The 62,659-nt window shown below is 33.6% G+C and overlaps 5 protein-coding genes across 5 annotated transcripts; 4 read left to right on the top strand and 1 right to left on the bottom strand.

The window, feature by feature from the left end:
• The first annotated feature begins 23,426 nt into the window (after window positions 1-23,426).
• Window positions 23,427-25,738, top strand: LOC8274829 (septum-promoting GTP-binding protein 1). Its single transcript, XM_015722381.3, has 6 exons — window positions 23,427-23,882; window positions 24,061-24,181; window positions 24,295-24,391; window positions 24,521-24,560; window positions 24,739-24,822; window positions 25,207-25,738. Exons 1-6 carry the CDS (start codon window positions 23,565-23,567, stop codon window positions 25,369-25,371), a joined length of 825 nt encoding a protein of 274 aa, XP_015577867.1. The 5' UTR covers window positions 23,427-23,564; the 3' UTR covers window positions 25,372-25,738.
• Window positions 25,739-31,306: 5,568 nt separating this feature from the next.
• On the top strand, window positions 31,307-32,213 carry LOC8274827 (sigma intracellular receptor 2). The gene is made up of 2 exons (XM_002524130.3): window positions 31,307-31,795; window positions 31,910-32,213. Exons 1-2 carry the CDS (start codon window positions 31,472-31,474, stop codon window positions 32,087-32,089), a joined length of 504 nt encoding a protein of 167 aa, XP_002524176.1. The 5' UTR covers window positions 31,307-31,471; the 3' UTR covers window positions 32,090-32,213.
• Window positions 32,214-42,000: 9,787 nt separating this feature from the next.
• On the top strand, window positions 42,001-42,815 carry LOC8274826 (sigma intracellular receptor 2). Its single transcript, XM_002524129.4, has 2 exons — window positions 42,001-42,441; window positions 42,537-42,815. Exons 1-2 carry the CDS (start codon window positions 42,118-42,120, stop codon window positions 42,714-42,716), a joined length of 504 nt encoding a protein of 167 aa, XP_002524175.1. The 5' UTR covers window positions 42,001-42,117; the 3' UTR covers window positions 42,717-42,815.
• A 410-nt stretch (window positions 42,816-43,225) lies between these two features.
• LOC112535609 lies at window positions 43,226-45,714 on the bottom strand. The gene is made up of 3 exons (XM_025158245.2): window positions 43,917-45,714; window positions 43,617-43,796; window positions 43,226-43,530 (listed from the first exon to the last, which is right to left on the bottom strand). The coding sequence occupies exons 1-3, from the start codon at window positions 44,373-44,375 to the stop codon at window positions 43,429-43,431; spliced, it is 741 nt and encodes a 246-aa protein (XP_025014013.1). The 5' UTR covers window positions 44,376-45,714; the 3' UTR covers window positions 43,226-43,428.
• A 4,169-nt stretch (window positions 45,715-49,883) lies between these two features.
• LOC8274824 (sigma intracellular receptor 2) lies at window positions 49,884-50,657 on the top strand. The gene is made up of 2 exons (XM_002524127.4): window positions 49,884-50,277; window positions 50,381-50,657. Exons 1-2 carry the CDS (start codon window positions 49,954-49,956, stop codon window positions 50,540-50,542), a joined length of 486 nt encoding a protein of 161 aa, XP_002524173.1. The 5' UTR covers window positions 49,884-49,953; the 3' UTR covers window positions 50,543-50,657.
• Window positions 50,658-62,659: the final 12,002 nt, after the last annotated feature.

Below are 62,659 nucleotides of genomic sequence, written 5' to 3'. Positions count from 1 at the left end.
ACTTGACCAATTCTTCAAAGATTAAGATTACTTTGGTAAAACTGAAGCCGCGAATTCTTAATAATAACATTGCTTTAAAGAATGTTTTTATTCTTACAAAGGATCTTGACGAAACGGTTATCTTAGGGACTCCGTTTATCAATTTGATAACTCCCTTTAAAGTAACAACTGGAATCATTTTCAAAGCTAAAGATTCAAAGATTGTTTTTCCTTTTCTAGAAAAACCAAAAAGAGAAATTTGAATCTTATCAAAGCCCATTCCATTTACAATTTTGAAATCAATGCTTTGATCAAAGGAAAACAGACCCATCTTTCTCATCTTCAACAAGATGTGGGTTTGAAGAGAATCCTAGATCAACTGCAAAATGATTTTATTCAAAGAAAAATTTCTGATTTTCAAATGAAGATTGAGAATGAACTCATTCGATCTTCCAAATGCTTTTGGAATCGAAAGCAACATATGGTAGATTTGCCATATGAAAACGATTTTCGGATAAGCAAATCCCTACTAAAGCCGGACCCATTCGGATGAATGAGTCCTTAGAAAGCCATTGCAGGATTAAGTTAAAGATCTTGAGTCTAAAGGTTTAATTTCAAAGTCTAGATCACCTTGGTCTTGCGCAGCTTTCTATGTCAATAAGAATAGCGAGATAGAAAGAGGAACTCCTAGGCTAGTGATCAACTACAAACCATTGAACAAAGCTCTTAAGTGGATTAGGTATCCTATTCCAAATAAGAAAGATCTTTTACAAAACCGCATTCGCATTCATCTTTTCAAAGTTTGACATGAAATCGGGATTTTGGCAAATCCGGATTGATCCAAAAGATCGTTACAAAACGGCATTTACAGTCCCATTCGGCCAATATGAGTGGAATGTGATGCCTTTTGGATTAAAAAATGCCCCTTCTGAATTTCAGAAAATCATGAATGACATTTTTAATCCATTTTCAAAGTTCTGCATTGTCTACATAGATGATGTTTTAATCTTTTCAAATTCCATTGAGCGGCATTTTAAACACCTAGAAACGTTTTTCTATGTTGTTAAGAAAAATGGTTTAGTGGTTTCAAAGTCTAAGATATCTCTTTTTCAAACGAAAATTAGATTTCTTGGTCATTACATCTCTCGGGGTACAATTACTCCAATTGAGAGATCCCTTGCATTCACTTCAAAGTTTCCAGATAAAATTTTGGAAAAAACCCAACTTCAAAGATTTCTTGGTAGTTTAAATTATGTTATGGATTTTTATCCTAATTTAAACTGTCTTGCAAAGCCCTGCATGATAGGCTAAGGAAAAACCCCCTCCTTGGTCCGATCAACATACAAAGATAGTCCAAAGCATTAAAAACAAGTTTTAGAAATTCCTTGCATCTAGTGATCCTTCCGCATTTAAGATTGTAGAAACGGATGCATCGGGGAGTTAGGTTATGGTGGGATTCTTAAGCTAGTCCAAAATTCCAAAGAATGTATTGTCCAGTTTACTTACGCTCCTTTGGAGCGATACTCAAAAGAATTATTCTACTATAAAAAAGGAAATCCTTTCGATAGTTCTCTGTATTTCTAAATTTCAAAGCGATCTTTTAAATCAAAAATTTCTTTTAAGGATTGATTGCAAATCGCAAAAGAAGTTTTACAAAAGATGTCCAAAATATAGCTTCAAAATGATTTTCCGCTGGCAAGCTATCTTATCTGTTTTTGATTTTGAAATTGAATTTATTCGTGGAGAATCAAATTCTATTCCCGACTTTCTAACTAGAGAGTTTTTACAAAAACAGGAGTGATACAAAATGCCAAGAAAATCGAAATCTAAAGAAGAAAAGTCCACGGCCTCTTCAAACCGACCAAAATTCAAAGCCCGTTGAAGGAAGTCCTCCCTTCAACTTCAAAGCCCATCGGGACTTGGTGAGATAATCCAAGAAGAATTAATCAACCGGATCCAATTCAACCTCGGATGGATCCTTTCAAAGCCGATCAAGCCAAACAAATTCGGGAATGGCTTGCCCAAAGAAGACCGAATTCATTCAAAGAGTAGAGGAATACAAAGACAAATGGTTCAATCCCCCACCGAACCATCTACAAAGCAAATCATTCCAAAGCCGGGCGACTCCAAAGTCGTACTCTTCCCTCTACAAAGGGTAAAGGTATATTATCTATCCCTTTTCAAAATACCGAGATAGAGATTTTCCCTCCAAATCTATCTCAAAACTCAAATAGTCTTTCAAAGCCAAACTCTCGGAGATTGTTTTGACACAATCAAAACGTTTTAAATCAAATGAATATTTGGAAAACCTATTTTCAAAATGTTTTAACCATTGAGGAAGGATTCTGCACAGAAAGCCCCTCAAAATTGGTTTCAAAGATTTTCCCTCCAGGTTGGTTTTTTAAACCCTGGAATATTTCAAAGCCTCAAGCTTATTACCAGTCAATCCTTGAGGTTACTGGTTCAGCCAAATTCAAGCACTTCAAAAAGACAAAGCCCATAAAGACCCTGCATATTCAACATGCACAATCCAAAGAATCCTTCACCCGTCCGATTGGGGTATGGATTTACACTCTCTTCGTTCCTTCCCTACTTCTAAAAAGAACCTACCCTTCAAATCTTAACACCTCTTTCTCCTATTGGGATTACCGAAGAAGCCCTGGTTCAATACCTTTCTTATCCAAAACGAAGGAAGAAGCCACTCCTGGCTATTCTACTTCGACACCAATATCCAAACCTCCAAAATCCCTTACTGGTTTAAACAGTGGTGGAATTACTACGGTAATGCCCCTGAGACTCTTATTCCCGAAGTCTTACCCCTGTTCAACCTATTCAAAGCAAATTACAAACCAAATTCCATGGAAAAGCGTTTTCCCCCGCTTCTCCTTTCCCCATTCAAATTTCTTTTTACCCCGGGTATGTGTATGGAACTTTCACTTCAATCTGCTTCCAGATGGTGAGATTACACTTATCCGTCGATTCAAAGTAAAATGGTGGGATAAATTCAACCACCAAGACAAACTGTCCCTAAAAGCCGTTCAAAACTTCTTGACCAAACATAGCTTCTTGCCTCCTCCTAAAGAACAAACAACGTTCTTGGCACAGAAGTCTTTTCTCCTTCCAAAGCTTCTGCTCAAACCAAGAAGATTTCCTACAACTTATAAAACAGTTTATGCGAAGCGACTTCTTCTAAAGGCAAATCCAAAGCCTCATCATCATCCTCTTCCAGTGCTAGTACTGCTGCATTCGATTTGGATGATCCAGCGGGAGACGATTGTTATGGGATACTCAAAATCTCATAAATATTATCTCCTTCTTTTAAAGCCCATGGGTTAAAAACCAGAAATGGTAGCCCAAGGTTATTTGTGTTGGGCCAAAAAGCCCACACTAAAGCCCGGAAAAGAAAAAGAAAAAGAAAAGAAAAGAAAAGAAAAAGAAAAGAAAAGAAAAGAAAAGAAAAAGAAAAAGAAAAGAAAAGAAAAAACAAAAGTCAAAAAAGCAAAAGATTCTTTCAAAGCATGGCCGACAACTTTCTCAAAAGGCGGTTGGCATTATCAAAAGACTCCAAAGCATGTGAAGAATCTCCACAAGACTCCAAAGACAAGTGGAATCATTTCTACTCCACTAAGCAAAGCATCCAAAGCCCGTGACAAGTATCCAAAGCTCCAAGACCTCTATATATAGAGGAGTCCTCCTTCTTCATCCCGCAGAATTTAGAACTTAGAATTTAGAAGAGAGAAGAAAGCTCTTCCTGAGTCTAAATCTCACAGAAGAGATTAGAGTAAAAGAGAGTGAGTAAGAGAGAGAGATTCTTGTAACTCCTCCTGTAAGTCTATATTTTCTTCTGTTTCAAAGTCTTACAAAGTTGTATGTTTATTTAAAGCTTTCAAAGATTGTTTATATGTTTATGTTCAAAGTCTGTTATTATTAATAAAGCAATTCAAAGTTTATCTTCTTTATCTATCATCTTCTTCTTTCCCCATCATCAAGCGTATGCTCTGTGCTTGCCTCGTAAGAGGATCCTGCACATCAGAAACTTGTTGTTTCTTTCTGTTCAAATTTATTTTCAGATCTATAAGTTTATAGGCTGGAAAACAGATTCTGCAAGAGCATCTAAAGCTCCTACAGGCTGCTTAAAGCGTGAATCTGGTTACAACGCCACGAACTTAGATCTAAATCTTCACTGCTTATTATTTCCTTCTATTTCCTAGATCTTGTTTCTAATTTGGTATCAGAGCCTATTGGGTTCCGGGATTAGAAGCATATCTACATTACAAAGATTTTACATTCATTTTAGACTGCATCAGGTTTCCTATAGGCAAGTTCTGTTCATTTTATGCGCAGTAGTAAGACCCGACGGACAGGGCAGTAAAGCTGAGAGCTGTGGTCCAGGCTTGTCTAGAAAGTTATTTTGGTTTAGGTTAAAATGAATTTAGAACCTTTCTTCTGTAGATCTTCTTCTTTCTCAAATTCTTCTGCCTCTGAATCATCGAGGTACAAAGGTCTAGTAAATAGTGAAGAAATCACTATTGAAGATTTTTCAAAGCATATAGACGATTGGGAAATACCCAAAGTCCAAAAGAAACAAATTTATGAGTTTTCAAAGTTCCCTCTCTTCAAGACTGATTTTACAATCAAGACTGAAGAAAGAGATATCCAAATTTCAAAACCTTTTGAAGAGATTTATCTCTTAAATCCAAAGACCCTACAAAAGCATATGGAAAAGGATTATAAGTATATCCACATAGGTCTAGTCCAGGTAGGTATTAAGCCCCTTACCAGAGAAGGTCTAGATACTTCCATATTAGCCGTCCTTAGGGATGCTAGATTTACAAATTTCTATGATTCCCTGTTAGGTACTGTTGAGTCGAGTCTCAATAAAGGACCTATTTCTTTCAATTGTTTTCCAAATATCACGATTTCTTTAAACGATAAAAATGTTTTAAAGAGCATCGTTCTTCAAATCAAAACTCACAATTACAAAATGCTTGAAGGATCTATTCCGATAGCATTAATTTTCAAAATTCATTACAAAGCTATGATTTCTGCCTTTGGTTCCAAACACAAACTTCACTCACCAAAAGGAGAAACCCTGTTCCTTCAAACGGATCTATCCAAATCAAATACAACCATTCCAAAGACCATTCAATGGAAAGACATTACACTTCCGGGAAGAATGGATCCTTGAAGGTGCAACCCAACCTACTTCTCCAAAGCAAATGTGAACCAAATACAAACCTCAAACACATAGCCCAATATCCGGATGGAAAGGTAAAGATCACATTCAGCGGAAAGTCAACTTCCTCTAGATTTTCCGATGATGGTTCTTCAACCTCGACCATAGATATTGGAAGGGTATCCAAAATTCTACATTATCTATGCCCCTTACAAAGAACCAATTCCATCCCAAACACAACCCAGGATTTTCAACATCCGATATTCCAAAAACACTCCGAATGTTGATTACCAAAGCAACATCCCGGACCGATCTACACCGATCCAAAGAATGATGACGAAGATATAGAGATAACCTCTACCCCATCTTCACCATCACCATCAGCCATTACCCAAAACCTTGAAGCAGAGATCAACATGATTTCAAAAGAGTTTGAAATTGATAAAAACTCTTGCATGAAGATTTCTATTCAAAGAAAAACCATCTTAAGAAACTTTGGTTTTTAAGAATTTTTTAAAAGAAAAGATAGTATTCAGGAAAAATACTATCAATTTTGTATTCAAAACAAAGCCCAAATCAAATTTTTGATTGGTTTCAAATTTATTGCAAAGAGCATGGTCACTCATATCCTTTTAAAGATAAGAGTATTAGTCCACATCGCGATAAGGAACAAAGCCCCCGAGTGGAAGGTAGGAGAAAACCTAATCCGGTCCGAACATCCTCCCTTAGGAAGATAACCATTCCTTATGGAGAGTGAGATAGAGGCAACGCCTTACAAACTGATAGCGAAGACCTTGAAAGAATGTCAAGAATATTGTTCAACGGAACAATTATTCGAACACCTGCCTAAACACTATAGGAAAACAACTGGTTAGAATAGAAAACCAGATTCAAAAGCCCCCTATAGTGGTGACATCTCCAATCCCTAATCGGGTCAACCAAAAGAGTCGAACCCGTTGAAGCTTAAAACCCAGTTTTTAAGCCATATCGGCTTTCTAAAGCCGAGCCAAGACCATTTACAAAAGCAAACTGAGTTTGCCAAAGTAGTCAGAGAACAGCTAAGTAGATTAGCAACCTCCGAGTCGTCCAAAACCTAGTACCGGATACTCCTCAAAGTAGTAGGAATATCGTTGCTATAGGACAAGCCCAAAGCGATGAGTCTAACGATTCGGAGCTTGAAAGTCCCATTCCAAAACCCTTCAACATCAACAGATTGGGAATCCAAGCCCCTAGATTGACCTGGAATACTCCTAGGAGTACTGCTCCAGATCTAGGAATTGAGAATAGGAACAACATCCTAACCCGGTCTAGATTCAATGCCTCCTCCGTCTATGAATGGAATATAGATGGAATATCCGAATACAACATCCTTGGTCTCTTACAACAGGATGACCATGGCGTACCAATGCCTACAAAACCCAAAGTGGTACCTCCGATAGAGCCATTCTTGAGCTCACGATAGGCTGGTTTTTTCGGCCGGTTAAAAGGATGGTGGGATTATCATCTCACTCAAGCACAAAGAACTCCAAATCCTAGGTGCTATCCAAACAACAGAAGGAACTCCGATCCTAGATGAAATAGGAAATCCAATTGAGGATGCGGTTTCGACCCTAATCCTCACTATTTCCCTACATTTCATAGGAGACCCTTCTCTCAAAGACAAGAATGCCGAGCTCCTTAGCAATCTTACCTGTAAGAAGCTTAGCAACTTCCAAAGTTACAAAGACACTTTCCTAACCGGAGTCGTGCTTAGGGAAGATTCTAGCCAACCTTTCTGGAAAGAAAAATTCTTAGCCGGTTTACCTAAGATTCTAGGTGAAAGAGTTAGGAATACCATAAGAGAAACCCATAACGGTCAAATCCCTTATGATTTCTACACTTATGGAGAGTTAGTTAGTCTAACCCAGAAAGAAGGTTTAAAGATTTGTCATGACCTTAAGCTTCAAAGACGTTTCAAATGGGAAATGAAAAGACTAGGCAGGAACTAGGTAGTTTCAGAACCGGTTTGAGTATAACCCAATAGAGCCCGTGTCTAGTTGCAAAGGGAAATGCAAAGTTGATTCTTATCCAAAATCTTTCAAAAAGAAACGATTTTCAAAGTATAGAAAGCCTTCTAAAAGCAAGGAGAATTTCTATAAAAAACCATCTTCTTCCAAATTTCATTCTAAATTTCCAAAGAATGATTCAAAAAAGGATTTTTCAAAAATTACATGCTTCAAATGTGGTAAGAAAGGCCATACTTGAAGTATTGTAAGTTTTCCAAAAGACTCCATGAGCTTCCGAATAGAAGAAGAAGTTTTGCAAAGATTTCGCTCTTCTAGTTGATTCATCCGAATCGAGTTCTCAAACAGTGAGGAAGAATTTCAAATTGATGAAATCAAAACCTCAACTAATTGTTCCGAGATGATTCGGAGAGCTCTTCGAAGAACATTAATATGCTCACTAGGCAACAAGAAGCTCTTCGTCAAAGCATATTAGTGATCCTCTTATTCAAAAGCAAGTTTTAAAAGAAATTTTAAAAACTGAATCTCTGGTTCCTTCATCTAGTAAGAATACTTATGATCTTACTATGATTTTGGACAAAGGAAAGAAGTTGAAAAACCCTCTTCCTACTGTTCAGGAACTCCAGAAGGAGATTAAAACCATCAAAACAGAACTCAAAGAGTTGAAAGAAAAACAACAAAATGATTCTGTTTTGCTTCAAAGCCTGATCCTCAAGCAGAATAGTGATTCTGATTCTGATGAGGAAAATGATTTTCAAAACCTTGAAGTTTCTGAAAATGTTCCTGAAAACTTTATCAATGTTTTAAAGGAAATTACTTCAAGAAAATATTTGATTCAAATAAAGCTTGTTTTCCCTGGAGATTTCCAGATAGAAACCATCGCCTTGTTTGATACAGGAGCAGACCTCAATTGTATCAATCGCGAATCGGTTCCTAAAAGGTTTCACCAAGAAACCAAAGAAAGGCCGACTTGACCAATTCTTCAAAGATTAAGATTCTTTGGTAGGCCGCAATTCTTAATAATAACATTGCTTTAAAGAATGTTTTTATTCTTACAAAGGATCTTCGAAGAACGGTTATCTTAGGGACTCCGTTTATCAATTTGATAACTCCCTTTAAAGTAACAATCACTGGAATCATTTTCAAAGCTAAAGATTCAAAGATTGTTTTTCCTTTTCTAGAAAAACCAAAAAAGAGAAATTTGAATCTTATCAAAGCCCATTCCATTTACAATTTTGAAATCAATGCTTTGATCAAAGGAAAACAGACCCATCTTTCTCATCTTCAACAAGATGTGGGTTTGAAGAGAATCCTAGATCAACTGCAAAATGATTTTATTCAAAGAAAAATTTCTGATTTTCAAATGAAGATTGAGAATGAACTCTGTTCTGATCTTCCAAATGCTTTTGGAATCGAAGCAACATATGGTAGATTTGCCATATGAAAACGATTTTTCAGATAAGCAAATCCCTACTAAAGCCAGACCCATTCAGATGAATGAGTCCTTAGAAAGCCATTGCAGATTAGAGATTAAAGATCTTGAGTCTAAAGGTTTAATTTCAAAGTCTAGATCACCTTAGTCTTGCGCAGCTTTCTATGTCAATAAGAATAGCGAGATAGAAAGAGGAACTCCTAGGCTAGTGATCAACTACAAACCATTGAACAAAGCTCTTAAGTGGATTAGGTATCCTATTCCAAATAAGAAAGATCTTTTACAAAAACTGCATTCTGCATTCATCTTTTCAAAGTTTGACATGAAATCAGGATTTTGGCAAATCCAGATTGATCCAAAAGATCGTTACAAAACGGCATTTCTACGGTCCCATTCGGCCAATATGAGTGGAATGTGATGCCTTTTGGATTAAAAATGCCCTTCCGAATTTCGGAAAATCATGAATGACATTTTTAATCCATTTCAAAGTTCGCATTGTCTACATAGATGATGTTTTAATCTTTTCAAATTCCATTGAATAAAGATTTTAAACACCTAGAAACGTTTTTCTATGTTGTTAAGAAAAATGGTTTAGTGGTTTCAAAGTCTAAGATATCTCTTTTCAAACGAAATTAGATTTCTTGGTCATTACATCTCTCGGGGTACAATTACTCCAATTGAGAGATCCCTTGCATTCACTTCCAAAGTTTCCGGATAAAATTTTGGAAAAACCCAACTTCAAAGATTTCTTGGTAGTTTAAATTATGTTATGGATTTTTATCCTAATTTAAACTGTCTTGCAAAGCCCCTGCATGATAGGCTAAGGAAAAACCCCCCTCATTGGTCTGATCAACATACAAAGATAGTCCAAAGCATTAAAAAACAAGTTTTAGAAATTCCTTGCATCAGTACCGATCATACGCATTTAAGATTGTAGAAACGGATGCATCGGAGTTAGGTTATGGTGGGATTCTTAAGCAAGTCCAAAATTCCAAAGAATGTATTGTCCGGTTTACCGCTCTAGACGATACTCAAAAGAATTATTCTACTATCAAAAAGGAAATCCTTTCGATAGTTCTCTGTATTTCTAAATTTCAAAGCGATCTTTTAAATCAAAAATTTCTTTTAAGGATTGATTGCAAATCTGCAAAAGAAGTTTTACAAAAAGATGTCCAAAATATAGCTTCAAAACAGATTTTCGCCCGTTGGCAAGCTATCTTATCTGTTTTTGATTTTGAAATTGAATTTATTCGTGGAGAATCAAATTCTATTCCTGACTTTCTAACCAGAGAGTTTTTACAAAAACAGGAGTGATACAAAATGCCAAGAAAATCGAAATCTAAAGAAGAAAAGTCCACGGCCTCTTCAAAACCGACCAAAATTCAAAGCCCAGTGAAGGAAGTCCTCCCTTCAACTTCAAAGCCCATCAGGACTTGGACTGAGATAATCCAAGAAGAAATTAATCAACCGGATCCAATTCAACCTCAGATGGATCCTTTCAAAGCCGATCAAGCCAAACAAATTCGGGGAATGGCTTGCCCAAAGAAGACCCTGAATTCATTCAAAGAGTAGAGGAATACAAAAGACAAATGGTTCAATCCCTGTCTGAACCATCTACAAAGCAAATCATTCCAAAGCCAGAAGCGACTCCAAAGTCGTCCTCTTCCTCTACAAAGGGTAAAGGTATATTATCTATCCCTTTTCAAAATACCGAGATAGAGATTTTCCCTCCAAATCTATCTCAAAACTCAAATAGTCTTTCAAAGCCAAACTCTCAGGAGATTGTTTTGACACAATCAAAACGTTTTAAATCAAATGAGTATTTGGAAAAACCTATTTTTCAAAATGTTTTAACCATTGAGGAAGGATTCTGCACAGAAAGCCCCTCAAAATTGGTTTCAAAGATTTTCCCTCCAGGTTGGTTTTTTAAACCCTGGAATATTTCAAAGCCTCAAGCTTATTACCAGTCAATCCTTGAGGTTACTGGTTCAGCCAAATTCAAGCACTTCAAAAAAGACAAAGCCCATAAAGACCCTGCATATTCAACATGCACAATCCAAATAATCCTTCACCCGTCTGATTGGGGTATGGATTTACACTCTCTTCGTTCCTTCCCTACTTCTCTAAAAAGAACCTACCCTTCAAATCTTAACACCTCTTTCTCCTATTGGGATTACCAGCAAGCCTGGTTCAATACTTTTCTTATCCAAAACGAAGGAAGAAGCCACTCCTGGCTATTCTACTTCGACACCAATATCCAAACCTCCAAAATCCCTTACTGGTTTAAACAGTGGTGGAATTACTACGGTAATGCCCCTGAGACTCTTATTCCCGAAGTCTTACCCCTGTTCAACCTATTCAAAGCAAATTACAAACCAAATTCCATGGAAAAGCGTTTTCCCCCGCTTCTCCTTTTCTGTTCAAATTTCTTTTTACCCTGGGTATGTGTATGGTACTTTCACTTCAATCTGCTTCCAGATGGTGAGATTACACTTATCCGTCGATTCAAAGTAAAATAGTGGGATAAATTCAACCACCAAGACAAACTGTCCCTAAAAGCCGTTCAAAACTTCTTGACCAAATATAGCTTCTTGCCTCCTCCTAAAGAACAAACAACGTTCTTGGCACAGGAGTCTTTTCTCCTTCCAAAGCTTGCTGCATTTAAACCAAGAAGATTTCCTACAACTTATAAAACAGTTGTCTGAAACAGCTTCTTCTAAAGGCAAATCCAAAGCCTCATCATCATCCTCTTCCAATGCTAGTACTGCTGCATTCGATTTGGATGATCCAGCGGGAGACGATTGTTATGGGATACTCAAAATCTCATAAATATTATCTCCTTCTTTTAAAGCCCATGGGTTAAAAACCAGAAATGGTAGCCCAAGGTTATTTGTGTTGGGCCAAAAAGCCCACACTAAAGCCCAGAAAAAGAAAAGAAAAAGAAAAAGAAAAAGAAAAGAAAAGAAAAAGAAAAGAAAAGAAAAAGAAAAAGAAAAAGAAAAGAAAAGAAAAAACAAAAGTCAAAAAAGCAAAAGATTCTTTCAAAGCATGGCCGACAACTTTCTCAAAAGGCGGTTGGCATTATCAAAAGACTCCAAAGCATGTGAAGAATCTCCACAAGACTCCAAAGACAAGTGGAATCATTTCTACTCCACTAAGCAAAGCATCCAAAGCCCGTGACAAGTATCCAAAGCTCCAAGACCTCTATATATAGAGGAGTCCTCCTTCTTCATCCCTCAGAATTTAGAACTTAGAATTTAGAAGAGAGAAGAAAGCTCTTCCTGAGTCTAAATCTCACAGAAGAGATTAGAGTAAAAGAGAGTGAGTAAGAGAGAGAGAATCTTGTAACTCCTCCTGTAAGTCTATATTTTCTTCTGTTTCAAAGTCTTACAAAGTTGTATGTTTATTTAAAGCTTTCAAAGATTGTTTAAATGTTTATGTTCAAAGTCTGTTATTATTAATAAAGCAATTCAAAGTTTATCTTCTTTATCTATCATCTTCTTCTTTCCCCATCATCAAGCCGTATGCTCTGTGCTTGCCTCGTAAGAGATCACACATCGAAACTTACTGTTTCTTTCTGCTCAAATTTATTTTCAGATCTATAAGTTTATAGGCTGGAAAACAGATTCTGCAAGAGCATCTAAAGCTCCTACAGGCTGCTTAAAGCGTGAATCTGGTTACAACGCCACGAACTTAGATCTAAATCTTCACTGCTTATTATTTCCTTCTATTTCCTAGATCTTGTTTCTAATTTGGTATCAGAGCCTATTGGGTTCCGGGATTAGAAGCATATCTACATTACAAATTTAAGGTATTATATAATCAATTCAGTCACTGGTCCAGTTTTAAAAATATTGGTTCTACCAAACCAAATGGAGCTTACATGATTATTAGAGGGATTGATAAGTGATACTTGATGTTTATTTATGATAGTAAAATTCACAGTCCATTATCTCATCTCAACCTGTAGGTTCCTCTCAAACTATAAATCTATCTACACTAATAATCTTATCACCGCCTGTGGTTGTCGCTACTTGGCAAAATATACTACTAGCACTGCCAAAATCCATTTTATACACCACCTACTGTGATTTCTTAATTTTTCTGACCCTACTTGGATAACCCTCTAGTGGTCTCCTTACCTCCTTTGGCCACCAAAGCAGTCTCTGATTTGGAAATTCCCTTATTTCTCTCCTAGTCCCCTTAGTCTAGCACACACATATATGCAAACTCCATATACCCATAAACATTCATCCCACCGGCTCCTCTTAACCCATCCAAGTCCTTTCTCCTTAGGTTATTATAGTTTAATATAATTCCCAAATCCAGGCAATGCAACAAAATTACCAAGATCCGTTGAGCCAAGCTATAATGAGCTACAGGCACTAGTTGCGCCGAATAATCAAAATTAGTTTCCATCTTACCAAGGGACCATAAGTTTGAATAACATTATCCAACACCAAGAAGGAGCAACTCCATAAGTGATCAATCCTATAGGAGAGCAAGATAATAGAATAAATCAAATAATAAGAGATCATAAGGCCAACTTAAGTTCAAGGAGCCATAATAATCAGTGGAGACAAGCCTTCAAGGATAATATGAACAAGAGAATTTATGAGGCTTTTCAGCAGATGAAATGAACAAAGCATTTAAGGGAGGATATCTCCGTAGTTGGAAACCCTCTAACCAAGAACATCCTCATTGCTAAGGTCCCTATAAAATTCAAAATGCATGTATGTACTAGACTCACACAACTGTCTAGGAGATCTTGGGAGCCACTTCTCAAACTTTCAAACTAAAATGGGACTGAAAGATATGTCTGATTACATTCTATATAGAGTTTTTCCTACCACACTGAAAGATGCTGCTCAAAAATGGTATTAGAGGTTGGCTGAGGAGTTTATTCAAGATTTCAATCTATTAGCTTTGGCATTCCAAGCACACTTCATTACCAGCATACCTCTAAAGAAAAGGTCTAGTGATCTCAAAAATTGTGTTCAAGAAGACAAACAAAGCTTAAAAGACTATGTCGAGAGGTTCAATAAAGAAGTTATTCAAGTAAAGAGGTTAAATCACGACACAACAATAGATGCAAATGACAAACAACACCAACATAACTCAATTTAAGGACTCTCTCACCCACTAACCACCAGATACATATCAAGAACTCATGGAGAGAGCATGTAGCTTTATAAGGTTAGACGAAGATTATCGAACATGTAAGAAGAAAGATGTGGACAACAGAGAATATAAGAGCAAGGATGAGCAACCTAAAAGAGCAGGACATAATGACAATAGGCCAAGCAGAAAAGAGTAGACTGAGCAAAAAAGAGTAGGCTGAGCATACAAGAAAAGTCTGAAATAAGTAACATAACTTAAAGCTCTGAGATGAGCAAAAATGAAAAAAGCTCAAATCCGAGAAACTATGTGGAAAGCTCTATTTCGAGCAAATACAAAGAAGGCTTTGAGATGTGCAAAAATAAGGAAAGCTCTAAGATGAGAAAAAATAAGGAAAACTCTAATCCTAGCAATTATAAGGAAAGCTCTGAGATGAGTAACATAACTTAAAGCTCTAATTTGAGGAATTACAAGAAAAGACTCTGAGATGAGCAAAAATGAGGAAAGCTCTAATCCGAGCAACTATAAGGAAAGCTCTAAAATGAGCAACATAACTTAAAGCTCTGAGATGAGCAAAAATGAGGAAAGCTCTAATTCGAGCAACTATGAGGAAATCTAAGCAACTGCAAGGAAAGCTCTAAGATGAGCAACATAACTTAAAGCTCTGAGAAAAGAAAAAATGAGGAAAGTTCTAATCTAAGCAACTATGAGAAAAACTCTAAATCGAGCAACTCAACTCTAAGAAAGCAATTCAATGAAATCTCTAAGCCAAGCAACCTAGCTCTAGAATGAGCAAAATAATTCTGAGACGAGATAATTTAAGGTAGACACTGACCCAAGAAAAATCAAGCTTCTTAAAAATAGATAAAAAGCTTAAGAACGAGTAGAAGAAAGAAAATGGAATGGTATGTATCCTATTTTAAGAAATTTAAAATGCCAAGCTAATTTGAGCAAGTCAGATACATTGTGACACGAATACTTATCTTGCTCGGAGTATTTCACATTCTACACAATCTTTCTCTTAAATTTTACGAACATTAATTCGAAGACACCAAGTTAGGCCGAACATGAATATTCTGTATATGCTAGGAAAGGGATAAGTGATAACTATGTATAAAACATACTTGATCCAACTAAGATGAGGATTTTTAAACAAGGTGGATTAATGATAACTCACCATTCAATTCATAAGAAAATAAGGGTTCCTGTCAAAGATGAGGAACTTCTAGCAATGTTCCAAGATCGTAGAGACCAAATCCAAATAGGATAAAAAGATAGAATCTAACTAAAAGACTAACACTCTACAAACAAGGAAAGGAGTCCTACTCCCATACGAATAAGGACCAATATAGCATTATGTAAAAAAAATTTGACCTACAATTGAGGTACATTACATTCATTTTATAATTACAAATCTATAACTTGTTTTCCTTAATTTCTAACTTAAGCATCAAAGTGAATTTGAGGATCCATCTCTAGTAATTTTATTGTTGTACTTGTTTACAGGTATGCTGTTTTGAGGATTATAGTATTAGGTGTTGATCAACCCTACTATGTGATTTATCACATCCCAATCTATATCTGATTCTATGAATCAAAATGCTCTTGCATTTACACATGTTGGTTGTACAGGAAAAGCCCAATGGTGGATGTGTCTCAAAGAAAATGCTCTTAGTTTCCACTGGCTAATTTCTCAATGATTGAAGATGGCATCTTCATATCTGCTTTTCCTCAACCTGCAAATATCTCTTTCCTTCATTCTCTTTATCTTCATTCAATTATCTATTTATGTGCCCACTTGTTCTAAAGAAATTGAAAATAAAAAGTTCTCTTGATTTTCAATTTTTTTCAGGGTGTTCTCAATATGGTTTTTTATTTATTTAATTATAGATATATACTTAAAATGGATCTCAGTTAGCCTCCTCTGGTTTAATATTTCAATGAAAATAATGATCTGTATACTTTTTCCATTCATTTGTGGTTCACAGGGAGCATGTCTTTGTCAAATTTAACTAAAATTAACTTTGGTTTAGTATTAATAAGTTTGCTACTATCTCATAACATTATACATGTCTCTTAGAGAATAAGAATTTTCCCTCCTCCCCATTTTGCTCTATAAATTATATGAGTCTTGTTGAATTGTTAAAGTTTTATGTGTTCTTAACAGATACAATAAACTTGATTTTGCATTTTGTGCAGTGTGTGGAGTTCATAAATTCTTGTTGGTAACTATCACTGGTTGCTTAAGATATATTTGGTGGACTTGAAACATTGTATGTGGAATAAGTATTAGTTTTATAGCAAGACATTTAAATGCATATCCTTTGCATATAATGGCTTCATTATTGTGAATGAGAAATGCTTGAATCTTAGACATGTCTTGATGCAAATGAGGATATTTTAAAAATTAAAGATGGGAGGTGCTAGTAGCACTTAATGAGGACAGCTTGTATGGAGGATTAGTGGCAGCAGGACAAATATATAGGACTCCGGATGGTTGATAGGCTGTTGTTTAGAGGAATCAAGATGAACTGGATGATCATTAGAGAACCAAGTTTGCTTTCTCTGTACTGCATTTATATTTTAGCATTTAGCTAATGAAGCATCTTCCTAGTGAAACAAATTCTGTTAATTTTTTTAAATAGGTTTGAGTTGTATTAAAATTATTTATGCATTGGAAGGTAATATTCTCATCTATTTCGCAAGAAGGGTTGACGCTTATCTTTTTTCTTTTTTCAATTGTCATTAAAAGGAGAATAACTGACAGAAAATTAACGGGATAATATATTAAATATTTTAAAGATATATTAAAAGTATACTAAATAGATATCAAAATATGTGAAATTGATACTAAAAATCCGAAATAGATACCAAAGAGATAATTTCAGATATCGGTTTCAGATACTAATTATATACCAAATATATATATAATATAATAAATTATATAAAATGGAAAAGTACAAAAAGATATCAAAAAATAATTTTAAATACTAGTTATATATAGAAAATCAATAATATTAAATGGATATCAAACATATATCAAATATATATTAAATATATACCAAATAATAGTATATTATAAAAATTATAAAAATATATACCAAATTATTTTATAACAATAATATATCTGATATATATATCACTGTATTTTAAATTTGATGTTTTATTTATTTTTGATGCCTAGTTTATGATAATCGTAGATTCAACATGTTTTGGAAGGTCACCTACCGGCAATCATGTATGATTCAACGGTATGTGATATTCGTTCTTTAAATTTTGTAGTTTGCGATACATCAGATATGTTTTTTTTTTTTTTTTTTTTTTGCTTTAAAAAATTCAATAAAGATATGGTTCTAATATGTTCTATAAAATCTTATAATTTGTATACTAATAACAAAAATGTTACTAAGTTCATAGAATGATATTAATTCAATAAATCTACATGCCATCGATAGAATCCATGTGACTGATTCTTTTAACTAGAATTATGATAGAAGTTGCAAACTAAAAGTTATTTTAACGAGAATTTTAACAGAAGTTGCAAAGTAAAATAATTACTTTTATCATTCTTTTGAAACATTTGTTTACCTATTTCAAAAAATATATGAATATATATAAATAAAATTAATTGATGAATGATATATATATTAATTATAATATATAATATTTAAAAAATATTAATTATTAATTATCCAATGGCTAATTCAATTATTAAATATATCAAATACACATCAATTTTATATATATGTACACAGATCTTCGATGTGCAATTATAGTTGGGAAAAGTAATTTTATTTTCTTAATGATATTTTTTCTAAGGTGGTAAAAAACAAGTTTGAAATTTTTTTTAATTTTATATATTAATTTTTTATAAATTGGTTTTCTCAAACCTACACTACAAAAAACTTCTAGGTTACCGAAAGAATTTACCGATAAAAATTTTCTTATCACTAAAATTTACTATTTACTCTCGAATTATCCACAGAATAAAGAAAATAATATTTTTTAATTTACTAGTAAAATACCAACAGATTATTAACAAAAATTTATCGATGGATTTATCACTAAGTTTTTTGACTCTCATATATACTCGCCCTTTTGTTATCTTTTTTTTTTTTTTTAAGTTTTGATGTTCAATTTATTTACTTTAATTTCGAAATATAATTTTAATTTATTAAATATTAATCGTTTTGAATACTTTTTTATGCTTATTAATTTTTTTATAATCTCTCATATATCCTATTAAGATTTAATTTTATGTCTATGCAAATAATTTTAATTTTTAAAATATCTCTAATTTTTTAAATATAACTTTACCGATAATTACCAGTAAAATTTAATTTTTAAAAAATATCTAGAAATTATCAACAAATTACAGATGGTTTTAAAATTATTTTGGATAAACTTAAATAAAATTTACAAAGAGAATACCGATAACTTTTTAATTTCTTTCGTAAAGAATGTTAAAATTTTATTGATAGATTTTTCTAATTCATTTAGAAAATATTTAAAAATTACCAATGATTCCACCCTATAATATGGTGATCCTTAGATATAGGAACAAGTTCTTATATTTTATTTCTTTCAAATTGATTGATTTTATCTTGCATAGCACCCAACTTTCATCATTTAGAGCCTCATAATAGTCCTCGGCTCAAATTTAGAAACAAAAACTAGATTATTTAAAGCAACTAGTTTGGAACGAGTATATACACCTTTTGATAAATCTTCAATAACTTGAGTGGGAGGGTGATTCTTTTTGAAGCTCCACTCCTTGGAAAGACTTTGTGAATTTTCCAATGCTTGAGAATCTTAAGTTGCATTATGATTTTGTTGATCTTCTTGATTACCTTCTATGGATTTGTCAATTTCTTTTGATGGGTCATGATTTATATTTACCTCCTTAAAAGCACTTACAAGATCATTCACACAAGTATTTTTCCCAAGATCAAGCATGCTAGATTCATTAAAAACAACATTTATAGACTATTCAATTACTAAAGTACGTTAGATAAAGACTCTATAAACTTTGCTTGAGGTAGAGTAGCCTAGGAAGATTCCAATATTGATTTTAGAGTCAAATTTTTCAAGATTATCCTTGGTATTCAAAATCTAGTATTTGCATCCGAATACTTTAAGATATGAGACCTTATGCTTTCTTCTATTCTAAAGCTCATAAGAAGTTTTATTTAACAAAGGACTTTTTGAAGACTCTATTTACGACATAACAACTAGTGTTAACGGCTTCCGTCCAAAAGTAGGAAGGGAGTTTGCACTTATTGAGCATTAGTTCTAGTCATTTTTACTAGTGTTCTATTTTTTCTTTCCACAACCCCATTTTATTGTAGTGTCCTAAGAGATGAAAGATTGTGTGAAATACCAAATTCTTTGCGGTTCATTTTTAAATTCTTTTCCATGATCACTTCTTATAGATGAGATCAAATATCCTTTTCCATTTTGAACAAACTTTGCAAATAATTTTAAAATATTAAAAGTTTTATTTTATGAGCAAGAAAATTAATCCAAATAAATCTAGAGAAATCATCTACAATTAAAAATGCATATGACTATCCACCCAAACTAACTACTCTTGTAGGTCCAAACAAGTCCATATTAAGTAGCTGGAGTGGTCTAAAAATACTTATTGTGGTTTTAGGCTTAAAAGATGATAGATGCTGTTTTCCTATTTGATATAGTTTACAAGGCTTGTCCTTGATGAACTTCACTTTGGGGAGTCCATTTACTAGTTCCTTTCTGGTTAATTTATGTAGAAGCTCCATACTTGCATGACCAAGTCTTTTATGCCATAGCCAAGATTCATCGCTAATATAGATAAGACACTTGAAAGATTAATTAACGACTTCGTGTAGGTCAATTGTGTATGTCATTGACTCGATCTGTTGGCCTATGACCGGCACTAGGGAATGGGTAGGCTTAAGGCCACCAAATCCCGTAGTAAGCCTGACTATTCACTAACTCAATCAAGTTAAAATTCGAACTCAATGCAAAGCACCGGTTCACATCAAATTCTACATATTTAATTCGGTCTGCCAGCATAATTAGGCAAGATCAGAATTTACATAAAATTACAACTGATAAATCTAAAATTTCTACTACGGAGAATCTAAAATTTTACAAGTCAAACATACCAAAATCAATTACATCAACCCAATGACGAAGGAGTCGGGTTGCTAGATAAGAACTGCGGCAAGACCAACAATCACGTGAAAAACAGTGAAATTGAGACTGTCAGTCTCAAGAGTGAGTTAAAATCATATATCCCAAAAATGAATATAAACACTTCAATAAAATATTTACTTAATTTAAAAATAAAAATACATGTCATGCTATGCTTCTGCAAAATAAAATAAAATAAATTTTTATTTCATACCACGGGACAGAGTACCTCAGCAGGATCCTAATCCCAACACTAACATCTCGACTCTTTCATTCTAAACAGAACTGGCGCCTAGAGAGCAAAGCTCGACCAGGGTCCTTAACTCTAGTTCAGTCACTTAATTATCACTATCAATCTTAGCCTTTCGGCTTTCTTACTCCAATAAGACTGACGCCTAGAGAGCGAAGCTGGACTAGGGCCCTTAACTCCAGTCTAGTCACTTAGGTTTCCACATAAGCCGTTGCCCACAGAGCATATGCTCGACCAGGCAAGTCCTAACTTTACCCTTTTAAATTTGCCCTTTTTACTATCTGCCTCAGATTCCTACCGGTGCGCATACTGTCCTGATGTAACTCATCAAATAGCATGTTCTATAGTTGTCTCATCCCGAGTCAACATGAAATCAATAGAATCATAATGCAAAAAGAAAAAAGAAACATATATAAACAATAAATAACTAAATAATTAAAAATATTAATCATTTAATCAGAGATATCACGTAAAAATCTTAGCATGACACACGTAAGCAAATATATGACTTTAACTCACAGATCTGACGACCTCCTAGCTCTGCTCCGGTGCCTCGGCTGGAGCGAGCCGAACTGACGGATTATCTAATCACAGAAAATAATTTAATCAATAACATTGAAATATTTGACAATTAACCCTAGGTCTAGACTCCTAGGACTGACTATCTAAGAATCTCGACTTGAAAGAATCCTACTGAAAATTCAACAAAACCTCCCCGGAATTATGGACATTTACCCCTCGTATAATAGGTCCAGGACCTGCCAGAAAACACTTCAAACATTTCAATAATTTATTTTAATGGGAGTCGAGTCCCCAAGACTTTACTATTTTTTCCGACTCCGCCACACATCACAAATCACGACTAATGACAGACAATCCGACAATTAATTATTTTAACTCATAATATTTTTCTAATGCTCAACACAATTCAATAAACATATAAATTTTACTAATGAATTCAAAAATCAACGGGCCAGAGAATTACCAAAATGCTTGATCGCTCGGTTGACTCGCCTCCAGTCGCCGGCGTCCGATCGACGATCCGAACGCACCAACAGACTCGAAACGACGCGCTGATGATGATCCCAGCTTTCGATCTTCCGATCTGACCTTCGATCATCCGAAGAGATTTACAGACGATCTCGGCCGTCAATTTTCAAACGGAGTCTGATCGCCTCGAAACCGGTGCCATTATAAAGCTTGAGCTGAAGAGAGTCCGGATATGCCCTCCGATTGGCCATAGCCCGCCGAAAAAGCCTGAAAACTCCGGCTACCATCCATTTTCTCTCTCCACCTCGAAGTTCCAACACTGGCCACCACTTGTGACACCACCATTGCCAAAATGATGCTCAGGCCGAGGGGAGTCGATCACCCCCAAGAACAGTGGCTACTGACGTCGGGAATGCACGCACGGCGACAAGGGAAGTTACGGCTACCTTCTTCGCTCCCATACATGTCGTCGCTGTTAACTACCACCGACACCGGTAGCGAGCTCGCTATTGACGGCCACACCACCCAACAGCTTCGCCGCGCCCTTGACTATCGGCCATGGACGACCGCAGCCTAAGGTCCGAAGGTCCTCCTCTCCCCCGCGATCTCTTCTCCTTTTTTTTTCTTTCCTTAACGCCTTTTGGTCCCTGAACTTTTCTTCTTTACCATTTAGTTCTTCAACTTTTTTAATTACAACAATTTCTTCCTACAAAATTTCAGATTGACCCTCCAACTTTCTTTAGCTTTTCAATTAAGCCCTAACTATTTAATTTGGGCCAAACTAGAATTATTGAAAATATATAATTACTTATTTACCCTTGCTTTTAAATGAAAAATTACCAAAAAGCTCTTACCAACATATTTAATTATAAAAATACCAAAAATATAAATTTTCATTAAAACCCCATATATATATAATAAAATTATATTTTTAAACCTTATTGCAAAGTAAATTTCCAATTTAATCCTAACACAATTAACTTAATTAACCAATTTGCTATATATTTTCCAATTAAAATTAACACTATTAGCTAATTAAAATGTCATTTCCTCAATAATTCTTTTATAAAATATCCTTTACTAATTCTTTCATTTCAATATAGAAATTAATTCACATCATCGTTGTCAACCCACCATTTTCACCAACCCATTGTTGCCACTAACACACCCCCACTACCAATACACCATTGCCACCAAAAAAATCGATGCCACCAACATACTATATCCAAATGACTACTGTCACAAAATCGATACCAAACCCACCATCCATCACTCCATCCTTCAAATTCAAATGCAAATTACCAACAAAGTATCAAATACACAAGGCATAAAACAGAGAAATGGTAAAGATGAAGAACAAAACTTGAAATCTATCACCGATGTTGAACTTCAAGTGGTGGCAAAAGATAGCTTGTTGAACTTCACCATTGTTTAACAAAGCTTGTTGATTTGAAATGATTTTCTTTCTTTTGTAGTTAAATTTAAAAATTATAGAAGAAATCAATGATGGTAGTTTTAGTTTAGTACAAAGAGAGATAGTAAGTGGGAGATTACGAAAGAGGAGCTTTAGTTTAACAATTAATTTTATTTTAATCATTTATTATTGATTAATTTAGAGATTAAGTTTCACGATCATAATAGGGGCTATTTGACCTAAAATTGTAAAGTTGGGTGATAGAATAACAAAAAACAGTTAAATAAGTTTATTTGATCTTTTGGAACAAGTTAGGAGCCAAACTGAACTTTATTATCAAATTAGGCTAAATACCTATTTATACACCTTGAACTTGTATCTTTTAGTGAGTTTAATACTTTAATTTTCGATTTAGTCTAATAAATACCTGAATTTTACTTTTTTAAATATCTAAACCCCTTTAATTTTCAATTTAATAGAATATACATCCGAATTTTATTTTTTAATAATATTTAAATATCTTTATGCAATATATATGGACATATTAAATAAAAACACATATTAAAAAATATGTAATATTATAAAAAAATCTAAATATCTATTAAATTACATAAGAAAAAAACTAGAATATTAATTCACTAAATTGTCAAAATTAAAAACAACATATATGCTTTTGGCTCCAAGTTTTACCTAGAAGCCGAAAACTTGGACCATTGGCATCAATCAATGATCAAATGACCGCACATGCACATAAGTCAATTCTCCCGTTAAAGTAGTCACATTCATAGCTAAAGGTCGTTATCATCGTAACTGAAAATTGAAATTCTTTTTTGCTACATTCCAAAACTACCCTTACTGCTTTATGAACAGCCCCTTGAAGCTAGTAGCTAGGCACCTTCCTTTTTCTTTTTTCTTTTTTTCTTTTTTCTCCTTTTTCTTCTTTTCTTTCATGGACCATTGATCGATTCTTTCTCTTCTTGAGCCCATCCCCTTTACAATACATATACAATTTAATTAAATAAGAAATGGTTCAGTTTTGCCTTGGGAAAAAAATTCAACGTCGGTTTTCCATCCTTAGACGGTGCATTCTTCGGGCATGGAACCAAATTCTCATGTGTTCATTAGGGAAACCCATTCAGTATCATATGTTACCGCATCGCTTAACTGTTCCGACTCCGGTTGCCACCATCGTACCTACATCGGGAAGCGTGTCCTCTTCTCCGACTTCGTCTCCTCCGCCTCCTCCAATGTGTGTTAGTCACCACGATCATAAGGATTCTGATCTGGTTGCCTTAAAGATTAGTCTCCTGGGAGATTGCCAGATTGGAAAAACAAGTTTCTTGGTAAGTGCTCTTTTGTTGGTTTTCTTTTCATTTTCTTCTTTTGTTTTCCATTCGAGGAGGTCTCCGATTAGATCGAGTGACTCAAACTAGAGAATTTTTCCAATTCAGACAACCTAGAACGAATAGCAACCCGATCACCTACGTTGTTTAGAATTTTGAATAAATGAAATGGGTGCAGGCAAAGTATGTCGGAAATGAAAAAGAAGAGAAGGGAATGTTAAAAGGCGGAATGAATATGATGGATAAGACATTAATGGTTAAAGGTGCCCGTATTTCTTATAATCTTTGGGAAGTTGATGGTAAGTTTCACGACTCTCTCTCTCTATATATATAGATTATCTTTTTTCTAATCGCTCCCTTCTAATTATTTTGAGAATTAAATAGTTGATAAATATTATACTCTTATAAACAGGTGATGAAGGATCCAGGGGCCAAATTCCTGTAGCTTGCAAAGACTCTGTTGCAATTTTGATCATGTTTGATCTCACTAGTCGGGTCACATTAAATGGGTTTGCTGTTCTTAATTATCCAACTCTTTTCTTGAGTTTTTTCTCATCAAACTGAGAATCTCTGATTAGTTTTTGTTAATAATGATTTCGTCAGTCTAATACTTTTTAGGGTTTTTGATATATTTGCAGTGTTATAAGATGGTACCAAGAAGCAAGGAAATGGAATCAGGTACCTACAACTTTTATTAAGGGAATCTCTAGCATGTGTATTTTGCATGTTCTGTTCTTGCTTTTGTAAACAGAATCTCAACCTCACATATAATAGATATATATTTTATAAACAGGTTAGATGGTAGAATTATAATTATTTTCTTTGATTTCTTTTTATTTTTTATTTTCTTTTGCAGAATGCAATTCCAATTATAATAGGGACCAAATTTGATGATTTCATTCAACTTCCAATAGATCTGCAATGGGCAATTGCAAGCCAGGTAAACCCAATTTGCTATTACTCTAATGGAACTAAACATTTCATTTCATTAAAGAAAATAAAATTAACTTGCCCTGAGAATAGGTTGGAAAAGCCAGAAAGTCCTGCTAATTCGGATCACATGCTATAAAACATATTGAGAAAAGTTAACAGACTGGCTATACATCGATCATAAAATAAGGGAACAAGGTCTATCATGCTTGGTTAGCCTCACAAATCCAAGAGCTCATGCACCCTGTTCGTGTTTAGTGTTCCAAATTTTTTGGGGTTACATAGGCAGCATCACTGAGCTGAAAAATCACCAGATTTGCATGTGGGTGCCTTAGTTTTCTTTGCTGTATTACATTGCCTGACCACCATATCTGAAAAATTGTACGTGTGACAGGCAAGAGCATATGCCAAGGCTGTGAACGCGACCCTCTTCTTTTCAAGTGCAACTTATAACATTAATGTAAATAAGATCTTCAAATTCATAACAGCAAAGCTTTTCGACCTGCCATGGACCCCTGAGCGCAACCTCACTGTGGGAGAGCCTATCATTGATTTCTGAAAGGGAGTAAGCCTTATCGTCATCTTTAGTAGATAGCAACGAGCCCCTTGCAGTCCTGCAAATTAATCACATGCCGACCGGAGCCGGAGACTGGAATTAAAGCATTTCTACTCCAGTGCTTTTGCGAGTTGTTGCTTTTGCAATTCTGTGGAGAGGTTGAAGAGGCTGAGAGCCCTTATCTTCATGTACCAATAACATCTATTGATTCTTAAAAACTGGGAAGGAAAAAAACATTGGAGAAAGAAAAAAAAAAAGAAGGGGAAAGATAAAAGAAGAGAGGGATGGGCAATTACTCTCTTTCCAAGTAAGTCCATTGTTTGCTATTTGGCATATTAATGCTATGCTTGCATAACATATTTGAGAAAAATATTGATGTTCTTTTGTCTTGCTGAAAGATGTGGAGAACGAAGGGAGATATTTGAGAAAGAAAAATAAAATATTTCAAATAGCAGAAGAGCAAAAACACATATACTTCAAGAATAAAATGGATTCTAAATTGCAAAGGAAGTTCCATTTACTCTTTGATATTTCAGAGAATAAAATGGATCCTCTTGGTCACAATGCTATTATCCAACTAAAAAAGAAATGAATCTTGTGAACACCTACAAAAGTCTCATTTCTGTCTATGAAATTAATAGGAATCACCATTGCTAGTTAAAAGGGAAGAGGTTAACACCGTTGCCTTCCCTAAATCTCAGTGGTATGCCAAAAGGGCAGTGATGATGACTATATGGTCTCCTTCACAACCTTAGATCCTGAAATTGCAGAATGTCAAGTAGCACAAATATCCATCAAAGGCTCAATTTCCTGAATCTCAACCACAGGAATGTGAAAATTATTCGATTGCTTGGGAACTAAATTCCAGTACAAAATAAGCAGAAGCACAATGCCATTACATGAGTAATAGATGCGACCACGAACTTTTGTTAATCGAAAGGCCAGATATCTATGTGGCTCTCCAAATTTATAAATTACTCACGCATCATCATTTAACAAAAACTGGCAAATTTATATCATTTGATCCAAACAAAAAGGAAGCCCATCATAGTAGCACTGTGATAAGTTATCTCACTCAAGCTTCACCTCTCTCTTTGGGGGTTCTATCTGCAAATAAGTGTAAGGCTCTATTGATTCCTCCCTGCACAACTAGACATTGCCATGTATTTATATCAGCAACAGATACTATAAATAATGATGCAGCTTATGCATATTTTTAGCATGGAGAACTTTCTACATGATTAAGTACATAAAAGCCGTATATGAATGATGGAGACTAACCAAATAATGGAGACACCAGACCTTAGTTTCTCCAGTCCAGGATGTAACCCAATAAAGCAAGTTAAAGTAAAACTACCAATCAATACCATATGCTAAGAATCAACAAAACTTATGAATTATAGTAGAGAACATAAATAAGAATACTCGTAGATTTAAACATACCCAGGTTTGGAGCGCATGCATTGCCAAAAGAGCTTAAAAGATCCTGGAACTGTTTTAAATGGATTTCCCTCAAAGTAAGCCTACATAACAAAGAAGTAAGATATATTCAATAAAAGCAACAAAAAAAGCATATTACATTCATTCATTTGTCACTGCAAACTGGTGAATCCAAGGAGTTCAACTCTAATTCTATGAACACCGGCATAAAAAAGAAACATGCAATGGCCAATAAACCAGTACTGCTCAAGCATGCCTAGTGGAGATCTGATCAGCTTATTGTTTATGCAAATACAACACCTTAAACATGTGCAGCCTTTTGGAATTCATAATATCTAGTTTCATTCTAATTCAATAACCTTATCATTTTAGTTTTCTTACTTGAAAGGAGGTGATTTTAGAAACTTCAGTGAAGACCGTATAACTTTTAAGGATTAGTTTCAGGACCCAGAGACATTGCCAATTTTACACATCACATGAATATCCAACCACTATAGAACATAATAGAATGATTTTATTCTTATGAGCAATCAATTATGCAATTTCTGCGCTAGAATAATCAGACACCACCTATGATGTGCACTCAATAATGCGCTTTATGTGCTGGGTACTTTGCATTTATAATTTATTTATATATTTATCTTAAGAAAAGGAAAAAATGATCTAAATTATATAGGAGTACTTACAGGTTTTTCCTATGAAAAAAGCACCATTCTTAAATATGCAAGAATTCTTGTTCTAGAGTTTTGCATCAGGCAAGATGTTTCAACAGATATTTACTTGCCCTAGTAGCTTTAACCATGAGTGGACTGACACCTATAAGTCCTTGAGAGGAAAGGATTAACACAACCTTATGCCTCTAAGTTATCAGTGAGAAAAAAATAAAGTATTCTATTGTATATCCCATGACTACTTATCAGGCTATCAGTTTCATCTTACTCGAAGCGAACATTGAAAGGTTGTCTATCTTTTGTTTTACGACTACTGTTACTATCTTGATTATAAAATTGAGTTTATAAAAATAATTTCATAAGATTTTCAATTTATACTATAATTTAGAACAATTTAAGGATTTTTTTACTAAGGAGAAAAAAAACCTAATGTTCTTCAAACGAGAGAAAAATGTGACTACTAAGTTGTTTAGGCATTTTCTTTACCATAAAAAGTGTGCGAGTCCCATAAGTTAACATTGAATATAGACTTGTAAAATTATTTTATAATAGTTTAATTTTGAAATTTTAAAATTGTTCTACTCTATCGTAGAAGTGTTCTAGCATGTCCTAAACATGTTCTAGCCATGTGTGGGTGACGTTTTTGAGCGTACACCCAAGTGTCTCTAGCGACTACGACATTGTAATATTTTTTAACATAATAAGAACACGCTAACTAATCTCAGAGACTAGTGTGGAGATGGAGTTGCCACCCGAATAATTCTCTAAGATAATTTTACTCATTGTGTGGCGTACTAGATTCTAAGATAGTTTTTAATTTTATTGTTTAACGAGTTATTTTCTATAAATGTGATACTTTATATTTTACAAGCATTCATTACAACATGTAAAGTTCTTTTAAGTCTAGCCCCTTGTTATTAAGCCCAACCCATATTTGATTTGTTAGCCTACTTAACTAATTAATTATATACAATACTTACCTAGTCTTGTCAAATTACAAATTATGCACTTATTTTCAGCCTTTAAGCCTAAATGGACTACCTTTTATGTTGAGATCCAGTTGGGTGACCTTAAATCTAATACGGTCCAATTAATTTAATTAAAGCATGACGAAATCCAATAAGTCTATATGGATTTTAAGTTTAAGCCAATTTCACCATCCTTTAATCTAATGTACTAATTCTTCATGTTAAGGTCCAATTTTAAGCATAATGTCTATTTGTCCAGTTTTAATTAGGCAAACACATAGCATATATTTAACATCCATCAATACAATATAGGAATTAAAAGTGCAGAAAATTAAATCTAACTATTACAACCCTCATACAACTAATAAATTGAAAGAAAAACACCTAAAACTAAGTTACAGTGTGCATAATTGATCCAAATACATAAAAATCCAGAATTAGGGCATAAAATGGTGTAGAGCCGACGAGCTGAGGTTACACAGCTGATTGGCTCTAGGGCTTTTCTTTGACTGATTTTGCGATTTTCATGAAGTTCTCATGCTCCAGAACTAATTTTACGTGCACAAAAAGTTAAATAATGATTAAAAATATAAAATAATAGAATAAAAGCATAGAAAATAGATTAAATAGACTAAAAACACATAAAATAACATAAATACAGAAGAGGAATAAACTAGTAGAATGTTAGAATACTCTCATATAATCACATAATCATTTATAAAAAAAAACACAAATCATATAACCCCAATTCTTCTAATCATTAGATTCAAAATCCAATGACAGTTCATATTATCTGATTCAAAATCCAATAAAATCATAAACATATTATTTCAAGAGAAACGCTAATATAATTATGTGAATCATTCAAAGATAGGCCTAGATATGTTTCTATAATCATAAAATTAACATAAAAAAACCAGGAAGGGAAAGATTGGTTGATGATGCTAGATGTAGCGGAACTCTCAAGTTCTCACCATAGACTGTTGATCTGTGAGTTTCTAGAGACGATGAGGCTGTTGAATTGAAAATCGAGTGAGAATCGAGTGTTGTGTAAGATTTCGAAAAGCTTATGTCATGTAACGAAAATCTTTCCTTATCTCAATACTTTCTTAGTGACCTATGACTAAAGTTACCAAAAAAAAAACTCCTTGCCTTTGAGAACATGGTGTCTTTTATAATAATCGTTAACCATAGAATTAGGTTATAATAATGCTTATATAGAGCTAGAGATTTTAGGAAACCCTAAAGGAACATATAAGCTTCAATCACTTTTAAAAAAAGAAAAGAATTTTTTTTATCGGTTAATAATATCCAATAAAATAAAATTAAAAATCTCTTAGAATTATAATAATTATCATAAAAAATTTATAGAAACTTATTTTATTATTTTTAGGCATTTTTAAGTCGAAATTTGTATAAAACGGTGTTAGAGTTCAAAAATCGGTATTGTATTAAGCTGGTTGATTCTGCATAGAGCCAATTCGCTCTATGCTAAGCCGATCGGCTTTATGTAGAGCCAATTCAGCTGTACACAGAGCATATTGGCTTTAAAGAGTGGCAATTGAGTCCAAATTGATTTTAGAAAAGTAATTTTAAATTCAATTATTCTCAACCTTTACTTGGATTCGCCAGTCCTCAATCTCCCAAGACTCGAGACAATAGTAATTTTTATCATAGAATTTTCTGTAATTCTCTCGATATCTGGATTCGAAAAATGGATACTAACACCATGTCATAAAAATATAAACTATAAAATATTTTGACACGTATAGTTTCGTGTTAGACATGTTAGAGATGCGTGTCAGATAAATGAAGTAATTATTTATCTTTTATTTTAAAACAAACGATTTTATCATTTGAGTTACGTTGTTATTAGTTTTATAAAGAAGTTATATATATTAAATCTTCAAATATAGAGACTTTTAATATGTGTTATTATATTTTAACACATAAGATTTTTGTTTTGATACATATACTTATTTTTGACATATGAAATTCAAATTTATATATAGTTTTATCATTTATTTATTAATTTATTAATTAATAAGTTATATTTCTAATTAAACAATGACTTCAATCCTATAAAATAGTTTTTTAATTATATTTTTAATATTATCTTAACTAAAAAATTAGTTTTCTAATTAGGCAATAATTCTACTTCTAAAAGATAACTTTAAATTATATTCTAATATTTTTATTGACTAATAAGTTTTTCTAACTCTATTAACTAATAAGTCAATTTTCTAATTATATAATAATTTCTAATTCTAAAAGATAATAATATTAATTATATTTGTAATATTAATTTATATAATACTAAAAATGAATTAATAATTTTTTAATTATTAAAATAACCTTGCATAGTGGCACATGCGTAATTCAATTGTACCTCTACCAAATTGGATAAAATGGTTGCAAAGGTTACACTTCAGAATTTTAAAAAGAATATGATATTTTAGAAAAGATGTATAAAAGTTTTGGATCTTATTGGTTATAAATCCATGGTGTTATTATTATTATTATTATTTAACCCTTTGCATAGAAAATCAATTACACGTTAAATTACTTAATTATTCAGTTGTATAATTTGTTTATATTGTGAAAATGCTTAACCGTTGAAAGTCAACAACCATACATTAATTCACACCATCAGTAATGATGTTTAAAATATTATTATTAAAACAATGAAAATGAAAGACTATATAATATTTAAATTTTAAACATGTACTAGAATGAAATGAACTGAAACATTATATTTCTTACCGATTCATAAAATTAATAATATGGTGCATGTACATTATACCTAACATAACGTGACAACATGTCAAGGAATAGAAACGTACATGGAACATGTTTTAATTAATTTATTCTTTAATTTGATTTAATTTAGTCTAAGGATATTTTCCAGATCTCCCATTTCTCAACTCTATAAGTGGTTTATTTCTTGTCAGGAACGCCAACAAGTAGCCAGCAACCATTAAGAAAAAGGGAGGAAAGGGAAAAAAAAGAAAAAAAAAAAAGAAAATGGGTGCAATTACGAAGCTAATTGACGCAATACTCTTCTTCAACTTTCTGGTAATGGCAATGGTGACCCCATTGATCGACTCTCAGACATGTCTTCCTGCAAACATCTACCCAGACGTATTGATCAATGCGAGGAAATGGTACAGCCAAGAATGTGGAGACTATCTCTATTCCGAGATGCCTCATTTCTTTGTTGGGATGGTGTGGATAGAACTTCTATTTCACTGGCCACTTGTTCTTTCCGGTCTGTATGGGATTTCAGCTTCTAAGTCTTGGGTTAGCACCACTTGCTTAATCTATGGCACCTCCGTTTCTACTTGCATGGTAAAACCCATATTATCATTATTGTTTATTTTTAGTTGGTGACTGTCAAATTATGTACGTACTAAAATGGTTATATATATATATATATATATATATCTGTGTGGTGCCTGTCAGGTTGCTGTATTAGCTGAACTGTTGGGTTCGGGCAAGGCATTAAACGTGCTGCTAATGAATTACTACCCTTCTTTGGTTGTGGGAATATTAGCCATTCTGCGTGGGCTCATGCCTTGCTCTGCCAAGGCTGCTTCGGCTACAGGCGGCAGACCTGCTATGTCTAGTAAAAAGAGAGCTTGAGGCGCTTTTAATTTCAATTCTTTCCTGTCAAATGTCAATTTCCATGTAGGAATTGGTTCCACCATTGTTTGCATTTGTTTATTCTTGTGCTAACAAAAATAAAATCTTAGCCAGCTCAAAGTAATATTGGACTTTTGTGGTTCCACGGTTAATTTTGGATATGTTAATGAGCAACTCAACTCGGTGAATATTTTTCCTGTCATAACTACGATTTGCCTTGTGTGACTTTTGTCCTTAAAATAATAATAAAGAAAACAACAGGTTTAGGACTTTTTCGATTTAATATATTAATATTTCTTATATTTTTTTTCAAGTTTATTTTTGAGAGAGTATAAATTTATCTGTTTTTTCAAAATGACTTTTCAAGATTTAAAAATTAAAAATAAAATAAAAATTTAAAAAGGATGTTTTCTGATCTCAATGCCAAACATTACTTAAATTGATTCATACCTAATTTAATTTCAAAAATACCCCTGTATTTTGTGATAAAAACAAAACTTTCTGTTTTTCTTTTTTTAGAATAGTAATAAAAATAAAACTTTACTACTGTATATTCCATAGTTTGTCTATTACACTAATTAGTTGTTGTGTTTTTTAATATTACATTAAATTAGGATAAGGTTTATTCTCAAAAGAAAAATTAAGATAAGGTTATTCTTTTCTTCACAATTAATGTATATACTAAAATAATATTTTATTCGACTGCTTTAGTTTTTGTTTTTGTTTTTTGCACAATTTAGTGTACTGTCTATTAGTGTAAGCATTTTTCTTTAATATTTTACTTGGAGAAATTATTTTTATGTCATTAAAGTAAAAAGTTTCTTTTTCTTAGAAATTCATATTTACATCATTGCTTTAATAGAATTAACAAAATAATACATTTTACAAGTAAAGATTTTAATCATCTAAATGATTTTCTTGATAAAAAGGTTAAATATATAAATGAATAATAACTACATGAAACATTCAGATATCGTAATTATTATTATGAGTTCTTCATATATCAATTGAAATAATAAAAAAAAATTAGAACATCTTGAACTCATGAATATCTTAAAATTAAAAATATAATCTGTTCTAATATTAAGATAATAAAAGATAAACAAAATTAAATTTATATACTTAATACTAGAAAAAGTGGTACATTCTTTAGCATAAAATTTCTACAGATGTAGAAATTATGTCTTATCATTTTTCCTCTCTTGACTCTGATTCAAGGGTTTCTAAAGCTTTATCTTGAAAATTTAACCTATATGATCGATCGCACTACTAGTTAGACCAATCAAACAAAAATTAATTATATTTTATTTATTATAATTTAAAGTGGTAATTACAATAAGCTATTAATAATCAACTTTTAATAGTATATAACAAAGTACAAATACTATATCTAAATAATTAATTAATACATTTAAGTAGATGCATATTAGTAGAATATATCCTATAATAAGATAATAAATACAAAATATATATACTGTAAAAAGATAAATTATAAAAATTAGAGTTTTAAAAAACTATTTTTTTCTTTTAAATACAAGTTCTAATGATTTTAAAAATAAAATAATTTAATTTTCAGTGTTATAGTCCATATTATTTAATTCAAATTCTAGCAACGTTAAGTCTGGGCTAAGAATGATGAGAAATTTGTGTTTATTTGAACTAAAATAAATTGATTAGACCAACCCCCTCTTCAATGGTAAACCTTAAGAGCATAAATGCACCTTTTCCCGATAAAAAAAAAGGAGATATTTCTTTCTGTTAGGGTATATATATATATTAATTTTTAAAATTTAATTTTTTTTTAACATGGGTGTTTAATTTTTTACATATAAAATTTTTGTTTTGATATGTGTACTTATTCTTTTATATGTGGGATTCAAGTTTATGTGTAATTTTATAATTTTTCTAATAATTTATTGATTAATAAATTACATTCCTAATTAAACACCGGCTCTAATCCTAATAAATAGCATATTAATTATATTTTAGTATTATATGAACTAATAAATAGTTTTCTAGCAAATAGCATATTAATTATATTTTAATGTTATATTAACTAATATATTAGTTCTCTAATTAGATAATAATTTTAATTCTAGAAAATAACATCTTAAATTATAATCTTAATATTATATTAAATAATAAAATAATATTCTAATTATATAATAAATTTTTAATCTTAAAAAATAGTAATGCCAATTATATTGATAGTATTAATTTATACAATACTGAAAATAATTAATAAATATTTTTAAAATAATTTTTATATTATTACACCAATAAAATTTTAAAATTTTAGAAAAACTAAGAAGGAAATTTTAAAATAATTAGTTTTCTATTATCTTTTAAAATATTATAAGTTAATTTTTAATACTGAAAATTTTTATAAACTTAATTTTATAATCGAAATATAATAACGATTGTGCAACGCGTGAGTAAATGACTAGTATATTTATAAATATTTAAACTATATATAGGAAAAATAAATTCATTTTCACCTTTATTAAGTATTTAATGAAAATATTTGATTTAATATATATCTGAATTTTATTCAGTAAACTAATTTTATTTAATATTAAATATTATTTGTAACCTCAAAAATATAATCCAATTTGTAAATGGGCTCTCAAAAATTTTCATATCTACATCATCATAAAATTAATATTTTAGGTACAATTACGATTTCTAAATTAGTTTTAAATTAAAATAAAAGAGGAGGTATTAATGAATTAAATATATTTTGATAAAGATAGCAACTAACTAGTGTAATTGTACAATTTTAAAAGGATACTATCTGACAAATGGCAAGTTTCTTAATCTCATCAACTTGGCTAAAATTGAACTTTTTTTTTATTGTCACTTAGAACTAAGAAGGAGTTAGAATCGATGACATCAAATCGCAAAAGTAAATTTAGATAAAAAAATATATAAAGATTAAAGTTGGGTAAAGAAATTTAGAAGAAAGTTAAAATTTAAAAAATTTACACAAGGGGTTTATAGTGGTTCAGGAACAATATTTCATACATCTACTCTTCAAGATTATACTTGAGAATTCTACTATAATCTTCAAGATTACAACCTTTGGGTTTTTCAAGTTCACCCAATGACTTGGTGTTTTACAAAGCTAATACTAAACCTCTTTACTCAGTGAACTAATCCCTCACTAAGTCCCTTAATCCTTGAGTATTAAGTGGTTACTCAACTACCTATTCTTTATATTTTTAATACCTAGACTCACACAACAACCCTTTGAAATAGTTGAATATGAAAATTCAATTTAATACACTTTACAAATAAGAAAATCAAGTGTAATAAGATGAGAAATAAATTTGCAAGAGTTTGGATATAACAAATTCACGCTCTTGTAGCTTGAGTTATTATAAGAAGTTTATATACTCACCAATTTCTTAGAGACATTATAATACTCCCAAAGCTTATTAAATGCAAATTTGATGACTTGGCAAAAAGCTGCCTGTAGTCATGCAAAGCGCCCTCACGCTTTCTAAAAAGAGTTGTTGAGACTCTAACGACTCCAGACACATGGCTTTGAGTTGGTGGCTAAAGTTGCAACAGTCACTGACATTGCATTTGATGCGTGCTATCCGCACACGGCAAAGTGCACCGATCATATCAAGTAATATAATGAAAGTAAGAGTATCGTTCCACTACGGACCTAATTGTGAATACTACATTCAATCATATTCTAATGTCTAGCAATCTAGATATATTTCGGATGTATTTATACTTAAGAGTAAAAACAATCTTGAAAACAAAGATTAAAATGATTGGTGAATTTACCAACGATAAAGCTTATTTAGGTAGTGAATCTCCCTAATAAGTTAAGTATTTCATGAAATGAACAACAAATTATTCAAATCAAGAGTTGAGTTGGCATTCCACAATATTAGGTTTAGACCTTTCTCAAGTGATTAAACCATTAATTCCTAAGAGGAGAGAAAGGAATCTCTTCTAAATCCTACTCACTGAGGTCATGCATTAAGATTAAGAAAATGATATTCTTCCTTAAGAGATACCAATCAAAACCCTATAAATGAAAAAAAGATGAAGTTTTTAAATGTTTCTCTCTCTAGAAAATGAAAATATGACGGAACTTTCTCAAGAAAACATAAAAGTTCTGTTAAATAGTATGTTTTAAGAACCACACGGGCACCACACGACCGTGTGGCATCCTTGGCTAAAATTCATTTTAAAAATATCCTCTATCCATACGGAAAGACCACACGGGTGTGTCCTCTTTCCGTGTCATACCTTGGACAATCTGCTATTTTTTCCATCTCACATGAGAAGGTCACATGGGCTTGTGCGTCCCGCGTCTTACAATCCATCATTCTACCATTTTTTACACTTCATACTGGAAGGTCACATGGAAAGGTTTTTCCCGTATCATGCCCGTGTGACACTCTTTTCCTTGATGACCAAGTGCTCCTTGGCTGATTTTTCTTGTATTTTGAAGCTAAAAATTCCTCTTATCATGCAAGCTTGCCAAGTACTTAAAAAGAGCTGAAAACAAACTCTAATAAACAAATTAAACTCAATTTAAGATGAAACTGAGGTAAAACAAGATTCAAAAGTAAATGCTTCTAGCACTTATCAGCATTAAATGTGAAAACCGCGCTTGTCATGGGCCCGCATAATTGCCTGCTACTTTAGTTCTTTTGATCCAAATTAAACACCCTCACGCTTCTAGCGGGATTGACTCATTGACTGTTAGGTGTCTTTCCATCCGTGGGTGTTTGCTGGAAGGTCTTTCCACGTGGCTAGTCAACTTTGACCATATGAAAAGCACCCTCGTGCTTTTCAGGTCTTTTTGCAAAACCTTACTTGAGAGCTTGAGGAAACCCTAATATACTATCAAATAGACACTCACATGATATTAGCCATATTCAATTTAAATGTTAAGATCAAAATAGAGATCAATTGACCCTTAGGTCAACAGTCTCTCTTTTTTTAATTTTGACAACCAAATTGATAAGAAAGATAAAATTGAATGATTATTAGATCAATTACTAGATAATGAATAGTCTTCAAGAAGTTAGAAAGAAATTTCTTTGAGTTCTATATTAAGATAGCAAGAAAAATCATATTTACTTAGACTAAATTGTTCCCTTTTAATGAGATATTTCCTTTTATATTTATTCCTTTCCCTTAATTATTGTCCTAATTTTATTTTTAAATAGTCAATTTTATGTCATTCTCTTCCCCTTTGGCAAAAATAAAAAGATATATAATAAGAGAAAATAGAGATCATAACACAAGTGGACAAAAAAGGTGAGAATTGCATTAATATAAAGAAAGAAATAAACAAAATACAACTAAAGTTTTTGATCAAGAAGAAACTAATGCATGAAAAAGATATATTTTTAAAAAGGAAGAAAGAAAAATAAAAGCAAGGATGGTCAATCTTCTTCTTCATCCTCTTCGTCCTCCTCTTCCTCTTAAACTATAGGCTAATTTCCTTTGTGTATCGAACCAAAACTAGATCACATGAGATATTGTCCGATTTGACCCCCACTGACCTCATGATTTTATCCTTTTGGTGGATTCGAAAACTTCCTAGAAGGTCATCTATCCTGAAAATTTCACGAACCAAACATGTTTAACTTTGGAGTTCCTATAACTCCACAGCCAAACAACCAAAAGACGTCTCATATGATTAGTTTCAACTCTTTACATATATATTATCAACCATTCCCCACTCCATTTTAATGTGTAATCCAATTCATTCATGTATCCCTGTACCTTAGAATGCTGCAATCCTAGAAGCCGCTCTTTGTCCAGATATCCTATCCTTGCCCCGGTGTCCACTTTCCGCCCATATCAGACTGCTTCTCTAAGTCACGCTGTCACACATAGAAATCTTTCCAACGTCCTTATTTGCTTCTTCAATGCTAGCCACTCTAGCACTATATTTGTCCAAAAGTAAACTCCTAAGGATCTTATTGTTAATGTCCACAAGCTCATAATGCTTGTCAAGCTTCCTCATGTTGTTGTTGATAGTGAGAAGCCTATCTGTCATATGTTGGTGACGGATTCATTTGACTTCATCTTGAAAGTCTCATACTCAGTCACGTACATTTGGATCTTTCTTGATTTGACTTGTTTGGTGCCTTCATGATAATTCTCCAATGTAGTCTAGATTTTATAGGTCATAGTGCAATGTTGCACTCTCCCATATTATTTTCTAGATAGACAACTCATAATAATGGCCATTGCTTTCTTATTCTTGTGATTATGCTTTTTGTGAGCATCTACCCATTCTTCTCTAGGAAGTAATCTTTCTTCACCATTCTTGATTTTGATGGGAGTCTTCTGTTCCCTCATCACACAGTCCCACACCTCAATCCATATGAATCCAAATAGATTTTATATGGAATTTTCAAAAGGTATAGTCGGATCTATCAAAGAATGGCTTCAAGTGTTGAGCTCCTTCATTGGTTGCTATTGATCTTTACACTCACAATGAAGCTTGAGAATAGTGTTTTAGCTTTGATACCACTTGTTCTCCTTTAGAACCAAGAAATGAGGGTTGAACTGATGACCTTAAATGGCAGAAATAAATTGAGATAATAAATACACAAGGACTTAAAGAAGGATAAAGGAATTTGGAAGAGAATTAGAGTTTAGAGAAATTTGCACAAGGGGTTTATAGTGGTTTGGAAACAATCCTCCCTACATCCACTCATCAATATCACACTTGAGAATTCTACCATAATCTTCAAAATTACAACCTTTGGATTTTTCAGATTCACCCAACAACTTGGTATTTTACAAGGCTAACACTAAATCTCTTCCCTTAGTGAACTGATCCCTCACTAAGTCTCTTAACCTTTAAATATTAAGTGGTTACTCATAAACCAATTCCTTGTATTTTTAATACCTAGGCTCATACAACAACCCTTTAGAATATTTGAATATGGATATTCAATTTAATACACTTTACAAATAAGAAAATCAAGTGTAATAAGATGAGAAATAAATTTGTAAGAGTTTGGATATAACAAATTCACACTCTTGTAGCTTGAGTCTTTATGAGGGGTATTTATACACTCACCAACCTCTTAGAGACATTATAATACTCCCAAAGCTCATCAAATGCAAATTTGATGACTTGGCAAAAAACTGCATGTAGTCATGCAAAGTGCCTTGGTGCTTTCTAAAAAAATTTGTTGAGACTCCAACAACTCCGGACATGTGGCTCTAAGTTAGTGGCTAAAGTTGCAATGATAACTGACATCGTATTAAATGCAAAAACTGCTCTCATGCCTAAGTGTCATGGTCGCGCTTATTATGGACGTGCTCAGAAATGCCCTTGCTCTTTTAGCGGGGTTGACTCATTGACTGTCAGGTGTCTCTCCATTCTCAGGGGATTTTTGGAAGGTCTTTCCACTTGGCTAGTCAAATTTGACCATATGAAAAGTGCCCTTGCGCTTTCAAGTGGCCCTTGCGCTTTCAAGTCGCCCTTGCGCTTTTGAGGTCTTTTTGCAAACTGTACTTGAGAGCATAAGGAACCTTGCCTTATGATTGAACCCTTAATATACTATCAAATAGACATTCAAACATGATATAGCCACATTCAATTTAGATGTTAAGATCAAAATAGAGACAAATTGACTTTTAGGTCAACATTTTTCATTCATTTTTCCCTCATCATCCAGCTCTCAAGCCTCAATTTTAGAATCGGTTAAAGCTTGAGCTTTAAAGGATGAACTGATAGGTTTTTAATTTCTTTTTAGAATTAGGCATTATTATATTACTTGTTACCATTTGTATGACTTTCCATCAAAGTTATGAATTGCATTCTGATCGTCATTTTGGATTTATTATTAGAATGAAATATTTCGGTACCGGAGTATCTCACCTTCCCGTTTCGGATTGTTTATGTGTGTGTATATATTCAAAATACAACACTATAAAATTAATACCCATAATATAATTAGATAAAATTAGCAAGAAACAAGCAAGCAATGACACAATTCTCATTATCATAGAATTACAATAGTAAAATCTCTTTTTATAACACAATCGACCAATGTATAAAATAACATCTTGTGGGCAACAAAACCATTAAAATCAAATTACATAAGCCTTGAGTTGTTATTACTAAATAATATAGATTAAATCATAAAAGAAAATTCAGAGATTAAGTGAAAAGAATGCCAAAATAAACTATAGAGCATAAAAAGGAGGTAATAAATAAAGATAAAGAGATAATTTCGCGGGGTTTTTGGATTTTTAGTTTTGAAATTTTTTATTTTAATTTATTTTTATTGATAGAGGGAATATGAATTTTATTAAGTTAGAGTTAACTATTACTGAGCTATTTAACTCAATTTAATGATACAATAATATTTTTTTTGTCTTAATTACAAAAGAATACATTATCTTTAGCGCTTTTCTCAATTTAATCATGTCTCTTTAATTGTAGCAATGTCATGTACCACCTTTATATTTTTTGTAATTCCATACATCAAATAAAATTCCAGTGAAATTAGTCCTACGTGGCAACGAGAGCTCTGTGATTTATACATTTAGGACCCATATAATTACACATAAAAAACGACGTGTTTTAAGCCTAAACATTGTGTTTTTTGGCTAATAAATAAAAGAGTAGCTTTAAAATAGTAAACTTCCTTCTTCTCCGTTTAGAGACCCTAGTTGTCTAGGGATAGAGAGCAATAGTGTTTGTAACTCAAGTGGAAGCAACAGCAAACCCAACAAACTTTTTCCTAATACACTGAATTAGCATGTGGAAGTCATTCCTTTAGATAAGCCTAGTAAAATTGTTCTCAATTATAAAAGAAATTAAAACTTAATTAAACTAAGCCCATGAAGACAGATCCAAGTGTAATTAGAAGGGCAGCCACCATTTTAGTTTTCTCTTGAGAGGAGGAAGAAATGTCGCAGCAAATCCATGAAATCAAGGATTTTCTTCTTGCGGATAAAAGGAAGGATGCTTGTTCTGTCAAGATCAAGAGAAACAAAGATGTGGTGAAGTTCAAGGTTCGCTGCTCCAAATATTTGTATACGCTTTGTGGTTTTTTATTGTTCAGGATTTATAAAGAGGCAAAGAACAAACTTTTTTGTTGTTATAGGAGTTCGACAGAGAGGGCATTCGGGCTTTTATTACACCATTCCTTTGTGTAAGAAAAAAAATCATGTGTTATTTAAGATGAGAAAAACCATGTATCTCCTCAATCAAAGAGCAGAATAATAAACAAGAGAAGAAAAATGATAGATGGCGAGAGATAACTAGCAAAAGACATGACTACAAGTTGTCATATTTAGAAATTGGATTACTCAAACTAAATAGAAGTTACACTGAAGAAATGCAACGTTTAGGACGTGGATCCTAGGTGTTTGAGTCATATTAAATCCAATTGCTACTAGGATCGATCTCACTGAAATTTTATTTGATGTATTGAATTGCAAAAATAACAAAGATGGTGTATGACATTCTTACAATTAAAAAAACTTGATTAAATTAAAAAAAGCATTAAAGGTCATGTACTTTTTTGTAATTAAGTCTTTTTTTTTATACAAAATTGCATCATTTCTGCCGATCTCTTTAATTTGAGACAGAATGACCATTTCGGCCTAATTTCATCCATTTTCATACGAAGGCTGAGATTTTGACTGATACTAAATAGAAAGTATTTTATTTTATTTTTTTTAGTAAAATGAGATATTCTAATCATTACGAACAAAATGGAACAGAATCAATACCATTGGTTTCCATCACTGATAGAAGTGTTTGTTAGTGGTTTGTATTTAATTGAACTTATATAAAAATGTTAAGGGTGATATTGAAATAAATGAAGAATAAGTGTTTAAATCTTGCTCCCTAAATTGTTGAAGGGGCTTGTTTTTTTTCCTTTGGCCTCAATTTGATACAAACGGTATTTTGGAGATCTACTATTCTTTCGGGAAGAAAGCAAGAAACAAAACAAACGAAACAAGAAAAAAGAGAAAAATCGGAAAAAAAGAAAGAAAGAAAGAAAGAAAGAAAAATGGGTGCAATTACGAAGCTAATTGACGCAATACTCTTTCTATTCTTTGTCGTAATCGCGGTGGCAGCGCCGTTGATAGACGCGCAGACATGTCTCCCTTTGAACCTGTTCCCTGACATGTTGATCGATCTAAAGAAATGGTACAGTAATGAGTACGGAGACTATCTGGTCTCGGAGAAGCCTCATTTCTTTGTTGGAGTTGTTTGGATCGAGCTTCTATTTCAATGGCCTCTGGCGCTTTTCAATTTGTACGGAATTCTAGCTTCTAAGCCTTGGTTCAACACCACTTGCTTGATCTATGGCGCTTCTGTATTCACTTCCATGGTAAAACTTTTTGTTCATTTTTCTGTTTGGGGGTTATTAAATCATCTAGTGTCTGATTTGTCAAATCTAAATGTATGATGCTGATGCTGTGTTAGGGTGCTATAATGGCGGAGCTGATGGGTTCAGGGAAGGCGACGGAGAGATTGATGATGGTTTATGCACCATTTATGGGTTTAGGAATATTAGCCATTCTGCGTGGGCTTATGCCAAACAGTAGTGCTTCTATTGTCCTAGGAAAGAGAGCTACTCCATTGCCCAGGAAAAAGAGAGCTTAGACACCATTTTACCATATTTAGAGTTTCTTTTGTTTTTTCTTTTTGGATTGACTGTATTGAGATGAATTCTTGTTATGAAATTGTTAATTTTGATTATTATATCTTTGTTTTGCCTTTTTGCATCTATAGTCACTCATCTTTGTTTATTTCCACTTCCATATTGTTTCTGTTGAAGAATGAGGAGTCATAATCTGTTCATAAACTTATTTTTATATGTGAGAAACAAATTGAAGAATTAGGATAAAGATGTTTTTTACTTAGACTACATATAATGTACCACATGCAGACATGACAAGCCATAAGGTTTAGAAGTATTTGAAGTGCTGATTTTTCCTTGAGAAAAATATTTGCATTGTTTTGGGAATAATAGAATAAAATGAAATAAAGCAAAAACAAAAGAGATAGGAATTGTATTTATGCAAGTGGGATCTTGATCAGGGAATGACTGGAAAAAGTTGAAGCCTCATTCTTCAACTGTTGTTGACCTAAATTGAGATGAGAAGCCAATATAAATGTAAAGTAATCATGATTATATCTTTTCTTTATGTATTGAGCATTACATAAGAGTAATCAATTACATGGCGTATCTGTTATTAGATTTTTATACTACCAAACAGTGCAAGGAAGAAAATAATGTAATGATGATTCTATAATGCACTGCCAAATATGTCTTAAGACTCTTTATGCAGGCATCGGTACAAAGAACATGTATTTACCACTCTGGTGGCATGACAGGAGGCTCCAGCCAAGTAATTTCAAGGTTAGTAGCTGTTCTTCCCAAATCTTTTAGCTCCTTTTTCAGCGATTTGACAAACTACACCAAGCAGAAAACATGTATTCTTTAAATTTTGGTATATACTGGTAGAAAGAGACAAATGTTAAGAGAACAGAGCTACGAACCTCAAATTCAGTAAATTCAGTCCGACTCTCTTTGCGTCTGATTGTTAGGGTCTTTAGACTATCCAAATCCAGTCTATCCAGAAAGGAGGCTATTACTGTAATGTGGTAATCTTGCAACTGGTCAACAATTACTGCCAAGTGCCGAGGGTTTACAGGAGCAATGTTTTCCACAACAGAAGGCTGCAGTTATGAGAAGGTAAATACACCATTAAGACTGTATCAAAAGTAAAGTGGGGGAGGGGTGTAGGTGTAGTCCACCTGCCCTCAAACAAAATCTACGGAATGAAGTTCTTTCTTTACCTGGATAATCAGAAAGTCTAATTCTAAAATCTTGGCATAGCTTATTCTTTCAGAAAGCTGAACCAAGCCTTTCGTTATGAATTTTTCCTGCAGGTTATCTCCAAGGCTAAGACTAACATGCTGTAGTGATTTCAAGTTACCAGAGTCGATAGTGAATGTGGCATCTGGGGCGTAGAAGAATTTCAAGAACATATCCACACGTAGAGTTTGAAGTTGTTTAGCCACAATACTGAAATCAAAACGACCATTAATGTTGCACTTAGAAAATTGCAAATCCATGAGAGAGGGACTGACGACAGTGAGATCCAGCTCGTCAAAGTCGCAATAAAAAACTCCTAAACTCTTCAGAGATAAACAATCAATTTTAATACGGTACTTTCTTGGAAATGCATAACGGGAGTTGTATCTTTTTTGCTTCACTTCTTTCAGCACGATGGTTTCGAGAGATGGACAGTGCATTTCAAGAAAGTAATCTGCATCATCACCTTCTGGGATGCAATCTGTTATACTCAAATCTTTGAGAGATGAGCTAATGATTGAGATTTCATTTATCCCATAAACACTTTTGAGTTTCAAAGTTGAAATGGATTCACAGTAAGTAGAAATCCAGGCTACCAGTGCTCTACCAGAAGCTACTTTTACTTCAGTGACAAAACCTCGAGGAATGGAAACTCTTTAGGCAGCTGATTAAGTGTGCTTCCCTGCAAATCCAAGTTCAACACTCTTATGGATGGATTATTCAAGATACAGGCAGGAAACAGGCTGCATTTTAATGCTGCAGGGTCGAATAGAACGTCAATCTCGGGAACTTTACATCTCATTGCCTTTTGTATGAACCTATCGAAGCGAGATGTTTTGCTAGCGTCTCTGCGAGAACAAGACCAATGAAGGTGAAACTGATGCATCTGCAATGAATCCTGCTCATCTTTCTGAGTAAAGAAGTTCTCAATAAACGCCTTATACTGCCTATTACTTGCCACTGCAATTTTTCTTATCAAACTTCAGATCAAAATCTAAATAAGGACTGAACAAGCATGATGTCCTTAAGAACTTGGAGACTAAATATAGCCGAGCGATGTCATTAGCCCCAGGAACGAGAAGATGTAATGAATTACTGATTGTGGAAGAAGGCTCAACCTATCAAGATTTAGCTTGTCGGGTGGTGTATTTGCGAGATTCTGTTCGGCTGGAGGCTGAGTTCTGTCAGCAAGACTCTCCTTGTTCCTGGATTTCCTCCCCATTATCTTAGCTTAGTTAGGATCTGTCAAAATTGGGGTTCCAAGGTCCACAACCAAAGAGGCAGCCGGGAGAGCTACTGCTAAACTGAAATTAAAAGAGAAGCAAACAAGAATTGCAGTAGAATTTTGTATACAAATCCTTCTTGTTTCTAATTTCAATGCTTCAGAATTTGATTCTCATGCAAACCAGAATAAGAAAAGGAGATTTTCTTTTTCTTTTTCCAAAATTTCTCTCCATAATGAGGATCAAACAACAATAATAATATATATATATACAACAATAATAATATATATATATATTCATTGCGAATACATTACGGTCGGTTACTGAATGACTTTATCAATAATTATTTGTTAGGGAAGAATATTTTCCTTTTCTTTTTTATAGCTAAAATCCTAATTCTATTTAGATTGGGTTTCATTTATTGAAAAATTTATTCACTTTCCATATCTCATCAAATTCAAATCAATTTATATCAACTATCTCTTTTCTTACTTATCCTATTATTTTGCTACTTATTCCTTTTGATTTTATTACGAAAGCAATTAAAACAATTATATATTAAACATTTAATTTTATTATAATTCCTATTCTATTGCATAAGAAATCTTACATGTAAGGCATGTAAGATTTCTTTTTCTTAATTAGTTTTTCTTTTCATATCTTTTAGCTGACTTATTCATTATCTAAACTCGTTAAAAACTTATATGATTCATGTAAAATATTGACTAATAAATTAATACTTAAAAATAATTTTGTTAATATTATAAAATGATATAAAAATCAAAATAATAATTAAAAGGGTTGTTTTGATTTACTATTATATTTGGTAACATATGATAAATTTTTTGAAATAAAAGTAAGTTAAAATTAAATTAGAAAGATTATTAATGCCAGTGGGACACTTATTAAAATAAATAAAAACTCCTTTATTTATAGACTCTAGGCTAGAAGCATCTTCACCGGCTTTAAAATTACAGCACATCTAATATAATTAAAATCCACTAACACATTAAAATATCTAATTATCAAATCTTTTATCTAAGTTTGATATATATATCCTCACCTATATATTAAATTAATAAATAATATATATAATTGTTAGTTTTAAAATGATAGGATATTTATCAGTTATTCAATATCAAAGTGTAAAATACGTATGCACCATAACTGTCACGACCCCACCCGTGGGCCCGTGACCGGCACTAGGGAATGGGTAGGCGTAAGGCCACCGAAACCCGTAGTAAGCCTGACACTCACTGACTTAAACAAATCTCATCTCATTTAATGTTATTAAAGCCACAAATTATCTTAATAGCTACATTTCACATAATTTAATCGGTCTGCCAGAAGAACTAGGCGAGACCCGAAACTCAGAAAATTTACAACCGATACATCTACTATTACTACTGCAGAGAATCTAAGATTTTACAAATTAACATACCAAATCGAATACACCACCCGATGATGAAGGAGTCGGGTTACTGAATAAGAGTCGCGAGAGGACTAACAGTCACGAATCGAAAAAGCGATGAAATGGAGACTGTCAGTCTCGAGAGTGAGTTAAAATCAAATAACCTGGGGACTATTGCATTCTTCTCAGAAAACATAGATTATTCAAATCAGTATATCAAACCATGCACATAAATACCAATCATACTATAATCATACCCTATTACTTTCTTCACAAAAAATATTAATCATGCACGTAAATACAATCCATATTATAATCATACCATAATAAATAAATAAATGAATAAATAAAAATATATTTTTACTTTTACGGGACGAGTGGCTCAGTAGAACCCTAACCCCAAATTCTAACAGCCATTTTGGCTCTCTTAATCCAATAAGACTGGCGCCCCGAGAGCAATGCTCGACCAGGGACCTTACTTCCAGTCTGGTCATTTAAGTATCCAAATAAGTCAAGCCTGAGAGCAATGCTCGACCAGGGACCTTACCTCCGGCAATTTACACAAATCAGCCCAGAGAGCCATGCTCGACCAGGGCAAACCCATAAAAAATCTGATTACATGTCCATGATCATTACCGGTGCGCACGCGGTCCTGATGTAACCCATCAGGCGGCATGTTCTACGAAAGCCACATCCCCAAATCGAAATCATCACATATAATAAATATCATTGTATAATGAAATCATTCAACCATATCAAAATAACAATTAACAATTAAGAGTAAGACATCAGGCAACTCATGTGGAAAACTGATAATATATGGTATTATCATAACATTACTATAATAATACTTATATTACCTTTAATAATGAATAATTCAGTGAAATTATTTACGTTGCGATACTAATAACCATATTAAGCATGAACTTTCAAAATAGCATATTAAAATCAAACTTAGCAATAGCGCAATGATTAAATGACTTTAACTCACAGAATTGGGCGACCTCCTAGCTCTGCTCCGGTGCCTCAGTTGGAGCGAGCCGAACAGACAGATCATCTAATCACGGAAAACAATTTATCAAAATGCTGAGACAATCGATCATTAATCCTAGCTCTAGACTCCTGCGATCGACTGCCTAAGAATCTCGACTCGGGAGAATTCTCACGAAAATCCGTGAGAACCTCCCCTACAACACGAACATTACCCCTGTAAAAGCGGATCCGGGACTGCCGGAAAAACACTCCAAATATCCAACAATTTAAACAACGGGAGTCGGGTCCCCGAACTTCACTATTTCCGACTCGCCACACGACAAAATACGAGGCAAGCAAACGGCGGACAATTATTTATGACTCACAAATATCATCAAATACTCAATATAACCCAATAAACACAAATTTAAAATCAAAGGATTTCCAAGATCAACGGCCGGAGAAAATTACCGAGACGCTCGGTCGACTCCTGAGTCCGATTGACGATCTGGACACACCATCGGACTCACAATGACGGTGATGGCGATCCACGCTTCCCGATTTTTCGATCCGACACCCGATCATCCGGGAGAAATTTATGGACGATCACGGTCGTCGATTTGCAAACGAAGCCCGATCGCCCACGAAACTAGTGCCATCGCGAAGCTTAATTTGGGAGAGTCGGGATATGCCCTCCGATCGTCCATCCTCACGGGAGCTCACGGGAAAAGCCCAAAAACCTTGGCTGCCTCCACGGAACTCTATCCTCCGACCACCAAAACCGGCCGCCCAAAGGAAGCTCTCTCAAGGGGAGCCGATCGCCACCAAGATCGGTAGGAAGCGAGCTGGAATGGCGGAAGCCGCTACCATCTTTGCGCGCGCCTCCACCGCCACCATCGTGCTTTCATGGTTGACGTGCGCTCCTTCCGACGTCAACGCCCTCGGCACGGCCTCCAGCGTCCGTCCACCATGGACGCCGACGCCCCTCTCTCTCCTCCCTTTCTTCCCTTCTTTCTTTTCTCTCTCCCCGATTTTCTTTCCTTTCAATACCGACATTTCACCCTTGAACTTTTCCTTATTACAATTTGGTCCCTCAACTTCCTTAATTACTTACAATTTCATCCATCAAAATTCCAATTTAACCCCCAAACTTTCTTTTAGCCTTTCAATTAAGCCCTTAACTAATTAATTTAGGCCAAATCCGAATTATTGGAAATACACAATTACAAAAATACCCCTGACCGACATATTTATTTACAAAAAATACCAAGCTCACAAATTTCCATTAAAACCCTATAAAAATAACATTATACTTTCAATCCTTATTCCAAAATAAATTTTCAATTAAATCCTACACACATTTAAATTAAATAATCAATTTCCAACTTAAAATTTAATACTACTAATCAATTATAATACCAATTTTCTCAAAATTCTTTTATAAAAACATCCCTTACAATTTCTATCATAATTTTTCAATATATAATTTTATTTATATAAATATGCATTTGGAGAAAATTTGAATAACTAAATAAAAATATAAATTATTCCTCAAATAATTTATTTAATTAACTCCTTAAAAATCAAACTAATTGGATATGGAAAATAACTCATTTGTTTATCTAACATGAACATTCAAAATTTGTATTTAAATCATTCTAATTAAACCGAATAAAAATAAAGCTAAAATTAACTTAAATAAAAACTCATTATTAAATATATAAAAAAATTCGGGGTATTACAATAACAACCAAGTAACTAAGTGATGTGAAATAAATACAATTTCTAATAAGTAACATTCTAAACATTATTGTTGAGATTACCTCTATCATTAGATAACATGTTGGAAGGAAGGGAACACAGTAATAATGAACAAACTTTGCTATTTTGTTCATCACCAATAGATCATCTTAAGCCCTTCTTTAGCAACTTGAAACCCCAAATAACACTCCTCCAAATATAAGAACAACTAGACCTAGCTTGATCTTGTAGAAAATCTCCAACTCTGACACACCGAACATACAAAACTTAATCCTATGTCTGGATTGTAATTTAGGAAAATTAAGACCATATTCTGAATAAAATTAAAAATAATAATTATTTTCTATTGTTATTTTCTCCAGCAATACCGCAGCCATCACTAATTTGTATGCACAAGTCCAAGTCCAAGCACAACAGCCAACCAGTGGACAAAGTAAAAATATTAAACAAAAAACAGAAGAAGAAAAAGGACTGTTAACATCAGAAATCAACATAGGCGTGCGGCACACCATAGAAGACCAACCCCTTTTGTTCATAGAGATCAGCATTTTCCATTTTATCTCCATTATTTATATACCATTTCTTTAGTATTATTCACTCTATACTTGTACAGGTTCTTTATTTGTTTCAGAAACAGCAAGAAGAAGAAGAATGGGTGCATGTATGAAGCTGATTGACACCATACTCTTCTTCTTGTTTCTGGTATTGGCTGTGGCAGCGCCATTGATGGACGCGCAGGCAATCCTCCCTCTCAAACTCTACCCAGACTTCTTGATCAATTTCAATAACTGGTATGTCAAGGAGCATGGCGACTATCTGGTGGCAGAGAAGACCCCTTTCTTCGTTGGAATTATTTGGTTGGAGCTGCTGTTTCTGTGGCCTCTTGCTCTTCTTAATATGTATGGGATTATAGCTGCCAAGCCTTGGTTTAACACTACTTGCTTGATCTATGGCACCTCTATTTTCACTTCAATGGTACGTAAAGATTATCATGCCGTCTGTATATTAATTGTTTAAGCTTTTGTTTTGAAGTCAGTTTGGTTTTAATTAAATCTAATTTCATGTCATATTACATCAGGTTGCCATAGTAGCAGAGCTGATTGGTTCTGGCAGGGCATCAGACAAGTTGATGATGATTCACGCTCCATGTTTGGGTATTGGGCTCTTAGCCATTCTGCGGGGTCTCGTGCCTCACTCTGGAAACACTGCTTCAGCCATGGGAAAGAGAAAGAGGGCTTAAGTCAATGTCCATATTCTATAGTTGTTCTACTTTTTCTCTTATTGAAATGTTAGAATGGAGATGGATAGATTTTTCAGTAACGGAATTAACTTAATAAAAAGGGTTTTCTTCTTCATGGATGGTTCAATTTTATGAGATTTGTGGACTGTGATGTGTGGTTTAAATTGCGTGAGTCCACCTCGAAGATCTCAGCTAATCTTTCTAGTTGTTTATGTAGTTGGATTAACATCTTTTCGTTTTCAACTTATACATGACAGATATTCAATTCCTCATAATCAATAATATATCGAATGCAACATCCAAATTTCCAATATAAAATTTAAAATGATCCAATAGAAAATCAGAATATATAAATCTTAGAATGATATAAAAGAAATCTTAGATTATGGGTCAGTGAAATAAGAGAACAAAAAAATGAGAGAAATCGGTTGAGGGAGAACAGAAAAATGGTAATTAATTTTAAGTAAAAATACTCATGCTAGTAATGTCCTATATATAACAAATATTTTCATTCTAACAACTATCCAATATTCCCACTAGAGAAAGGTCCAAAAGTACAAATATGATAATTGTATATTGCTTGTCATGTAATAATGCTGTATCTTCTCCCCTGCCCTTAAAAGAGTACCTCTTTCCACAAGGGTGATGTGAGGATAACGGTATCGAAGGTCCAAAGCATACTCCCATGCAATATCTTTGTAAAAGAAAATAAATCTGGCTAATAATTTAAGAAAATAAAAATAAAGAAAAATGAAATACATAATAAAATACACAGATTTATGTAAAAAATCACTAAACAAATTAGGGTGAAAATCACGGGCAAGAAAAAAAGTATTTCACTATAAAAAAATAATAGCAGTTACAATCGCTCTATTTATAAAAGAGAAAACATTAAAATTCTCTCTTTATACTACGAGAAAAATAATTGCTTAACTCTCTAATATTTTTCTCTTATTTTTGGAATGAATGAATAACAAAGTGAGGCATCTATTATATAGACTTGGAAGGTACCTCAAAATTGTTAACTTAGCAATGTGAGAGAGATACTCCTCAAATTTAATAACTTAGCAATGTGGGAGAAATATAAACTTCCTAAATATCAACAATCTCCCATTTGAAGATTTGATTGAGGATCAATCAGATCGTCACACTGTTCTTTCTTCCTTGCTTTTCCATACTACTTATGCTTTTGTCAGGCCACTAGAGGATCGACACCAAATAAATTTATCAGTGTTAACCGCCTTTGTCAAAAAATCTGGTAGGTTGTCTTTAGTATGAATTTTCTACATATCCACAGTGTCCTCTTCCACTTTTTCACGAACGAAGTGATACTGGACTCGTATGTGCTTTGACTTTGAATGAAAAGCTGGATTCCTTGCGAGATGCAAGGCACTCTGACTGTCACAGAACATAGGAATATGCTCTTGTTCGTGCCCGAGTTCCTCCATTATCATTTTCAACCATACTGCTTTCTTACTGGCTTGTGTAGTTGCTACATATTACATTGTTGATGTCGCCCGGTTTTGATACTCGACTCAGCTAGTAAGTGTGAACACATACCCTATAGTAGATTTGCTTTTATCAAGATCACCTGCATAATCTGAGTCAATATATCCTCTGATAATAAAGTTTGATCCTTCATAACATAATGCAACATCTAAGGTTCACCTAACATATCTTAGGATCCTCTTTACAGCATTCCAATACTCTCTGCCAGGATTTGCCATGTACCGACTTACTACTCCCACTGCATGTCCAATGTCTAGTTGTGTACAAATTATCGTGAACACTAAACTCTCCATTACTGATGCATACGGTACTCGAGATATTTTTATCATTCCTTCTTCACTGCTAGGACTCATACTGGAGGATAATCTGAAACTAACAGGAAGTGGGGTAGAAATTGACTTACAATCTTGCATATTGAAGCGTCGCAAGACCTTCTTCAAATAATTTTTATGAGAAAGCCAAATTTCCTATTATTTCTGTCTTGATGAATTTGCATCCTTAGAATCTTGTTTGCTGGTCCCATGTCTTTCATTTCAAATTCCCTAGCTAACTGTGCCTTTAGTTATTCCATATGATCTTTGTTGGGGCCTGCTACCAACATGTCATCTACATACAACAGTAAGATAATAAAATCACTTTTACCAAACCTCTTGAAATATGCACAAGTGTCTGAATTAAGTCTGTTGTATCCAAGGCTCATGATGAAGGAATCAAATCTCTTATACCAACACCTTGGCGGCTGCTTTAGACCGTATAGAGATTTGTTCAACCTACAAACCAAGTTTCACTTTTCTTTTTCCTCAAAACCTTCTGGCTGGAGCATATAAATTTCTTCCTCAAGATCTCCATGAAGAAAAGATGTTTCATATCTAGCTGCTCTAGATGTAAGTCAAATGTAGCACACGTCGCCAAGACTACTCGAACAGTTATTAATCAAACCACAGGGGAAAATATTTCATTGAAGTCAATCCCCTCCTTTTGAGCATATCCTTTCACCACTAATCTTGCATGAAACTGCTCCATTTGATCATCACTATTTCTTTTGATCTTAAAGACCCATTTGTTACCAATGGCCTTTCTTCCTTATGGTAGTGGCACAAGTTCCCAAATCTTGTTCTTATGCAGAGCTTCCATCCCTTCTTGTATTCCTGCCATCCATTGAGATGCATCTGAACTGCTCATTGCTTCTTGGAGAGTTGAAGGCTCCCCTCCCTCAGTTAGAAGACAGTATGCAACATTTATGCCTATAACATTATCTTTCTTGCTGCCTATATCATAATCTTTCTGTCAGGTTGGTGTAAATTTTATACGTTTTCCCTTTCCAAGTTCTGACTCTTCAAACTCGGCTAGCTCTTCAAACTCGACTGGTTCTTCCTCTTCGTGCTCAGGTGCTGCTTCAGAAGAATCTTCTTTTGTAGACTTTCTTTCCACCTGTATAGTTGTAGTCTCTGAATTTTCTTTTGAAGTGCTATCATCTTCTCCCTTTAATTTATCTTCTAAGAAGATTACATTCATGCCGATTATAACTTTGTGGGTAGTGGGATCCCACAGGCGATACCCCTTCACACTATCAGCATATCCCAAGAACAAACACTTCCTGGATTTTGGATCCAGCTTTGTAGTTTCTTGGGTATTATATATCACATACACAAGACTTCCAAATATATGGAGGTTTGAATAATCAACTGGCTTCCCAGTCCATATCTCCATTGATGTCTTTTAATCAATTGCTGTAGATGGAGACCGGTTAATCACATAACAGGCGGTATTAAATACCTCAGCCTAGAATGCCTTATTCAGGCCTGCAGCTCCCAACATTGCTCTAGTTCTTTCTAACAGAGTTATGTTCATCCGCTCTGCCACTCCATTTTATTGAGTAGTGTATGCCGTAGTGAACTGCCTCTTGATGCCTTCTTGCTTGCAAAAGCTATCAAATTCATTACCTGTGTACTCTTCTTCATTATCTGTCCTCAAACACTTTATCTTATTGCCTGAATCAAGTTCAACCCGTGCTTTGTAAGTTTTGAAAACCGTAAACATATCTCCCTTGCTCTTAATAGGATACACCCAACATCTCCTGGAGTAATCATCGATGAAGGAAACAAAGTACTTAGCTCCTCCTAGTGATGAAACCGGTGCTTGCCATACATTAGAGTGAACTAATTCTAGAACATTCTTGCTTCTAGAATTGGATGTATTGAACTGTAATCGATGCTGCTTGCTTGTTATGCAATGCTCACAAAAGGGTAATGACACCTTTGTGAGACTAAAAAGTAAATTTTTCTCAGCAAGAACCGTCATGCCTTATTCAGACATATGTCCAAGCTTCTAAAGCTACACCATTGCAGATCTCTCGCTCGAACTACTTGAAGCAACAGATGCTTCTGCTTCATGCACGGTCTCTCCCAAAAACATATAAAATTAGCAGCAACTTTTTCTCCTTTCATAATTACAAGTGCTCCTCGGCTAATCTTCATGATTCCTTTTTGAACTTTGATGATGCAATTAAGATCATCCAGCTATCCCAAAGATAACAAATTCTTCTTCAGACCTTCCACATATCGCACTCCTTGAATAGTGCGGACTGTACCGTCGTGCATCTTTAACTTGATGGTTCCAATGCCTATGGTCTTTAAGGCATTATCTTCATAACTATACACAGATCCTCCTAAGATAGGTTCATAATGATGGAACCATTCTCTTCGAGATGTCATGTGATAAGTTGCTCCTGAGTCAAGAAGTTATAATCAGTAAATCTCTTCCTGCTCTCAGTTGATATTGTTGCTTCACAGCATAATACATTTCCATCATCCGAAGTGCATGCCACATTCCCTTGAGAATTGGAATTCTTCAAAGTCCAACAATCCTTCTTCAGGTGACCTTTCTTACCACAATGGTAGCATTTATAATTCTTCTTACTTTTTGATTTTGATCTACCATCATTGTGACCCCCATTTGGGCCACGTTCTATTAATCTCCCTCTCATCATCATCAAGGCTTCCACTTGTTGTGAACCTGCCTGCTTGTCTTCCTTATTCCTTCACTGATTTTCTTCTTCAAGAATAGCGGCTGCTATATCATCAAAGACTAGAATTTTAGTAACAACATTATTTGTCAAACTGATGATGAGTTGATCATACGAATCAAGTAGACTTTAGAGTAGAAGTTCTGCACGTTCTTGTGACTATATTTTATAGCCCAAAGATGTGAGCTGAGAAAATAGAATATTCAAGACATTAAGGTGCTCTGTCACTAAAGTAGATTCTGACATTCTTAAGGTGTAAAGTTTCCTCTTAAGGAAAATTTTGTTGCGTAATGACTTGGCCTCGTACAGTCTAGTGAGGTGGTCCCAAATCTCTTTTACCGTTTCTTTTTCTTCTATGTTGGACAAGAATCCATCTGCAAGTGCCAGATGAAGGTTTACAATAGTATTCCCATCCATCTCGTTCCACTTATTATCATTTGTGAGTGTTGTCGGTCGTTCACTGATAGCCACAAGATAATTGTCTTTTCTCAATACAGCCTTTATCTTTAATTTCCACAATGAGAAATTACTCCCGTTGAACTTTTCGATCTCAAATTTTTCCGCCATTGCTTTTATCACAAACGGTGCCTTTTAGCTTGTAAAATGAACTGCAGTAATGAACATAACTCACTAGGTAAGTTCCCAAGAAAGACTGGAGGGTCACAAGCGAACCTCTTAAGTACCAATCTCCTTAGACAGAACCTTCCCTAGATTGTAAGTGTTCTCACTACTCCACATAAGCTCTTTTGCACTAAAGAAACCTTAAAACCCTTTTCTGATGTGGAAGATCAGACTAAGCTGCAACCACATAGCATACTAGGGTTTTAAGAAATTTCTTGCCAACCAAGCTCTGATACCAATTGTAAAAGAAAATGAATCTGATAGAGCAAAATCACAGCTAATAATTTGAGAAAATAAAAATAAAAAAATGAAATACACAATAGAACACACAGATTTACGTGAAAAACCCCTAAACAAATTAGGGTAAAAACTACGGGCAAGAAAAGAAGAATTTCACTATAAAAAAATAATAGGAGTTACAATCTCTCTATTTATAAAGGAGAAAACATTAAAATTCTCTCTTTATAATAGGAGAAAAATAATTGCTTAACTCTCTAATATTTTTCTCTTATTTTTAGAATGAATGAATAACAAAGTAAGGCCTCTATTATATAGACTTGGAAGGTACCTCAAGATTGTTAACTTAGTAATGTGGGAGAGACTCCTCAATTTTAATAGCTTAGCAAAGTAGGAGAAATACAAACTCCCTAAATATCAACAATCTTCTTGCGGCATATTAGTCCATTGAAGCAAGAGTTGTGTCATTATGTTTTATCCTCGTTTGACTTGGCACTTGTCTAAAATTGCTATTGGAATTGGAGGCTAATCAACTAGAGTGGGATGATTTACAACTGTGTGATGTTAGTTATAGCGGGCTTAAATTATGACACATGAAATACTGGGTGAACCTTATTTATAATGATCTGGAGGTAGAACACATGATATATTGTTCATTTCGGCCCATACTAGTCTCATGGTTTTGTTCCCTTGGTGGATTCGAGAACTTTCACGTTTAACTTTGGAGTTTCTACAACTCCACAGTCAAACAACCAAAAGACGCCTTATGTAATTAGTTCTAACTCTTTATATAAATGCTATCAACCATTTCTTATCCCGTTTTGATGTATAATTCGATTCATCCATGCACCCTTATACACTAAAGTGTTGCCATCCTAGAAGCCAATTGGAAGTCGCTTCTTATCCAAGCATCCCATATCTGCCCTAGCATTCACTTCCTGCCCTCATCGAACCACTTTTCTAGGCTAAGCTATCACATGCCCACTAGCTTTCGTCTGGTTCGTCCTCGAACCACACATCTACTAGAGAGATCATGCTCTAATACCATTTGTAATGATTCAGAATCAAATCAAATTATATATTATCAGTTCACCCATGCACTCCTATACCTCAGAATGCTGCCATCTTAAAAGTCTGTCAGAAGCTGTTCCTTATCTAGGCATCCTATTTTTGCCTTGGCCTCACTTTCAGCCCTATCAGACTACTTCTTTGGGCTAGGTTGTCGCATTACTATAATGAGGCAGCTCTAGTTTTAATGAACCAACTCCTATTTTCTCTAAGATTTTCCAAAATATCGATAACTGAGCTTAATTAAGGACCTTCTTGTTGTGACAGCCTGGCTTGGAGAAGCGGGCCGACGAGGGCGGAAAGTGGATGTCGGGGCAAAAATAAGATGCCTGGACAAGGAGCGGCTTCTGATAGGCTTCTAGGATGACAACACTCTAAGGTACGGAGGTACATGAATGAATCGAATTGCATATTGAAACGGGGTGGGGAATGGTTAATAACGTATATGTATGAGTTGGAAGAAAGCACATGAGGTTCCTTTTGGTTGTTTAGCTGTGGAGTTGTAGGAACTCCAAAGTTAAATGTGCTTGGTTCAGAGAAATTTCAGGATAGGGGACCTCCTGGAAAGTTCTCGAACCCACCAAAGGGACAAAACCGTGAGGCCAGTGGGAGGCTAAAGTGGACAATATCTCATGTGATCTGGTTCCGGATCGTTACACTTATTGTCGTTTGTTACTTGTACGATTGTAATTTAACAAAAACACAATCTACTATTGAAAATTTGTATTGAGTTCTATGTATATTGGCTTGTTACATCATTTGATTTTGTGCTCTCTAAAGATGGTATTGTAGAACTTGTAGTTCATCTTTTCATTCCATAAGATATTGATCAATTGAAGGAATAAAAGCAGCACCTAGCATATATGGGATGTATAATGGTGTAGGGTAACCATAAAAGACTTGTAAAGAGTAGTATTACTGTTAGAATGATAATTCATATTGTACCTCCATTTTGCCACTGACTAAAATTTTGCCCAAGTATTCGATTTATAACTGCACATACATTGCAGATAAGTACCCAAGCATCTATTGACAAACTTTTGGTTGTCCATCATATTGAGGGTAATATGTAGTAGATTTAGAAAGTTTGATTCCTTGTATAGAAAGTAATTTTGCCTAGAATTTGCTAAGAAAAATTAGACCCCAATCACTTAATATTGTTTTAGAAGGGCCATGCAACTTAATTACATTATCATGGAATGCTTGAGCCACCACTGAAATTGTAAAAGGATGTTTAAGGGAAATAAAATAGGCACAGTTGCTAAGTCTATTATGGAATTGGCAAAGGTTCTAAAAATACTTGGAGAAGCAGTTAACTTCGGCTTGCATTGCTTACTGGTTGTGCAATTTTGAACAAAATTTCATACATCTTTATCTAATTTTAACTATAAAAATAAAGATCATACCCTTTTCCATGTTGCTTGAGCACCTGAGTAACCAACCATGGCTAAATCAGAGTAAAAAGAAATAATCTTGTCACAAAAGATCATCAAAGCCTATAACCAATTTGCCTTTTCTACATAACAAATTATTTTTTAAGTATAAACTGATGTCGTGTTGTTGTTAACAATCAACATTGAGATAAATTGTTATAGGATAGAGTCCTTAATCCAACGATCTTCTATTTCTTGTAGGAGATTAGAATGAGCATAAGATGTTATGATTTGAAATAGACTATAACAACTTACTCTAGATAAGGCATCAATAACGATATTTTCCTTGGCCTAATAGCTATAAAAATCCAATCATTTGCATGAATTTGCTATTTTGACCAAATCTTTTAAAGTTGTCATTTTATCCATGAATCAGCCTAATAAGTGCAATTTTGGCGAATTTTACATTTTGGTCAAAAATTGAATAACATGGAGACTAACGTATAGCACATATAATACCTAAGTAATTTAATATGTAGGGTCCTAATACCGCATCAGCTAAACCATTTAACTCATCTAAGTTAACCTAACCACAAATAAACCACCCTTAAAACCCATATCAAACTAATAGATTTCATAGAGCTATAATCCTTAGAAGGATTGCGTTGGTCATGGAATTCATGAATAATAAGAAAAAATAAATTTGTGTCGCTCACAATACCGCTGAGCTTATTGAATAATGGGTTACACTCGTCTAGTTCTTCTTTGTATTCTGTGGTAACATTCACCATATTGATCAGTTCATTTTGTAAAAAGGGTAAATTACAAAAAGCTTATGAAGTTATTAATGTAATGAACAAAATCATATGCCAACCAAATATTTAAACATACAATTGCTTATTGAAAGGATTATGTTATGTAGGGAAAGTAGAGGAAGCATCTGAACTATTAGAACATATAAATACATCATTTATAAGATTAGAGGAGGCAATACAGTTGGTAAATGAAGCCATAGACATGGGCTTGACACTAAATGTTATTACTTTTAATACTCTGATTGATGGATATAGCAAAGAAAGGAGGCCATTTCAGGGAATTAGTGTGTTAAAGAAAATGAGGAAGAGACATTATGTGCCTAATTATATCAGCTATAACACATTACTTCATGGTTTGTTGCTATGGAGAAAGATAAAAATAACGTTGCGAGTTTATGAGGAAATCGTAAAAAATGGTTTTGAGGTTGATGAGAAAATAGTTTGTTGAATGGTTTGTATAGGAAATTCTTGAAGGATAATGAATTATTAAAAGATGCATATCATGTGTTTGAGGAAATGAAGGAAATAAGTTGGATAGACAAAAAATATGTAGGGTTAGGTTAACTTATATGAGTTAGTTGGTTTAGTTGCTGTGGCATTGGGACCTTACACTTTAAATTACTGAGATGTTATGTGTTTTACATGTCAGCCTCCATGTCATTCAATTTTGACCGAAATATAAAATTAACCAAAATTGCACCCATTAAGCCAATTCATGAATAAATTGATAATTTTAAAAGATTTGGCTAAAATAAAGAATTCATGTAAAGGATTGGATTTTTATGACTTAGACCTATTTTCTTTTCATTTTCTTGTAATTGATTTTGAAATCGTAGCCCATAATTTTAGTTAAACATCTTTGTTGTATAGGTGTAATAATTCTTTGATATAGAACATATTTCAAGTTGTGGTGATCAATTTTGATAATAAGATTTCTCCCTTAAAGATAGTGATGCCATTTTTTGATGGCACATACTACAATAAGAAGTCCATTTCTTATATACAGAGAGGCCTTGTATTTTGAGGACTAAAAGTCTTGCTAATGTACTCGATTGATTGCCCATCCTGCATTAGTACAACTCCCAAGCCTGATGTGCTAGCATATGTTTCCAATACAAATGTTTTAAGAGAATTAGGCAATGCAAGAAATAGAGTAGATACCTAGCAGACTTCATGTGATTAAATGCTAGTATAGCCTCATCAATCCATGTAAATTTATCATGCTTGAGAAGTTTCTTTAAAGGGTTGCTAATGAGCCTAAAGATTGTGATAAACTTCCTATAATAGCCTATTAACCTTAAAAAGCCATGAATTTGTTTGAGTGTTTTTAGAATTTCCTAAGCTTTCACAATCTCAATTTTCTTTGAATCAATTGCCACACCTTGACTAGAAATTAAATATTCTATTGAATCATACCCAAATTAACTTTTTTGATTTCTTAGCAACTAAATAATATTTCTAGAAAAGAGAAAACACTACTTTCAGGTGGCAAATGTGATCTTCAATTATTCTTGAGTATACAAGAATATCATCAAAGAAGACCAAACTGGACTTTCATAATAAGGCCTGGAAACATTATTCATCTGACTTTAGAATGTTGATGGTGCATTTTTCAGCCAAACAGCATAATCAAAATTTCATAGTGCCTAATGTATGATCTGTATGACGTTTTAGGAATGTTAGAAGGGTGCATCCGAAGTTGATGGTATTGAGCCTTTAAGTCTATTTTGGAAAAAGAAAGTAACTCCATAGAGTTCACCATGTAATCCTTCACTTTATGATTATTGAGCTCCATAGAATCAATGCACATGTGTCATGTTTTGTCTTCTTTTTTTTTACAAGGACAATTGGAGAAGAGTAAGGGTTCACACTATGTGGATTGACTCTGGTTTCCAACAATTCTTGAATCATTTTTTTATAATGTCTTTTTAGTTTGAGGAGTAGTGGTAATCTCTCACATTAATTGGCTTGGGGTTTGGTTTTAATTATATTCAATGGCCATAGGATCTGTAAGGTGATAAGGTTTTAAGGTCTTAGAATATAATTTGAGATCTCTAGCTTAAAATTTGTTTTATTGGATGAAATATTTCAGTGGTGAATGGTTTATGAATAAGTGAGGTTGTTGGTGTAAGTGTGAGGGAACGAAATTGAGAGGGTAATGTAGGTAAAGTTTGTCAAGTTATTTGGGTGCTCTTAGGTGTATTGTTGGGTGTTCTTCTCCATTCAACACGTAAGTGTTCCTTGCATATGGAATTGCATATGAAGGGAGTCAAAATTCCACTGAATGTTCCCTAATGGTTTTAGCTATTGTACACCCAATATAGATTCACATCCTCCTAATGGGATTATTATAAAATTAGGTTTATATTCATGGCCCCTGCATACTCCATCAAAAAACATAAGTAGACAAATGACAAGCTATTGTGTCACTATTGCCTATAGGGATCTTGACATAAGTTAAATAATTAAAAGGACATTTGAGTGCTTTAATTAAATATAATCCAACAAGTTATATATGCTACTAGTATATATTGTGTAATTTTGTGAGTCTTATAATACCCTGCAGCACTTATAGTCTTGCAACTCAAATCAAAAGACGCACTAATAGCATGTAAAAAGATAGTAGATGAAGCAATAGAATCTATTATGGAATTAGAATCTTGTTGTTTGTTATAGTCATCTTCTTCTAACTCCTAAAATGTAATAGAGTCCAAAAATTTCTTCTCATATTTGTGGCTAGAAGAGTACTTCTCATCATACCAAAAATATAGATTTTGGACCGCTTGTCAACAATTTCAACAATACAAAGAGAATGGACAACTTTAGAATTATTTGGTCGGTTAAACAAAATAGGTTAAAAGGTATTCTAAAGTGAGAATTGGGTTAGGTAGTAAGGGTGGTAGATGGGGTTTTGGAGTTGGAAGAAATAAGTTGTAACGTTGCTAGCTTCTCCTTGTATCAACTATATCTCATTAGCTTCTTACATCCTATCTAATGTAAAAGCTTGCTGCAAGGTTTTTGAATGGAACATTCAAACAAGTATTTATATTTCATCTATTACTCTACTTAAAAAAATAACTAATAGTATAAGATTTAGGAAAAGTTACCTTATCTAATAGTTTATCAAAATGGATTAAATAATCCTAGAGAGGACTTGTTTGTTTGAGTTTCATCATCTCAGCCATAGTATCATCAAAGATTTATTACCAAAACAAATAGAGAGTGCTTCTACATACTTAATCCATGTTGGCCATTATCAATTGCATCGGTTAGAAAGGTAAGATTGATCTAAATGAATAGAAGCTAAGTGAACCTTAGCATCCTCAGGAGTGTTGTCTATTTAAAAAAAATTATATATCTTTAAAAAAATCCATCATTGAACATCTTCACCATTATAACATGGAAATTCTATTTTTGCTAATCTAGTAGGACCATGATAAGGTGATTGTTTGATGTTGGATCGTGTGAA

The sequence above is a fragment of the Ricinus communis genome, chromosome 7, assembly GCF_019578655.1.
Source record: "Ricinus communis isolate WT05 ecotype wild-type chromosome 7, ASM1957865v1, whole genome shotgun sequence".
NCBI classification, from domain to species: domain Eukaryota; kingdom Viridiplantae; phylum Streptophyta; class Magnoliopsida; order Malpighiales; family Euphorbiaceae; genus Ricinus; species Ricinus communis.
Note: the sequence above shows the minus strand (reverse complement) of the source record. Positions and strands in the feature narration are given on the sequence as shown.

What these genes read in the sequence shown, in the direction of transcription:
- LOC8274829 (XM_015722381.3), top strand. Translation starts at nt 23,565, where the DNA reads ATGGTTCAGTTTTGCCTTGGGAAAAAAATTCAACGTCGGTTTTCCATC. An exon ending in TAATCTTTGGGAAGTTGATG is followed by an intron (nt 24,182 to 24,294) that starts GTAAGTTTCACG and finishes TCTTATAAACAG; the next exon opens with GTGATGAAGGATCCAGGGGC. An exon ending in AAGCAAGGAAATGGAATCAG is followed by an intron (nt 24,561 to 24,738) that starts GTACCTACAACT and finishes TTTCTTTTGCAG; the next exon opens with AATGCAATTCCAATTATAAT.
- LOC8274827 (XM_002524130.3), top strand. Translation starts at nt 31,472, where the DNA reads ATGGGTGCAATTACGAAGCTAATTGACGCAATACTCTTCTTCAACTTT. An exon ending in CCTCCGTTTCTACTTGCATG is followed by an intron (nt 31,796 to 31,909) that starts GTAAAACCCATA and finishes GGTGCCTGTCAG; the next exon opens with GTTGCTGTATTAGCTGAACT.
- LOC8274826 (XM_002524129.4), top strand. Translation starts at nt 42,118, where the DNA reads ATGGGTGCAATTACGAAGCTAATTGACGCAATACTCTTTCTATTCTTT. An exon ending in CTTCTGTATTCACTTCCATG is followed by an intron (nt 42,442 to 42,536) that starts GTAAAACTTTTT and finishes ATGCTGTGTTAG; the next exon opens with GGTGCTATAATGGCGGAGCT.
- LOC112535609 (XM_025158245.2), bottom strand. Translation starts at nt 44,375, where the DNA reads ATGCACTGTCCATCTCTCGAAACCATCGTGCTGAAAGAAGTGAAGCAA. An exon ending in TAGACTTTCTGATTATCCAG is followed by an intron (nt 43,797 to 43,916) that starts GTAAAGAAAGAA and finishes TCATAACTGCAG; the next exon opens with CCTTCTGTTGTGGAAAACAT. An exon ending in CTGAATTTACTGAATTTGAG is followed by an intron (nt 43,531 to 43,616) that starts GTTCGTAGCTCT and finishes TGCTTGGTGTAG; the next exon opens with TTTGTCAAATCGCTGAAAAA.
- LOC8274824 (XM_002524127.4), top strand. Translation starts at nt 49,954, where the DNA reads ATGGGTGCATGTATGAAGCTGATTGACACCATACTCTTCTTCTTGTTT. An exon ending in CCTCTATTTTCACTTCAATG is followed by an intron (nt 50,278 to 50,380) that starts GTACGTAAAGAT and finishes ATATTACATCAG; the next exon opens with GTTGCCATAGTAGCAGAGCT.